Genomic DNA, 70,506 nt, shown 5'->3' on the forward strand with positions numbered 1-70,506 from the left:
ACCACCTCAAAGCTTTTTGTAGCACCTTCTTTTGGAGGGTGATTGGACAGAAGTGCTCTTGTTTGGGGGGCAGGAGAAGCCCAGCTCCAGAAAGTAGAGGACTTCCTCTGTGTACCCATTTGTTAGCTCTCCCCTGAGCCTCAGAGGGACCTCTTGCTGTTATTCCTGTTTTGTGGATGAGAAGCCCGAGGCTTCCAGGGTGAGACCCATTGGGGACCCACAGCGTGCACTCTGCTAGGAGCAGAGCCGGGCGTCTGTCCTGGGGAAGGCTGCAGCCCACGCTTGTCACAGTGGGCTGGTGAGGCGGGCACAGCGCTTCAGAGCTCCCCTCCCCGGCCCTCCCCATGCCCCGCCCACCCGGAGGAGAGACCCCTTTTCCAGGGCTTGTGCCAATTCCTTCCCATTTCAGTCCTTTAGGAAGATGTTTCCTTTGTCAGGATATCACCTGGGATTTTCCTGCAGGGGTGGGGGCGAGTGGGGGGTGGGGCTCTTGCTGGGACTCCCCTCGGAAGTCCCCTAGCTCCTTCTGAGAGCTACTGGAAGGATGAAGGAGTAATTGCGAAAGCCACTGCATACAGCAGGTACTCAAGAACTCTTTTGAAAGTGAGGGAAGGGACGTAGCTGATTGTGGTGAAAAATGGACTGTTGAGTCAGAGCTGGGCCTGGAGGATGAGGAGGAGCCAGCACCAGCAGAGCTGGGAGAAGGGCATGCTGAGCAGGGGGGACAGCATGTGCAAAGGCTCTGAGGTGGGAATGAATTTGGCCTGTGGCCGGAGTGGCTGGAGTTGAATGAGTGGGGGGAGGGCGTGGGAGACAGGAGCGGAGGGGTCAGCAGGGGCTAGGCCGCAGAGGGCATTGTGGTCCATGGGAAGGAATCTGAATTGAGTTCAGAGTGTAATGGGGAGCCACAGGAGGATTTTGAGCAGGGGAAGGTCATGATCTGATTGAATTTCTGGAAGACTCCTCTGGCTGCTGTATGGAGGATGGGTTGCTAGGGGCACAGGATGGAACTGGGGAGACCAGTGGGAGGAGCCTGCTGCAGTGGCAACTTGACCAGGTTGGGATGATAGGGGTGGAGTAAAATGAGTGGATGTAGAAGATATTTAGGATGGATGACCGTCAGGACCTGAAAACAAATTGGATGTGGGAGGAAGGAGGTGAGATGAATCTGAGGGTCTGGGGTATACCCCTGGGGGGATATCTAGGAGGTGACTGGACCCATCAGGTCTGGATGTGGGAGGCCCCAGCTAGGTCCTGGGCCATCTCCAGGATGGGTTCCTGGAAGCCATGGGAGTGGGTGAGATCCCAAGGAAGTGTACACAGAGGGAGAGGAGGAGATGGCCCAGGACCTAGCTCTAGGGAACCCCAACATTTACAAATGGGATGAAGAAAGAGGGGTCCAAAACAGACTGAGAAGGGGATCCTTGAGGCTGATGTGGAAGATGGGCAGGGATAAGCTCCTGAAAGGCTTTGGATGCCAGGCTGAGGGCAGTGGGGAGCCATGGATGGTGTTAGAGCAAGGGAGTGACAGACCTTCAGAAAGGTAACTGTGGTGGCTGGATGGGAGCCAGACTGCAGCCAGGTCACCCAGGGATTAGAGGTGACCCATGTTTCCCCCTGTTGGCTGAATATGTTGACTTTTCCCCCAGGATTCTTGAGCCTGCCAAGATGGTGACCCCCCTTGGGCCACATGCAGGAAAGGTCACGCTGGGGTGGACCCAGAGGTCATCTTTTACAGCCACTCCCAGATTCACATGGGGAAACTAAGGCCCAGGCCACACAGTCAGTCAGTTGAGGAGTCAGGATTAGAAACCAGTGCTTATGGAGTGTGTGTGTGCGTGTGTGTGTCTGTGCATTTAATAAGAAAGCCTCCTTCATTTAGGTTTTTCACTTCATTTAGGCCCTCCTGGGCCTTCTCATCTAAAAGAATTGCTCTCCATCCTCTTACTCTGTATATTAGTGTCCTGGAGCTGCTGTAACAAATTACCATGAACTGGGTGGCTTGATACAACACAGATTTATTCTCTCACAGTTCTGGAGGCCAGAAGTCTGAAATCCAGGTACTGTACTCCCTCTGGAGGCTCTAGGAGAGGACCCTTCCTGCCTCTTCCAGCTTCTGGGGGCTCTAGGCATCCTTGGCTGGTGGCCACGTCACTCCGATGTCTGCCTCCACTGTCACGTAGCCTCTCGTCTTCTGTGTGTCAAGTCTCCCTCTGCCTCTCTCTTATAAGGACTCTTGTGATTCCAGTTAGGACCCCCCAGGATAATCCAGGCTAATCTCTCCATCTCTAGATCCTTAACTTAATCCCATCTGCAAAGCCTGTGCCATACCCGTCACATTCGCAGGTTCCTGGGATTGGGATGTGGTATTCCGGGCGGCCAGTATTCAGCTGCCCCTGCTGCAGCTTCACCTCCGCATGACACATAGCCTGTATGTGGGATTCTATCATGTCTGTTGGCGGTCACCTCCCCTGAGGGCCGGGGCCGTGTCTGTCCTGCTTGTCATTACATCCCCATGCCCAGATCAGAGTCACACATGTAGCAGGTGCTCAGAAACAATTTGCTGAAGAAATTCATGGACACTTGGTGAGAGTCCTGTCATGTGGAAGCACTTAGAGGAAGGTCATGGTTCTTTCTAGTACTCACTGGCTGGCTTCCTGGGCATTTCTGGGGAGAATCATTACCCACTGTTAAATTGGTAAAGAAATAAATACCCGTAGTGACTTCCTGTGCAGTGTGTCGTCTGGAGCTGCCTGTGGGAGAGGCAGCCTGACTGCGTGCCACCGTCCCTGGCTCAGAGCATCTTCCTGGGACTTGGGACTCGGAGCTCTCTGTGCTTCACCTTGGGAGACTCCTTCCTCCCCACCCCTACCCAGGCCTTCCAGAGGACAAATCGCCTACACCAGGCAATCTGTATATTTAAAAAGATTTTTAATTGTGCTAAAATACACTCATATTACAAAGTTTATCATCTTAACTATTTTCAGTGTATAGTTCAGGGGCAGTAAGTACATTCATATTGTTGTACAGCCATCTCCACCATCCACCTCCAGAACTTTTCCATCTTCCCCAACTGAAACTCTGTCCCCATTAAACACTAACTCCCCATCCCCCCTCTCAGCCCCTGGCACCCACCTTTCTACTTTCTGTGTCTCTGAATCTGACTCCTCTAGGGACCTCAGATAAGTGGAATCACACAGTATTTTTCTTTTTGTGACTGGCTTATTCCACTGAGCATAATGTCCTCAAGGTTCATCCACATTGTGGCATGTGTTAGAATTTCCTTCCTTTTTAAGGCTGAATAATATTCCATTGTATGGATGGACCGCATTGTATTTATCCATTCTTCCATCTGTGGACACTGGGCTTGCTTCCGCTTTTTGGCTGTTGTGAACACTTCTGCTGTGAGCATGGTGCACACACATCTGTCTGAGTCCCTGCTTTCAGTTCTTTTGGGGATCTACCTGGAAGTGGGATTGCTGAAACATATGGTCATTCTGTGTTTATTTTTTTTGAGGAACAACCATACTGCATTTCACAACATGGCTGCACCATTTTATATTCCCACCAGCAATGAATAAGAATTTCGATTTTTCCACATCTTTACCAACACTTGTTATTTTCTTCCTTTTTTTTTTTTGATAGTAACCATCCTAATGAGTAGTCATGTCATCTGCGTTGTAAGTCAGACCATCGCAATGGGGCTCTTAAAACTTGCTGATGACCCATCCAGCTGTTTTCCCAGGATGTGGTAACCAATAGAAACTTCACATCTCCTGCATGGATGATGTGGTTGGGCATTGGCTGCTGGAAGAGCCAGTGAGTCTGAGCCCCACTGGGGGCACCACTGGCAGGGGTGGGTAGGGATTGGGGACTCAGGTGAGGACCTGGAGTGCAGGGTTCTTTTAGCTGTATTACTCAAGGAGGAAGGAACATAGAGGAACCCTTGGCCAGTAGGACTGAGTAGGAAGGAGAGATGAGGGCAGGACCCAACCATGTTCAAGAATCTCCTTAGTGTTGTCTGACATCCGTGGGCCCCCAAAGTAAAGATGACTGAGGTTGGCCTTTGGTGGGAGCTCAGGGGGTCTCTGCCAGCTCCTGACTCCCTTGAGTTGGAGGAACTGAGCTTGAGTTGCCTGGAAAATGGAGAGGATAAGACCTGCCTCCGAGAACTGCTCTAAGATCCCATGAGACGGGGCATGTGCAGCTCTGGGTGTGGGATGCGGCCCGCAGCAGGTCGGAGCTCCACATCTACTCACTGTGTTACTAGTATTACTGTCGCCCACCCCTGCGTTTTGGTTTTTTGAGGAGCTGACCCTAGGGCAAGGATTTGAGTGCAGTAATTTATTTGGGACGTGATCACAGAAAAGACCAGTAAGGAAGAAGGAAGTGAATCCAAAAGAATTGAAAAGAAGGACTCAAACAAATACATGTACACACATGTTCACAGCAGCACATTTCACGGTTGCTGAGATGGAAACTTCCCAAATGTCCATCAACAGATGAAGGATAAACAAATTGTGATATATCCGTACAATGGAATATTACTCAGCAGTACAAGAAATGAAGCCCTAACTCATGCTAAACATGGATGAACCTCAAAACATCAGGCTGAGAGAGAGATGCCAGACACAAAAGACCACATAGTGCATGATCCCCTGTATATGAAATGTCCGGGCAAATCCACAGAGACAGAAGCAGATGAGTAGTTGCCAGGGGCTGGGGGAGAGGGGATGGGGAGTGACTGCTCATGGGGACAGGGTCTCTTTTTGGGGTGATGGGATGTTCTGGAACTAGATAGAGGTGGTGGTTGCACAACATTGTGAATGTGCTAAATGGCCCTGAATTGTTCACTTTAAAATGGTGAATTTTATGTCGTGTGAATCTCATCTCAATTAAAAAAAAGAGGAGGGAAGTAAGACAGGGGAAGGGAGGCAGCTGACAGAGAAAGTTTCCATTGTGGGCAGCTGGAGTTGGATTCCACTGGGGAACCTGGGGAGCAGTGGAATCCCCCTCAGGGTCGTCACAACCCCCCGGAGAAGGGCTGGGCTGCTGGTCCAGCAGTGCTCGTCCGTCATTGGTTGAGAGCTGCTTTCGGGGAGGGAGGGTGTCTTGACTTTCCAGCACTGAGGCCAGCCGTGTGTGGGCACACTGCGGGGCGTCCAGCTGGCCGGGGGTCGGTGCTGGGGGAGGAGGGTATCCCTGGCGTCTGGGTCTCATGTGCTGAGCGCCTGCTGTGTGCCAGGCCATTGGGTGTGTGGCACACACGTGGCCAGAGGGCAGTTCCCAGCTGCACTGACCTGCACCCGTGTGTCCCCGCAGGATGCTGCCCGTCACAGAGCACCTGCTGTGCCTCCTGGGCCTGGAGAGGACCGCGTTCCGCTTGTGCGCCGTGTCGGCACTCCTCCTCTCCCTACTCCTCCTCCTCTTCCGCCAGCTGCTGCGGCTGCTGCGGCTCTGCTGGCGCTTCCACATCACCTGCCGTCGGCTGAGCTGCTTCCCCCAGCCGCCACGGCGCAACTGGCTGCTGGGCCATGCGGGCATGGTGTGTGTGGCTGGGCAGGTGGGCCGGGCCGGGCAGGGCTGGGCAGGCTGCATGGTGGACCTGCAGGCTTCCCTCAGCGCCTCAAGAATCTGGGTGGAGCCATGAACAGACGCATTTTACAGGGTATGAGTGAGGTTGAGGCTCAGAGAGGGCCAGCAGTTTACCTAAGGTCACACAGCTGGGATGAGGCAGAGCTGACTTTGAAGATCTCTCTATGATTTCAGGCTATTGCTGTAGCAACGGGTAGCAAGGCTGGTGAACTCCTCAGGGTCTGGGACCCCAGGGCGTGAAGGGAGGAGCCACGCTTCCATGCATCTTGTTGCTTCGCCCACCCGCAGTGTGGCTCCACACTCTCTCCTTCACTTCAGCGCTGTGGCCTCAGCTCAAGACTCCAACCCTTTTCCTGTGTTTCATTTCCTATTTCACATACATGTGCCAAGTGTTACATATGCTTTATAAATATTAACTTATTTGATCCTCTTGACAATCCTAGGAGGCAGGTCCCATGACTATCCCCATTTTGCTCCCAAGAATACTATGGCACAGAGAGGTTAAGTAGCTGGCCCTAGGTCACACAGCTTGTAAGTGGCAGAACCAGGGTTCAAACCCAGACCATCTGGCTTCAGCATTCCTGCTCTTAGCTCTCTACCCTCGGCTGCCTCTGGTTTCTTGATGAGAAAGGCTGAACTTTTCTAAAAGAGCTTCAGAGGTCAGAAGAGAGAAAGCCAGACTCCAGAGGGCACTGAGGCTCTTGGGGGGCCCCAGGGTCCAGCCCCTGCCTGCCTGCTGGACTCACCTGGGCCCCCTTCCAGACCTCATGAAACTGAGGGGCGGTGTCGGAGCCCGTCCTGGCCCAGGCCGCATGCTGAGCATGGAGGTGGACTTTGGAGAGGCGGTTTGGGGCAGTGAGCATCAGTGTGGCCTTGAGGTCCGTCTCTACCACCTGTTGCCTGTGTCACTTTGAGCAGGCCACTTCATCTCCCTGTGCCTCAGTTTCCCCATCTGCACTGCGGGTTCTACAGTCACTCCTACTAACCCCACAGGGTTATTCTGACAGTTCCTGAAGCCGTATCTGTGGCATGCGTGGCCCCGAGCCTGCCACACGAGCTAGATGTGTGCTCTCAACTCCTGGGCCCTGCACAGACTGGAGGTGTCCAGTGTCCTAGACATAGTGTAGACACTGATTGGAGCGAGCATCTCAGAAGAAGGAACCAGGAGACATTTCCGTTCAATAACCCAAGAGATTTTATGTAGCTTTTGGAATTAAGTGCCTGGGACCAGCACTCACCAAGTTTTGCCTGTTTGTGCCTGAATCTCCTCCCTCTCTTCCGTCCTCCCACCACTGCTCAGGCCTCATCCTCTCCTGCTGGGCCATGGTCCAGCCTCCTCCTGGGGCTCCTGCCTCCAGTCTCACCCCTCCAGTCCATCCCCATGCTGGCCCCAGAAAGATTCTTGAATCCAGCCATGTCCCTCTCCTGCTCACACACCCTCCATGGCTCCCCATTGCCATCTGGAGAAAGTTGCAGCTCCTCAGCTGGTGTTTCAAGACCCCTTAGACTCTGCCCCCTGCCTTCATCACCTGTTCCACCATCCTCCTCTAGTCCCACAGAATGACTTGCTGCTCCTGTAACAAGGCTCCGACTTCTTGCCTCTGTGGCCTGTACTCTCTGTCCAGAATATCCTTCTCTGTTAAACGAACTTCTACTCATTCTTCCTTACTTCCGGAAGCCCTCTGGCTTTGGTTGTGGTCCTAGAGGTACTGGCCAGGCCCCAGTGCCCCGGGCAGTTGGCCAGGGCTGGTTCTGAAGTCCAGCCTGCCTCCCAGGGCCCTGAAGCCTGGGTGAGGCCATGATCCTCCTTGGGTGTGGGCAGCCTGAGGGCTGAGCTTGGTGGAGAAAGAGGCAGGCAGAAAGGAGTCGTTTGTTTGTGTGCTCATCCATTCGCTCGCCAATTGCTGGGCCCTGCCATTTTCCGTGTATTGAATTAGGCCCCTTAACATCTGAGCTCTCCCCTAATTCTCACAGCCTGTGAAATAGGAGTGGATCTTCCCTATATTATGGATTTGATCTTTGGGGCTCAGAAAGGTTAAGTGACTTGCCCAAGGTCACATAGCAGCTGAGAGTGGATTTGAGCTCAGATCCTTCTGATATTGAGACTGAAGCCCTTCTGCCTCCTGTTGGCTAAGAGCAGGCATTTTGGGGCTGGGTGGCCTGTGCTCACATCCTGGCTTTGCCACTGTGGCAGATGGTGCTAGTACCTGCCCATCCTCGGCCCATTTCTGGATGTGATAGCCTGACTTCCAGCTGCCAGCACCTGTGCTCTAGGGCTTTCTCTGGCAGCTGGAGCCCCTCTGCCTGTGTGGACTGTGAGCTTGAGAGCTGACGCCCCTGGTGCAGCCCTCAGGCAGCGATTATGGGACTACGGGAGTCAGCGTGTAAGCGCCCTTGCTCCCTCACCCTCGGGTGGCTTGGTGCTGAGATACGTGTCCCCAGAGGTCCCCAGTGGGACTGAGCCCGGTTGCCCATGGCGGTAGCTTCCTCGACAGCTCACTCTTGGCTGGCTGCCTCCCTCCCTCTCTCAGTTCCCCATTCCCCACCCATGTTTTGGGATCACCCCCCAAATAAACTACTTGCCCCAGAACACTTGTCTCAGGACCTGCTTCTGGAGGAGCCCAAACCAGGACAGTCGCTTACTCCGCTGTCCCTGCAGATAGGTCATTTGACCTTTCCGAGCAAAACAGGTGCAGGAAATGCCTCAGAGCGTTCTCGTGGGGCTGAGCACGTGAGTCGATGAGAAATGCCGCCTGCGGCGCCCAGCGCTGCAGGCACACACCAGAGTCCGAGACAGCGGCACTGTGGTGTTTTAGGACTAACAGAGTGAGCTCTCGGCCTCGTCGTCGTGGGCACTGGTATGGTTTTCAGTTCTTGAGCACCAGCCCTCTGTCAGGCTCCGTGCTGGGGCTCTTCTGCTTTGTTATTTCATGAATCCTCTCAACTGCCCCTAGAGGGAGAGTTGATTTTTCCCCACTTTTCAGATGAGGGAATGGAGGCTCAGGCATGTGCAGCCAACTGCTTGCAATCGCACAGCCCTTCCCGGCTTGTGTTGAGGGCAGGGGAGGTGGCGGAGGGAAGGGCCTGGGGAAGCTGGGGCTGGGTACATCCTTACCATCTTTCCCTGCTACCCTCCGCAGTATCTCCCAAATGAGATGGGCCTGCAAGATGAGAAGAAGGTGCTGGACAACATGCACCATGTGATCCTGGTATGGATCGGACCCATCCTGCCACTGTTGGTCCTGGTGCACCCTGACTACATCAAGCCCCTGGTGGGCGCCTCAGGTAGGTGGGCTGGGCCTCTAAGTGGTGGGTAAACCCTCAACTCCCAGAGCCCACCTGGGCTTCTAGGCAGGTGGGCTAGCCAGAAGAAGGGCCATCTGAGTAGGGCTTTGAAGGATGAATAGGAGCTCACCAAAGCAGAAATGGCAAACCAGATAGTGGAAACAGCATGGGAAAAGGTGTGACAATGTCTAAGAGTCCCAGGAACTTTGAGAGGATGTCCAGCCACCTGGAAGTCAGAGCCAAACAGGTTTGAATAGGTACTCATTTGCCCAAGATTTTGTTAAGTGGTTGTTGCTCAGTTCTAAGCTGTGGCACTCCCATCATTGGGTTCTGACACTCCCTCTGTGGCTATCCCAGCCTGCAGCTGCTCTTTTCACCCGGGCTGGCCCTGACTGGCAGAGAGGGAAATGTAGAGGGATTCCTTCTCCTTTCTGCATTCACCCCTATCCCAAGGTGCAGGACCCCCAGATGTGCTTGGCAAGCTCTTGCTCAGCCTTCAACACCCAGCTGCCATAACCCCCTCCTCCAGGAAGCCTTCCCTGACCCCCCAGACAGAATGTAGCTCTCTCCTCTGGGCTTTCCCATCTTCAGTCCTAAGACTTTGGGGCTGCGTGTGTCTATGTCTGGCTCTGTCTTCCTCATAAGCGGGGCTCTGGATCCTCGGTGTGGCCTTGTGTGGAGCTGGGCACCTCCAGAGGCATCAGGGGACATTTAGGAGAGGAGGGATGGGAAATAAAGAGCTCCAGGAATTTTAAGATCTCTGGCCTCAGCTTGGGCCTCTGTAGACACACGTCTGGAGACCGCCTTCCAGGGACGGGGACGACATCCTTCCTTCCCCAGCCATGTCCTGCCCATGCCTCTTTGTCCCCCATTATTGTGTCTGCGAGTGGGTGCCCATCCCCACTGCACAAAGGGGGACACCTAGACCCTGGAGAAGTGCCCCTTCCAAGGGAGGAGCCCTGGGCTAGGACTTTGGTGGGCTGGGTTCGCATCCTGGCTTGAGCACATACCTGCTGTGTGACCCGGCGATTTACCCAGCCTCTCAGGGCCTCGGTTTCTGCTCTGTAAAATGGAGTGATTGTGTGGACGCAATAATATAGTGTGGGTAGGTGCTAAGCAGGGTTTCTTCTCTTCTGCCTTTTTAGTAATTTTTCTTTCTCTCCCTTCCTTCTCCTCCTCCTTAGAGCATCAGTTTCCTGAGTAGCATCGTGCGTGGTTGTGAGACCCCAATAGACCAGGAGTAGAGCTCCCAGCATAGGCCTGGCACACGGTAGATACTGAGGCCTCCTCCTTGCCCTCCCCATCCCTCAGGACAGTCTGGATATCCACTGCCTCCCCCACTGGAGGAGCCAGATGGGGAATTCCACACTGGGGAGGATGAGTCAGGAGAGGCAGCCTGGAGTCAGGCCTCCTGGCCCCAGAGTGCCCCTGCCTCTCTGTGCCTGCCCCCTGGGATTGGACAGGCTTGGCCCAATGTCTCAGATCCACCCCCAGTGGGGCCTCCTCGGGGCCACACCTAGTTGCTGCTCTGGGCATAAACCTGCACAGCTGATGGGCTCTGAGGAAGGCCCGGCTCCTCTTGGAACCTCTGTTTCTTCATCTTCTAGTGGGCATTTAGGACAGAGAGCGTTAATGGGAGAAAGCAGGTGAACATGCCTTATAGAGGACAAGGCGTGATATATAGGATATAATTATAGCTTGTTTTTATACATTTTTTTTAATTGAGATGAAATTCATATAATATATAATTAACCGTTTTAAAGTGTACCGTTTTAAATTATAAGGTATTTAGTGTGTTCACAATGTTGTGCAACTGTCGGCTCCCTCTAGTTTCAAAATCTTTTCATTGCCCCATAAAACACTCCGTGCTCATTAAGTAATCACATCCCATTCCCGCCTCTTCCCATATCTTGGTAAATATCAATCTACTTCCTGTGTCTATGGATTTGCCTATTCTGGACATATCATATGAAAGGAATTATACAGAACGTGGTCTCCACCACTGACTTCCCTCACTCAACATGATGTTTTCGAGGTTCATCTATGTTGTAGCGTGTGTCAGGACTTCACTCCTTTTTAAGGCTGAGTAATATTCCATTTGATGGATATATGGATACACCACAATTTGTTTATCCATTTGGCCATTGACAAACATTGGCTTGTTTCTACCTTTTGGCTACTGTGCTGCTGTGAACGTCGTGTGCGAGTTTTGGAGAGGAGATATTTTCATTTCTGTTAGATGCCTAGTTGTAGACTTTCAGGGTCATCTGGTAATTCTATGTTTCTCTTTTTAAGGAACCACCAAACTGTTTTCCATGGCGGCTATGCATTCATTTTTCACGTATTGGGGCCTGCTGTGAGCTGGGAACCAGACATCCATCTCACGACTTCTTGACACCAATGACCAATAATTATAAGCATAGTAATAAAAATAGCCAACAGTTGGTTAATTATTCATTTACATGCACAGAGATAGGATGGGCACCCTCTGTATGCCAGGAACATTAGCTCACTGAGTTTTGTGGGGATGCCATGAGGCAGGCAGGGTTGTTCTGTGCCCCTTTGGCAGGTGAGGAAATAGCGGGTCAGAGGGGTAACACGCCCATGTTTACACAACTGGCTAGGAGTGGGGCTGGGATGTGAACCCAGACCTGGCTGACCTAGCGGCCGAGCTCTCAACCAGTGATATGCAGCTTCCCGCTGGGCACTGTGTGGGGGATTTTTTATATGACCATCTCCAGGGTAGATGTTCCCATCCCCTTTTTACTAAAGGGGAAACTGATGGGAGAGGCAGCCTGGACACAGCCTCTCCAGCCAACCCTGGTCAGGGTTGGAGTGAAGGAGAGACCCAAGGATGGGAGAGCAAGGGTTCATCTGGGGAGAAGGTTTGGAGAAGGCTTCCTGGGGGAGGCGTCAGTGAAGCTGGGCCTTGAAGGATGTGTAGGAGTTTGCCAAGTGAGGAGTCCCAGGTGGGGGGTCCTACCAGGGCACAGGTGTAGATGTATGAGAGCGCCAGGGGAATTCAGGTGACTTGGGGTGTCTGGAGTGAAGACGATGTGTGGAGAGAAGTAGGAAGTGAGACAGTAGCTGGACTCAGAGCACCCGTGTGCAAAGTGAATGAGCTTGTGTTTTACTCTGGGGGTGATAGGGAGCCATGGGAGGTGTTTGAGGAGGTCATTGGACAGGTCTGTGTATGAGGAAGACCCCGGGGAGGCCTCACCTGGAGTCGATCCCAGAGAAGAGAGGAGCAGGTAGACTCCCACCTTCCTCTCCAATGCCACCTCTTCCCAGGACCCTGCCCTCCCTCCCAGCAGCCCTTCTTCTGTGCCTCCTTTCGCACCTGGCACACCTTATACCTTCTTGATAATTGCATGGCGTGCCTCTGCTTCCTTTTCCCACCCCACCTGGAGCTCCTCCAGGCAGGGAGTGGAGCTGAACCACGTGTGGGTCCCCGGCATGGGTTGGTCACAGAAAGGTGGCAGAAGAGGTGTGTTGAATGGGAGAAGGAGTGGACAGATGACTGTGCACACAATTGGCCAATTTGTGGGGAGTGTGTGTAGGTGGCTGAATCATAACTCAGGTAAAGTGGCATCACTTGAGTTTCAAGTACTTCCTTCCTGGGTCCCTGCCCATTTTGTCCCAAATATGTTCAGCACATAGAAAGGGATTCACTCACTCACCCATCCATCCATCCATCCATCCATCCATCCATCCATCCATCCATCCTTCCATCCATCCATCCATCCATCTACTTTTTCATTCATTCATCCTTTGATTGATTGGTTCATTCATTCATTCATTCAATAAAAATTTATTTGGCACCAATATGTCAGTGATCAACATGGTCCCTCCTCTCAAGGGGCTTGTAACTGGGTGGATACAATCCAGAGTGATTGGTGGGGGAGGGGATGACATCCAAGCAGAGACTAGAAGGATGAGGCAAGAGTGTTTGATGCAGGGAGGGCATCTGATAGAAAGACTCAGAGCAGAGAGAGAGCACAGCGTTTCGAGAAGGTGAGGAAAGTTCTGTGGTGTTCGCACGTGGAGCTCGTAGGAGCGGGAGGGTAGAGGTGTGTTGAGAGGGGTCTGGGCTGGGGCATATCATTTAGGACTTTGAAAATGGGCTGCTGCTGCTTGAGACCAAAGGCTATGTGAGCAGGAAGAGACACGGTCAGACCTAGAATCAGACAAGATCATCTTGGGACCAGCCTGAGGGAGGGTGGAGAGGGTGAGGCCGGAGGCTGGGAGCACAGGAGGTGTAATTCAGATGGCCTGAGTTGGCAGAACAGAGTGGGGTGGACTCAGGGAAGACCTGGGTGAAGAAGTCCATTGCAGATGGAGAGCACAGCCTGGGCAAAGATTGGGAGGTGAGCAACAGCATGTGGCATTTTTTGGTGCATGTTGAAGGGTGAGGTGGGAGAGGCATACAGGGGCAAGATGGGGTAGGGCCTTCAATGCTATCCTGAGCTTGAACATTTTTACAAGGGCAATAGGGAGCCATGGTAGGTGTTTTAGCAGAGGAGGCTCATTTTCAGATCAGACATAAGGCTCTTTCTGGGGCAGGTGGGGAGGATGGACTGGAGGGATGAGATGACATGTCAGAGCCCAGAGAGGAGGCCCAAAGAGGTCATAAGCAGAGGTCAAGGGTCTGTTTTGACTCATCATCGCCTCTTCTCTCTCCACAGCTGCCATTGCCCCCAAGGATGACCTTTTCTATGGCTTCCTGAAACCTTGGCTGGGTGAGTGCAGGACTGAGTAGGCTGGGGCTGGTGTTTCAGGGAAGAGGGGGCAGGGCATCAGGTTTCTTAGAGTGTTTCAAAGTAATAAGAGAGGCCCTAACCTCAGTCCTCTGGGCCCAGGAGATGGGCTGCTGCTCAGCAAAGGTGACAAGTGGAGCAGGCACCGCCGCATGCTGACGCCCGCCTTCCACTTTGACATCCTGAAGCCCTACGTGAAGATCTTCAACCAGTGCAGCAACGTCATGCATGTGAGTCCCAAGGCTTCTTGGGAAGAGGGTCGGGGGAGTGAGGCTGGTCCAGGCTCCAGCTCCTGGGCTAGCCGCGTGGGGCAGGACGCCTGCTGTCCTTTATCTACAAGTGGGTGTGTAGTGAGGATGCGGCCAGGTCATTGTCAGACTGGCTTGAAGTCTGCGGCCTGCTTGCCCATTCGCCACGTGTCTCTCTCTCTCCAGGCTAAGTGGCGGCGCCTGGCGGAGGGCTCGGTGGTCTCCCTGGACATGTTTGAGCACGTCAGCCTCATGACCCTGGACAGTCTGCAGAAGTGCGTCTTTAGCTACAACAGCAACTGCCAGGAGTGAGTGTGACTTCCTTGGGGAAGACAGAGCCAGCTGCTCCAGGGGCACAGTGTGGGGAGAGGAAAGGAAACTCTTGGGTGTTACACAGCCTGGGGTGGCTGGCACTCTGCCACTGACAGGCTGTGTGTTTCCGGGAAGCTGACATCACCTCTCTAAGCCTGTTTCCTTATCCAATAAATGGACACCCTCACTCCATCCCCATAGTCATCGTGTGAGAATTAAATGAGATAATGTGAGTCAATGGCTTGGCACACAGTAGGTGCTCAGTAAATGCTAGTTTCACTCATTCCTCCATGAAGAGTATGTGGTCTTTGGGAAGTGTCCCCCCACTTTATGAGCCTCAGTTTTCTTATTTGAACCTCAGTTTCCCTGACTGAGAGATGCTCTAAGGATAAAATGATGTAGCACTCCCCTGGCATACAGTAGAAGCTCAGTGAATATTGGTTGAATGAATGAGTAAAATAACCATTGCCCTGTCTCATTCATTCATTCATCCATCAGATATTCATTGTGTACCTGCTATGTGCCTGGCACTACTGGGAATGTGGTGGTGAGCAACAGATTAAGTCCCAGTTCCTTGGAGCTTATAGTCTAAGTGGGGATATAAGGAATAAGGGACATAATGCATGTCCATTTTGTATCACATAGTAGGTCCTCAACAACAGGTTGCTGACTTTATTGCTCTGGGCCTTGTAGGTGTATGTTTCAGTTGAGTGAGGTAGAGATGGCCTTTGTGATTAATTCATTAATTAACCCAAGAAATGTTTACTGAGTGCCTACTATGTGCCAGTCCTGGACTAGGTACTGTGAGTACAGGGGTCAAGAAAACAGACAAGGCCTTGCTCTTCTGGAACTTACATGTTGGTAGGAAGAAAGGGAGTAACCACGAACAAATAAATACACAAGAAAATGACAGAGTGTGATGAGTGCATGAAAACACCACACTTCAGGACCAAGGACAGCTCCTCGCAACCCTGCCGCAGTGATTGAGTTATCATTTTTTTGTGTGAGGAAGATCAGCCCTGAGCTAACATCTGTAGTCATCTTCCTCTATTTTGGATGTGGGACGCTGCCACAGCATAGCTTGATGAGTGGTGTAGGTCCATGCCGGGGTCCCGACCCTGTGAACCCCAAGCCACCAAAGCAGAGTGTGCAAACTTAACCACTATATGCCACAGGGCTGGCCCCTTGAGTTATTATTTTTTTAAATAATGGTATACTGAGGGGCCGGCCCCGTGGCATAGTGGTTAAGTGCATGCGCTCTGTTACTGGTGGCCCGGGTTCAGATCCTGGGCACGTACCGATATACCGCTTGTCAGGCCATGCTGTGGCGGCATCCCATATAAAGTGGAGGACGATGGGCACAGATGTTAGCCCAGGGCCAGTCTTCCTCAGCAAAAAAAGAGAAGGATTGGCAGATGTTAGCTCAGAGCTGATCTTCCTCATAAAAAAAAATAAAAATAATGGTATACTGAGATGTAATTCACATACCTTACAATTTACCCATTTAAGGTATACAATCCAATGGTTTCTCGTGTGTTCACAGAGTTGTGCAGCCATCACCATAATCAATTTTAGAATTTTTTTCACCAAAAATAAACCCTGTACATTTTAGCGCTCAACCCCCACTTCCTACTTCTCCGCCAGGTCTAAGCAATCACTAATCTTCCTTCTGTGTCTTTGGTTTGTCTATCATGGAAATTTCACACAGATGGAATTATGTAGACTTTTGTGTCTGGTTTCTTTCACTCAACATAATGTTTTCAGATTAATCCATGTTGTAGCATGTATCAATAGTTAATTTTTTTAAATTGCTGAATAATATCTCATTTATTATGTATAATACCACACTTTGTTTATCTAGTCATTCATTGACGGACATTTGGGTCATTTCCACGTTTTGCCTATTATGAATAATGTTGCTATAAGCATTTGTGTACAAGTGTTTGTGTGAACATATGTTTTTATTTCTCTTGGGTATATACCTAGGAGTGGGATGACTGGGTCATATGGTAACTCTATGTTTAACCTTTTGAGGAACTGCCAGACTTTTTCCCAAAGTGGTTGCACCCTTTTACATTCCCACCAGCAGTGTGTGAGGGCTGCAGTTCCTCCACACTGTCGCCAATACTTGTTGTCTGTCTTTTCGATTACAGCTATTCCTAGTCTGGGTGAGGTGGTATCTCATTGTGGTTTTGATTTGCATTTCCCTGATGGCCAATGCTGTTGAGTATCTTTTCATGTGCCTATTGGCCATTTGTATATCTTCTTTGGAGACATGTCTATTCATATCCTTTGCCTATTTTTTAGTTGGGTTATTTGTTTTCTGATTATTGCATTTTGAAGGTTCCTTATATATTTTAGACATAAGTTCCTCATCAGAGGATGAGGTGCAGATACTCTCTCCCACTCTGTGGGTCACTGATGCTACGTCTATTTGAAAGTCCTCATCCCTCTTTGGGCCTGTTTTACAATGTGCCCAGATTTTGTTTTTTTTCAGGTATGGTGAGATGACTGCCATTGAAAAGATAGTTTGTTGCTTACAGTTCCCAAGAGGAGGGTGCGTGCCACGCCACATGGGGCCGTGTGGGGAGGCACGAGGGTCAGCCAGGGGAAAGCGCTGCAAGAGCCTTTTCAGTGGGAAGAAACAGGTGAGGCAGGGTATTCAGGGTTGAGATAGGCTAGTCTGGTAATTTCAGTGGGTTCTGGGGCATAGGGGCTGTCCCTAGTTGTCCAGTGCCTGGCCCTGTGTTGATTAAGGCACGGGGATGGTGGCTCAGGCTGATAAATTTCAGTATATGGGCTCTGGATTGGTTGGTTTGTACGTGAAAGGCATGCTCCTGGGTGAGTCATTTACTATCTCTAAGAATTGTCTAGTCCTAGGAGGGACAGTCTGTCCCCAAGTCAGGAGGCCCCAGATGGCAGAGCATTAAGAATACAGAAAATATAGTTAATGTAGGGCCTCTCTTTGTCACCTACCTATGGGGAAAGGAATCTTGTCTTAGAGGATGAGCCTATGCTCATGGCCTTTCTCCCTGGCAGGAACATGAGCGACTACATCTCAGCCATCATTGAGCTGAGTGCACTGGTGGTCCGGCGCCAGTATTCCCTGCACCACCACATCGACTTCATCTACTACCTCACGGCCGATGGGCGGCGTTTCCGGCAGGCCTGTGACACCGTGCACCGCTTCACCACGGAGGTCATCCAGGAGCGGCGTCGGGCGCTACGCCAGCAGGGGGCTGAGGCCTGGCTGAAGGCCAGGCAGGGCAAGACCTTGGACTTTATCGATGTGCTGCTCCTGGCCAGGGTGAGGCTGGGCCCCGGAGGGCGGCCTCCTCACGACTTGTGCCAGCTGTGTGAAATGGCAAACGTCCAGACTAACACAGATCTCGGATGCAGGCAGATGCAGAGCACACAAGACTTACTGTATTAGTTTGCTAGGGCTGCTGTAACACCACAGATTGGGTGGATTAACAGAAATTAATTCTCTCAGTCCTGGAGGTTAGAAGTCTGAGATCAAGGTGTTGGCAGGGTTGGTTTCTTCTGGGGTCTCTCTCCTTGACCTGTAGACGGCTGTCTTCTCCTGCTGTCTTCGCATCGTCTTCTCTCTGTGCGTGTCTGTGTCGTAATGTCCTCTTCTTATAAGGACACCAGTCATGTTGGATCAGGGCCCACCCTCATGGCCTCATTGTAACTTAATTACCTCTGCAAAGGCCCCTCTCCAGATATAGTCACATTCTGTGGTCCTGGGGGTTAGGATTTCAACATATAAGTTCTAGAGGGGCAGGGACACAATTCAGCCCACAACACTCACAGAGATGAAATACAAGACTTGAAGAAACATGACCCTGGAAGAGAGGCGGTCACCCACTGGCGGTGCTTCTGTGGAATTTCCCAGCAGCACTTGCGTTCTGGATTCAGACGCTTCTGAATTCCAGTTCTGGCTCTAACCTTAGTCATCTGCCTCTTCTCTCTGAGCCTCAGTTTCCTCATTTACAGCATGACCATCATAAGACCTGACAAGATTGTTGTCGGGCATCTGGCAGGATGTGTGGTGCTAGGAGCTACTGAAGAAATATGAACTCCTCTTCCCCCCTCCCCTTGGACTCCTCTTCCCTCTTTCCATCTTTCTTAGACAAGTTGCATACCTCCATCTGGGGGAATCCTTTCCCCCACAGCTTGGTGTAAGAGAGAGGGGGTTATTTTTGACTTCAAGGGTGTGGAGGGTGGGATGAAGTAGGTTGAGCATCCTCTACTGCCCATTCCAGGATGAAGATGGGAACCAACTGTCAGACGAGGACATCCGAGCTGAGGCAGACACCTTCATGTTTGAGGGTGAGGATGTGGAGCGAGCCTGGGGGAGAGCGAGAAGGGGCCCCACTGTCTGAAGAGAGCATTTCTGTGAGCTCCTTACCTCCATGCAGGTCATGACACAACATCTAGTGGGCTCTCGTGGGTGCTGTTCAACTTGGCCAAATACCCAGAGTACCAGGAGAAGTGCCGAGAAGAGGTCCAGGGAGTCATGAAAGGCCGGGAGCTGGAGGAGCTGGAGTGGTCAGTGTGCGGTCAGGGGGTGGTGGGGGCAGGCTGGACCTACAGCCGTGGGTGTGAATCTCTCTGCTCTACCACTTACTGACTGCCTGACCTCAGACAAGTCACTTAAGCTTTTTGAATTTCAATTTCTTCAGCTGTAAAGTGGAGATGACAGTGAGGCCTATGCCCTAGTTAGTTCTTAGTTAGGAGTGTCTTCGTCAGCAGTGGTTGCAATGATGCAGCATAACAAACAGCCCCGAAACTCGGAGGTTTACAGCAAACACTGTGCTCTTGTCTGCATATATTTCTTGCTCTTGTCTGCACATTACTCTTGTTGGATGCTGCTGAGCTGAGTGGGGTTGCTTCCAAACTGAGGTTTGGGTTCAGGTCTGTTCCACGTCTCTTCATTCTTCTTGGACCAGCAGCTACCCTGGGCGTGTTCTTCTCAAGGCATACTCCAGAAACACAAAGAGCCACACAATTTAAATCCTCTCCTTGCATCATAACATTCCATTAGCTAAAGAAAGTCATATGGCAGGCCCCTCATGAATGGGGCAGGACGTATATGGTCATTCGTCACTTAATGATGGGGATACGTTTTGAGGAGTGTGTTGTTAGGTGATTTTGCTGTGCGAACGCCATAGAGGGTACTCACACAAACCTAGATGGTATAGCCTGCTAGACACATGGTACTAATCCTATGAGACCACCATCATCTATGTGGTCTGTCGTTGACTGAAATGTCCTCATGCAGCGCATGACTGCACTCCAGCCACCTGAGCAGAAGGCACTGCAGAATCACATGGCAAAGAGCAGGGGTGTGTAATTCGAATGTAAGGGGAAGTGAAGAGTCAGGAAAAATAATCTGCTTTACTTCAGATGTATGCCATGTAGAGGTGATGCTGGGTGATACAAAGAAAGCACAGTATGAAATATCATCGAACACTGAGAAAGTTCCTTTCGGTTCACTGTTGACCTTTCAAATTATGACCTCAGGGGGACGCTCTCGGTTGGTGCCATTGTATCTTCCACACCTTGCTAATCCTTGCTACTCTGCCTTTTTAACAAAGGGAGAAGACACCTCAGGTTCTGAGATGGGCAGGAGGTGGCATCTAGTTGGAATTTAATAACATCATCTGTCTTCCCAGTGGTGTTTGTGTTTACCGTCACACTTATGTCAGGCATGCCCTTTGCCCTTTATGGTAGCAACATAAGGGTTCTTTGAAAGAGAACGTGTTTGTGTAAAGAAAACAATCTAGATCATGAACTAAGAGTTATAATTAATCCAGTTTTGGGCCCTGAAGTCCAAAGGAAAATAAAATTAAGTAAATAATAGCATAAGGAGAGGATGTATGGGCCCATACAGGCTGGTAAATCGCTGCTGCCCCGGGGTCCCCTGGCTGTCCTGGCAGCTCCCCCGGTGCCCCCTGACCTCCACTTAATGCATCGGTTAAAGGGTTAACCCTGGACCCGCAGAAGCCTGCTGGCGCTGCTCTGATTGGTTGGGGGTCAGATATTGCGCATGCTGAGGATTAGTGGCGTGTGCATGGCACAGCTGTAAATGCTGGAAGTTGGGGCAAGTCTGAGATCCTGCACTGTTTTCCTGTGCGCTTGCTCCTGGGTGTGTGTGTGTGTGTTTGGGGGAGGCAGTGGCCAGGCTCTGAGTCACCCATCCCCCATGCTCCCAGGGACGACCTGGCCCGGCTGCCCTTCACCACGATGTGCATCAAGGAGAGCCTACGCCAGTTCCCGCCCGTGATGCTGGTCTCCCGCCGCTGCACGGAGGACATCAAGCTCCCGGACGGGCGCGTCATCCCCAAAGGTGCCCGCTGCGTGCTCCCTGCTGCCCGGTTGCCCTGTTGCCCACGGGGGCCTGCTCATGCCCGCCCCAGGTGCCCCATCCCTGTAGATGTAGCCTCCTCTGTGTGGCTGTTGCTTCTGGGGTGATGGGGGAGACCCAGTTGTGTAGGGGGAGGTAGAGGTGGGTGAGGCCAGGGGAAAGGAAGGAGTGGGTGTGCAGGGCGGGCCCTGTGACAGTGCAGGGACGGGAGGCGTGCTTTCATTTACCTGCCAGATATCCCCTGGAGACCAAGCCCTGTCCTGCGTTTTGCTAGGGATCTAGAGAGGCATCATCCCCAGGCCCAGGCCTTGAGTACCACCCAGTCTGGGGGAGATACAGCAGGGCACAGACATTCTCAGCTACATGGGGTCAAGGATGGGCTAAAGGGAGGGACAGGGGCTGGAGCAGCTCCAAATAGGAAGCGGATGGCTGTATGTGAGGCAGAATGCAGGGAGGGCTGCCTGGAAGAGGGAACTTGAGAGGTGAGCCTTGGAGGTAGGAAGTGAAAGAAAGAGCTTGTTTATGGAGCAGAGCCTCAGGGTGCAGATAGTGAATGGCCTTGAATGCCAGGTGGAAGCACTTGCACACAATCCTCAGAGGAGCAGGGAGCCATAGAAGGTGTCTGAGCTGAGGAGGAGGCATGTCAGATATGTGAGTGAGAAGGACCCCTGCGTGGCCAGCATCTTGGCCAGAAAGAAGGTGATGGGGCCCTCTTAGGGAGAAGTAGGAGGAGTGGATGGGGCAGAATTTTTCAGGAAACAATGGGCAGGAAGGGGTGGCAGATGGCTCATGGGAATGCCATGGCTCCAGGGAGAGCCAGGGAGGGGAGGTCTCCAGAGGAGGCCCTGGTTCCCCTTAGCCCCGCTGACCCCTCCCCTCCCCACAGGAATCATCTGCCTGGTCAGCATCTATGGGACCCACCACAACCCCACAGTGTGGCCTGACTCCAAGGTAAGCTCCTGTCTGCACCCCTGCCCTAGCTTCTTCCTCCTCAGAAGGGGCAGTCCTGGGGTGCGGGCCTCCCCTCCCTGCTCCTGGGGGGCCAGACAGCAGGGCTGGGTGCAGTGCTTGAGCACCGCTCGCCCCCTTTATGCATTGTTGATTCATTAGGTCAATGGATATTTATTGAGCACCTAGTGTGTGCCAGATCCCGTGCTGGGCACTGAGGACAGAGGAAGATCCTGCCTTTGCCCTCACAGAGCTCCTAGTGAAGCACAGAGGAAGAAAGCAAGAAAAATATAAGATCATTTTGGGTATTGATAAATGCACAAAGGAAATAAAAACTGGAGGGAGGTGCACTTCAGCTCAGGTGGTGAGGAAAGGCCTTGACGAGGAAGAGATGTTTGAGCTGAGACCTGAAAAGTGTGAAGAGCAGGGAGAAGCGTGCTCCAGGCAGAGGAAACAGCAAGTTCAAAGGCCCTGTGCTGGGAATGAGCCTGGCATGCCCGAACACCAGGAGGCGAGTGTGGTAGGATTGCAGTGAGGTTCTCTCTGTCCAGCTGGGCTGCTCCCCAGAGGCTGAGGGAGGGGGCTAGGCTGGGATGGCTGGGCCAGTCCCCAACTCACACCCAGGCTGCTCCTGCCTAGGTATACAATCCCTATCGCTTTGATCCGGACAACCCACAGCAGCGCTCCCCGCTGGCCTTCCTGCCCTTCTCCGCAGGACCCAGGTAACTTCTGTTTCGTCCAGTCCAAGCCAAGTGCAGGATGAACACCGAGGCCAGTGGAAAATCAGGGATGTGCCTGTCAGGGGCAGAGACCACGTCCCACCTAGGTGACCTTTCTGCCAGCCTGGCATCCTCTTTGTGCCCTCAATGCACCAGGAAGCCCCCAAATCAGACTGCAATAGCATCCGCAGGTAAAGAGCACCTACTGCGTGCCAGGCCCCAAGTTCTGGGCGCATATGCTCCCAACAGCTCTATGATGCCATTGTTCCCATTTTACAGATGAGGAAACTGAGGCTCAGAGGGGCAGGTCATTTGCCCAGTCCCAGGGACCCGCTCACACAGCGGCTGGGGCTGAGCCTCCCGTCTCCCTTCCTCCAGGAACTGCATCGGACAGAGCTTCGCCATGGCCGAGATGCGCGTGGCCGTGGCGCTGACGCTGTTGCGCTTCCGCCTGAGCGTGGACCGCACGCGCAAGGTGCGGCGGAAGCCCGAGCTCATCCTGCGCACCGAGAGCGGCATCTGGCTGAAAGTGGAGCCGCTGCCGCCGCGGGCCTGAGCGCAGGCGCGCCCCTGCGGGTCCCGGGCCCAAGCCCCGCCCAGAGAGGCCCAGGCCCCGCCCCCAAGATCTGAGGCATAGACCACGCCCCTCGAGGTCCAGGTTCCGCTGCTGGAGGACCAGGCTCCTCCGCTGAGAGCTTGATGTTGCAGGCCACGCCCCTTAAGGCAAGACTCCGCCTTCTGAGGGTCTGATTCCGCCCCTTGAGTGTCCTTTCCTGCCCTCTTGCTTGAGGGACCAGGCTCGGCCACGCCCCCTCGGGCCCAGGCCCCGCCCCCAGGATTCCGCAGATTCAGGTTTTCAGTCCCCGCCTGCTGAGCCTTCCAAGGAGCGAAGACCCGGCACCTAAGGCCTACCGGATCCCGGCTGGCTTCTAATTGGAGGACTTGGAGCTGGAGCCCGAGGTGAGAGCTTTGAACGCGACGTCACCTTCCTGAAGCCCCCAGCTCACATGGGCGAACTCCTCAGCATCAGGCTGCATCCATGGCCCGGGCTGTTTGCTTTTGTTGTTGTCTTGTAAACCCTCCCTCGCAAGCTCCTTCCTTCTTCCCTTGCTTAAAGGCCCTTTGTTGAGTGTTCTGATTTTTGCAGAATAAAAACACGAGATGCAGGGGCAGGCCCGTGGTGTAGTGGTTAAGTGTGCGCGCTCCGCTACTGGCGGCCGGGGTTTGGATCTGGGCATGCACCGACGCACCTCTTCTCCGGCCATGCTGAGGCCACGTCCCACACACAGCAACTAGAAGGATGTGCAACTATGACATGCAACTATCTACTGGGGCTTTGGGGAGAAAAAGGAAAAAAATGGAGGAGGATTGGCAATAGATGTTAGCTCAGGGCCAGTCTTCCTCAGCAAAAAGAGGAGGATTAGCATGGATGTTAGCTCAGGGCTGATCTTCCTCACACACACACAAAAAAGATTAAAAAAAAAAAGAAAGCAAGAGATGCAGACATCCCCCACTGTCCACCCCCTGGACAGACCCTTACAGCTGGCCTCCAGCAAGGAAGTGAGGGGCCCTGGACAGTTGGGAGGTGACTAGGGGAAGCTGTGGGCTAGGAGGCTGGGAAGCCATTTGTCCTCTGTCATAAACTCAGACTTTTTGGGAGTTTGTGCATTCATCTGTTTTGTCAACAGACCACATATTAATTGTGTCTGCTGGCACTGGGTCGGGAGCACAGCTGGCTCCAGTTCCTTCACTCCAGAGGACAGGGGATGGATGTTGAACACATAATTCCACAGGCAAATTTGTTTACGACTGGGAAGTGACAAGGGCTCCCAAGGAGAGGCCCTTGGTGCTGGGGGGTGGAGGTGGCTCAAGGGAGAGCTTCTCTGATGCTGAAGTAGGAGTAGAAGTTGAGTGGTGGCAAGGGAGAGAAGAGCATTTAAGGGAGCAGGAACAGCATCTGCAGATGTCCTGAGGTGAGGGAAAGCCTAGTGTGCTTGAGGGACTCACAAGGGGCCAGGGTGGCTGGATCTGGGGAGTGGGGACAGAATGGAGGAAGGGTGGGCAGGGGCCAGCTGTGCAGGTACTGTGGGCCACATCCGAGTTCAGGCTTTATGTTAAGGGCAATAGGGAGCTGTAGAGTGTGTGTGAGCAGGGGAAGGACAGGTCATGGTCAGATGTGGGCTGGCAGGGAGGTGGCTTGGAGTGGGGGGCACTAGGAGCTGGAAGCTCAGGGAAGAGGGAGGATGAGGTCCAGGTGGGACAAGAGTGGGGGGGCGCTGAGGGAGGGAAGAGGTGAGGGTGATCCCCAAGTCTTTGGCTAGGGGAACTAGATGGCGGAGTAGCCCCAGATATGGTGCTGTGGAAGGTGGGGACATACAGTGTGTACAATAATCATATTAATTCATCACATATTTATTAAGCGTCTGCTGTGAGCCAGGCAGTACTTGAGCCCTTGCATAAGTGATATTCTAGAGGGAAGAGATGACAAACAATAAATAAGCAAGTAAATGAGAAAATTCACACAGGGCCTTGGAGGCCACTGAAAGGATTTTGACATTTATTATGACAGAAGTGGGGAGCCGGGGGGGTGGGTTCTGGGCAGAGGGACAGGATTTGTTATGCAGTCTTTATAGTACTCTTTTGGCTGCTGTGTGTTGAATAGAGACTGTGGGAGGCAAGGATGGGACCAGGGAGACCAGCTGGGATGACATCAGTCCAGTGAGAGAGAAGTGATAGGAGCTATGAAAAAAATAGAAGTGGTGGGCGGGCCCCGTGGCTTAGCAGTGAAGTGCACGCGCTCCGATGCTGGCGGCCAGGGTTCGGATCCCCGGCGCGCACCGACGCACCGCTTCTCCGGCCATGCTGAGGCCGCGTCCCACGTACAGCAACTAGAAGGATGTGCAACTAGGACGTACAACTATCTACTGGGGCTTTGGGGGAAATAAATAAATAAATAAGTAAAAAATGTAAAAACAGAAAAAAAAACAATTACTGTAAAAAATAGAAGTGGTTAAGTGGGGAAGAGGTTGCAGAGTGGTTGGTGAAGCCTTCACTGAGAAGGGGCCATCTCAACAAAGACTGTAGGTAGGACAGGGAAGGAGCCGCGTGGATAGTTAGGGGAAGAGTGTTGGAGGTAGAGAGAACAGCCAGTGCAAAGGCCCTGAGGTAGGAACAAGCTTGGGGTGTTTGGGGGGAGCATTGAGGAGACGAGTGTGGCTGGAGGGGGAGTGTGGGAGGAAATGGGAGTGGGGAAGTGATGGGAGCAGATCACACAGGGCCTTGGAGGCCACCAACTTTTATTGTGAGAGAAATAGGGAGCCATGGTGGGTTCTCAGCAGAGGAAGGACAAGATTTCTTATACTGTCTTTGGCTGCTGTGTTGAATAGAGACTGTGTGAGGCAAGAATGGGACTAGGGAGACCAGGTCGGGGTGAACTCATTAGTCCAGGTGAGAGATGATGGTGGCTCAAACGAAGCTGGGGACTGTAGAGGTGAGAAGGGCAATTGGCATATGATGAGGAATGATTGCTTCGCGAAGGTTGTGCTGGCAGGTTTGCTGATGGATGGAATGTGGGGTTTGGGAGAAGGCAAGGACCCCAGTTTTGGATTTGAGCACCTGGACAGCTGGAACCGCCTTCAGCGGAGAGGGGGAATGCTGGATGGAGTTTTCGTGGTTTTTCGGGGGTGAGAGCAGCACGTCAGGTGGAGTTGGAGATGTCAAGCTGGCATCTGGATAGACGGGTCTCCCATTCCAGAGAGAGCTCTGGGCTGGGGATATACATTTGGGAAGCCTCAGCATTTAGATGGTGTTAAAAAAGCCCCAAGACCCGGTGAGATATCCCTGTGTGTGTGTGCGCACGTGTGTGTGTACACGGAGGAGGCGTTTAAGGACCCCTGGGGGTCTCCAAAGTTAATATAACAACAAAGAGATTCAAAGTTGATCTAGTGCTTCCTGTGGGCCCTTCTCAGGTATTCTCACTTAATCCCCGCACTACTGTTATTATGAGATGGGTGTTGTTATTATCTCATTTAACGGAGGTGGAAACTGAGTCCCCGGGAGTGAGAGGACTCACCCCATGTCCTACAACCGCATCCTTATGTTGGAGCCCCAGCGGGTGCTCCTCTTCCGGGGCTCCTGGTCTCGGTCGAGTGCCTAGCCTCTCTTTACCTAGAAAAGAGTGTCGGCGCGGATCGGGGGTGGGGGGGGGGGGAGTGGGGAACGTGGAGATGAGCCATAGCATGGTAGTCGGTCCTGGGGCGCCCCCGGGTGGTGTGTGTTGGGATCGTCGGCTGGAATCCCCTTTGTGAGGCTACTCGGGGGCTCTGTGGGAAACACGCAGTCTCCGGCCCTACAGAAGCCACCGCGCTCTTGCTGAAGCTGCTTCCCCCTCACCCCGGCCCCTGCCGAGTGTCTCCAAGCGCGCGCATAATTTGCCAAACATTGCACCAGCCTCCCTCGGCCTCCCTCGGTGCACCTCCGTCATCCGCCAGCAAGCATAACTTGGCCATGGGAGGCGACCTATGTGGGTTCAAACCCCGGCCCCGCCCCTTCCTAGCGGTGGCCTTGGGCGTGTGACTGCCCCTCTCCGTGCCTCGACTCTCCCTTGCCATGTGGATTTTACAGGATCATCCTGCTTGTAATGCACGTTGACTTCCGCGGAGGGCCGTGAGGGTGAATGAACGAGAGAGGGAGGAGGGGAGGCCTGGGCCGCGGGGCCCCGGGACTCTGCCGCACCTGCGTGTGGTTCTCCACACGTACCCAGGCCTGGTGCTGTCCCTGGCTGCTGTGAGGCCTCCCTCCTCTCCCGAGTGTGTCGGAGGCTCCCTCTGCTGGACGGTTTCGGGACAACAGACTCCAAGGCGTCCGATCTCAGTTCAGCGTGTGTGTGTGACCGTGTATGTTTGGGTCGGTATGTGTGCGTGTGTGTGAGTGTGTAGTGAGTGTGTGCACGTGTATGACTATGTGTGCATATAAGTGTGTGTGCCTGTGTGATGTGTGTGCACACACCATATGTGCGTGTGTCTGTGAGTGTGTGTGCATGCGTGTATGGTTGTGTGGATGGATGTGTTGGGAGGAAAGGAGGAGAGAACCCCACTCACTGAACGACTGACTGTACACCAGGCTGTGCTCCTGCTCACTGCAGCAGCTGCTGCCCTAACCCCTGCCCCGTCCCCGGTCCCCAGACCTCAGCCTGGCAGTGCGGGCAGGACACTGGAGAAAGCACACCCTGGGAAGCAGCCTTGACTGAAGACTGGGGAGTGCATGTCCTCTGCTGTCTCCCAGAGGTCCCCAGAGGGACAGAGCCCTGGGTGCCCACAGTGGGAACTTCCTTGCTAAAGCACCCTTTACCTACTGCCTTCCCGTCCCCGTCTCACTTCCCCACTGGCATCTCCCGGGATCACTTCCCAAAGAAACAACTTGCAGTTGAATTCTTACCTACCTCGATATAAAGTATCTACACTTGAATCTTGCATCACAGTCTACTTGCAAGGAACCTAAACTAAGACACACACGTAGGCTCTCTCCTCTAATCCCCATAGGCCTATTATGCCCTTTTTACTGAGAAGGAACATGAGGCTCAGAGAAGGCAAGTCACTTGCCTGTGGTCACACAGCTGGAGAGTGGCAAAGCTGGGCTTTGACCACGGGCCATCTGACCCCAAGCCCAGTGCTTGCTCTCCTTGTGGAGACGACTCCTTGTTAAGGGGCAAGGGAGTGAATGGGGGTCGTTCACAGCCAGCCAGGTCTGATGTGCGTGCGGGAGGGCCCCCAGGCTCACGGCTGGTGCTCCCGCCCTCCCTCTGTCATAAAGTAAGAGCAGTAACGGCAAACATGTGCGTGACGCTGACTACTGTGAGCCAGGGAGTGTCGCTATAAGCACTTTATTCATTTTCCTCCCCTCTCTCTCCAAATATTACATAGGCTTGATGTAAAAAAAACAAAACTTGTAAGCGTGGAAATTTAGAAGGGAAATTCTTCTCCTTCTGCTTCTGCTCCTCATCCCCAGCGTAGCAGTTTGGTGTGATTTTTTTTCGGTTTTTAAAAATTGCATCTATGAACCTTTTTTCAATGTATGTACAAACATTTATGCACATATAACCAGTTTTTTGAGGACTCAAAACATATTGAGAAATATATCTGTTCTGGTTAGCTGTTATTGTATAATGAACTGCCAGGAAGTTTAGTAGCTTAAAATGACAATCTTTAGTTTGTTCACAAATTTACAATTTGGGCAGGACTCAGCTGGGGTGGCTTTCTCTGCTCTGCATGTCAGCTGGGGCAGCTCGTCCGAGGCTGGAACACCCACTTCCAGGAAGGCTCACTCTCATGGCTGACCATTTGGTGCTGGCTATTGGCCAGGGTCCTCAGCTCCTCTCAACACAGGGCCTCTCCATGGGATTGCTTGGGCTTCCTCCTAACACAGCAGCTGGGTCCAAGAGGGTGTATTCCAAGGGACCTGGAAGGAAGCTGCAAGTCTTTTTATGATCTAGCTTCCCACGTCCCCGAAGGCACTGAGGACAGCCCAGGTTCAGGGAGAGAGGAATAAGACTTCACTTTGTATCGGTCAGGGTTCTCCAGAGAACTGTCTATCTGTGTCTGCCTGCCTATCTATCTATCTATCTAGCTGTCATCATCTATCTACCTCTATCCATCTATTTCTCTCTCTCTCTCTATCCATCTCTGTATCTCTTTATCATGTATCTATCATCTATCTACCTCTATCATATGTCTATACATATATATTTATCTTAAGATTTATATATGATATACATACATTAAGAGGTTTATAAAATATGATATATGTATATTATATATGATATATTATCATATATCATACATATATCTGATATATGATACATATATTACACATATAATACATATTCAATATGTATGATATATGTAATACATGATATATAATATATAATATATGCTATATGATGCATAAATGATATCGATCACACATCATACATATATCATATTAAACATATATATTTATCTTAAGATTTATATATGATATATCATACATTTATGATATATGATACATATTATACATTTATCACACATTTATGATATATGATACATACATTACACATATAATACATATAATATAACACATTATAATACATAATATATGTGATATATAATATGATATATAATGTATAATATATGATACATATCACATGTCATACATATATATTTATCTTATATTTAAATTTATACCTTAAGATTTATATATTTATTTTAAGGTATATATTTATCTTAAGATTATATAAGATATATTATATGGAGATATTTTATATATATGATATATGTATATTAAGATATTTATTTTAAGGAATTAGCTCATGCAGTTGTGGGGGCTGGCAATTCCGAAATCTGGAGGACAGCAGACCAGGCTGGAAACTCAGGCAGGAGTTGAAGCTGCCATCTCAAGGCAGAATTTCTTCTCTGGGAAACCTCAATTTTTGCTCTTTTCAACTGATTTCATGAGGCTCATTTACACTGAAGTAAAGGAATGTAATTTACTCCTTTACTTAAAGTCAACTGATTGAAGATGTTGATTATATCCACAAAACACCTCCACAGCAACAATTAGATAAGTGTTTAAGTAAATAACTGGGTACTATAGCCTAGCCTAGGTGACACAACAACTAATCATCACAACTTCTCAAAGGGAGAGGTAGCAAAGAGCTTGCCACCATCTTTAATCTGTCACTTGGGGAGGAGAAGGGGTTGATGATCTCTCTCTCTCTCTTTTTTTTTTTGTGAGGAAGATAAGCCCTGAGCTAACATCCGATGCCAATCCTCCTCTTTTTTGCTGAGGAAGATTGGCCCTGAGCTAACATCCATGCCCATCTTCCTGTACTTTATTCGGAATGCTGCCACAGCATGGCTTGCCAAGCACTGCCTTGCTGCCCGCCCAGGATCTGAACCTGTGAATCCTGGGCTGCTGCAGCGGAGTGTGCACACTTAACCGCTTGCGCCACTGGGCCGGCCCCCAATGATCTCTTTTTATGACACTACACTTCCCAAGGGTCCCCCCTCCAAGTCTCCTTTCTGTGGCTTAGGGTGGTCGGTAGTGGTCAGGCTAGTTTTTGTGAATAATCGTCACCCAATAAACCCAAATAAAGAGGGGGAGAGAGAGTGAGAGAGCGAGAGCAAGAAGGAGGAGGAGGAGGAGGAGGAGGAGGAGCAGGAGGAGGAGTAGCAGGAGGAGGAGCAGGAGGAGGAGGAGGAGGAGCAGGAGGAGGAGGAGCAGGAGGAGGAGCAGGTGGAGGAGGAGGAGGGGCAGGAGGAGGAGGAGCAGGAGGAGGAGCGGCAGGAGGAGGAGGAGGAGGAGCAGGAGGAGGAGGAGCAGGAGGAGGAGGAGGAGCAGGAAGAGCAGGAGGAGGAGCAGGAGGAGGAGGAGGAGGAGCAGGAGGAGGAGGAGGAGCAGGAGGAGGAGGGGCAGGAGGAGGAGAAGGAGGAGCAGGAGGAGGAGCAGGAGGAGCAGGAGGAGGAGCAGGAGGAGGGGCAGGAGGAGGTGGAGGAGGAGGAGGAGCGGCAGGAGGAGGAGGAGGAGCAGGAGGAGCAGGAGGAGCAGGAGGAGGAGCAGGAGGAGCAGGAGGAGGAGGAGGAGGAGCAGGAGCAGGAGGAGCAGGAGGAGGAGGAGGAGGAGCGGCAGGAGGAGGAGGAGCAGGAGCAGGAGGAGGAGGAGGAGGAGCAGGAGGAGGAGGAGGAGGAGCAGGAGGAGGAGGAGGAGCAGGAGCGGGAGGAGGAGGAGGAGCGGCAGGAGGAGGAGGAGCAGGAGGAGGAGGAGGAGGAGGAGCGGCAGGAGGAGGAGGAGCAGGAGGAGGAGGGGGAGCAGGAGGAGGAGGAGGGAGGAGGAGGAGGGGGAGGAGGGCGAATATCAGTGAGTACACCGTGTACAATATACCCGAGTGGTTGTTCCTAGCTGTTGTGTGTCCTCTGAACTTTTTCAAAGTTTTCCTCTGGCTTTCTGCCTCCCACACCAGTTCCTTTGATTTTCTGCCACCTGGGCCAGGAATCTGGCAGCTCTGCCTGCTGGTCCTGCCCTCCACATGGCCTCAGGGGCCTGTTGGTTTCGGGTTCTTGATGACATGGAGTGAAACCTCAACACCTGCTTCTGGGCGTGTGTTGGGTCAGATTTCATCAACCACCCTGGGTCTCCAGCACGGCTGGCTCCTGCTGCCCCCACAGGCCCTGCCTGTAGGCGCCCTGCCAGCCCTGATTATCTCAGCACATTTGGGGCCAGAAGCAAGAATGAACATGTGTAAGAACCAACGTGTGCCCCACCCTGTGCTGGGTCTTCACAGACCTGGCGCGGCCTCAGGGGGTGGTCCTTATTCATGGCCCACTCAGGTCTGCTCAAAGGTCGCCTCCTCAGCGAGGCCATCCGTGATTGCCCTGTCCAGAAGAGCCCCCTTGGTCACTTTCTAGTATGTCTCACCCTGTTAATTTCCTTCATTACTGCCACCATCTGACTTAGTTTTATTTCCTGTTGGCTTCCCCCATCACACATGAGCACCATGATCCAGAGACCTCATCTATCTTGTTTATCCCAGGTCCTGGGTTCAGCACGGTGCCTGGTGCACAGTAGGTGCTCAAGTACAGTTTGCTGTTGAGGGGTGAATTACCTGGGAGGTATAAATCCACCTCTCCATTTTACTGAGGAGGACATGAGGCTCAGAGAAGGCAAGCGACTTGCTCAAAATCACACAGCCAGTGAGTAGCAGATTTGGGATTTGAACTCAGTTCTGGCTGAATCTAGAACTTGTTCCTTCCCAGTGGCCAAGGAAAGAAAAGGCGAAACTCCAGCCAGCAGGCCCCTGCATGCCTGTTCCTGAGAGACCCCAGACCCATTCCCGGGAGGTGTGTCTTCATGGTGACACAAAATAAGAACTCATCTGTTTTGTGTGCCAGCTATGTGCCCCCCACTGTGACAAATCCCTGTTTCTTCTTAAAATTGTGTTTTAGTGATAAAAGTTATAGCAGCTCAGTGTGGAGGGAAAAAAGGATTAGAAACACGTAACAAGTTAAAAGGATCAAGACTCCAATTCTACTTCCTCCAAGGCCAGCTGGTGACGTGTGGGTTCTTCTGGAATTTTCAATGCATATGCAGACATGTGCACACACAGGAACGCGCACACACACTCAGAAGTTTAATATGTAGATGGGAACATTACTCACATTCACTTTGAAACGTGCTTTCCCTACTCTCTCTGCTTGTGTCTGATAGAACACTTGCGACACTGAGGTTTTATCAGGCTCATTTTACAGATGTGGAGACTGCAGCTCAGAGGGGGTGACAGAGGTGACAGGCCATGCCTGAGGCTGGTGACTCACAGAGTGACCACCACCACTAGTCTGACACATGCTTGCCCACTGCCCGACTCTGGGTGGGGGTGGAAGGACCCTGGAGAAGGACCAGCCTCTGTCTTTCTGTGCGTGGCTCCCCTCTCCACCACTGGCTGGAGGACATTCCATAAGCCACGCTGGTGTGATCGGGCAGCTGAGATGTTCCTTGTTGGATATGAAACCATTGGGGATGCTTCAGCGTCCTCAGGCTCAGAACAGAAACACCCACACGAGGCTTCCTGCCTTCCATGCTGGCTCCCTGTCTGCTTCCTGCCACCTGATCCAGGAAGCCGGGGGCCCCCGCCGACGGATTCTGTCCTTCCATGTCCCCTGAGGCCTGCTGGGATTTGAGTTCTTGGTTGTGGTGAAGGAATCTTCAATATCTGCTACTAGATTGAATGTTGGACCAAATTTTGCCGCCTTGGCTGGTTCCCCTTGGGACACACTGAGTGTAATCATGGTGCAGATGTCGAAGGAACAAGAATTCACTCGCTTGTGCCCGCTGCTGGACACATCACCCATGTCCGTGGGGCCCTTTCAACAAAACAGCCCCTTCCCCGTCCTCATTTGGGTCCCGCTCAAAGGTCACCTCCTCCTGGAAGCCCTCATGTCACTGTCACTGTCTGATACATTCTTGCTCATTTGTTCGATCATTGCCCGTCTGCCGACTAGACGTGAGCCCCTTGACAGCAGGGACGGCATCTGCCATGCTCACGGCTGCACCCCCAGCATCCAGAATAGTGCTCAGCACGTGGTGGGTTCTCGATAAACACACAGCCCTGGCAAGTATCAATTTTTCTCCTCATTTTGCCAATGAAAAAACTGGGGTACAGGCAGGGGATACCTGAGACACCCTGCAGCACCTCTCAGACTGTGACCTGTGTTTGAGTCCCTGGGGGTCTGGTCCAAGCGTCAATCCTGATGGAGAAGGTGTATGGATGATCTGCTGCTGCATAACAAACAGCCCCCAAAGCTTAGTGGCTTCAAACACTGACCACTTTATTTCCTCCTATGATTCTGTGTGTCAGCTGGGTTCAGCCAGGTGGTTCTTCTGTACCACGTGATGTCGTCCGGGCTGTGGCCATCTGGAGGCTCAGCTGGGCTGGAACATCCAAATGGCTCCCTCAGGCGGCTGCAGCTGATACTGGCTGTTGGCTGGGAAATCAGCAGGGCTGTTGATCAGAGCTTTTCATGAGGGAGGCCTTTCCACGTGGCTTGGGCTTCCTTACATCACGGCAACTGTGTTCTGAGGGGACATGCTGCATGAGCAAATGTAAGTATATGCTGCAAGCCCTCCTCACCACCCGTACCTGGTGCAGCACCACCTCTGCCACACTCTATTGGTTAGGCAGTCCCAGGCCAGACCAGATTCAAGGAAAGGGAAATAAACTCCTGCTCTTATCGGAGACAATGGTAAAAAATTTGCAGCCCTCACCTTTGTGGGTCTGGGTTAGGGCCTGAAACCCTGCATTTCCAAGATGCTGCTGGTAAGGCCCGTGCTGCTGGTCTGAGGACCACATTTTGAGTAGCAAGTTCTTAGAGCTCATGGCTACAAAAGTCCCTTTCTTCCCTAAATACTTAATGAGCACCCACTATGTGCCAGGAGTCACTTTCACGTGTGCTGTCATGTTGAATTACTTTGCTGTGTGGCTGGAGTGAGTTACTGCACCTCTCTGAACTTCTGTTTCCTCTTCATTCCTCCTGCTTCTCCCCAGACCTATCTGCTGAGCCCTGGGGCCTCTCATGTACCCCGCCTGCCATAGCTCTTCTCTAGATGGACCTTCAGTAGGTGCATCCGCCCCAGCAGAGAGGGGAATCAAGGGTAGTGTGTCCTGACCTGCTGAGAGCTCCAGGACCAGCCACCTGGAGCGGGATCTGCAGGGCTGGAAGGAATGTAGGGCGGGGGGAGGAAAGTTTGGGCATTTCTCCAACATTCTGTCAGTTCCAGGAGGAATGTCTGTCCCAATCTTCTCACTGAGCAGCTATATCCTTCATGAACACCCTCCTCTGATCATGGGGAGACCTCATAGGGGCTGACACCACGTCACAGGGAAGTTCAGGGCAGGATCTGGACAAGATGTACCCCTTCTCAGGCCCTCATCCGACACCCCATTTCCCAGATGGAAGACTGAGCCCAGAGAGGGCTGGCACAGCCCACAGTCAGAGCGAGGACAGGCAGGACTCCACTCAGGGTCTCCCAACTCTGCCCTCCCCTGTCTGGACCCCGTGCTCTCATCACCGCCTGCAGCCTCACCCCCACTCCTCCAGGTGCCCTCGTCTGACTGGGCTCCTTACCCCCAGAGTCTGATGCGGGTAATCCCCAGCCAGGCTGGCGTCTTTGTTCCTGCTCCCAGCAGTCGTGTCTCAACTCAGCCCCTGGGCTGCCTGGAGGCTGGTCTTGAACTCCTGCCAGGCTGTGCGGCCCCAGAGGCCAGAGGCTTCCTGTCTCTGAGCTTCCTGATTCTGCACCGAGAAATGGTGCATGATGCCCTCCTGGGCCCCACATGGACAGGAGCCTGGGAGATGTTTGGGGACAAAGCTTGGCCTGGCCCTGCTCACCTGGCACCTGAACCCTCAAGTTCAACCTTTCACCTGCCACACCCTGGCCTCGGAAGGGCAGGGATGGCTGTAAACTTGGGGTCCAGAGTCACCTTTGCCCACCTCCCATCTTGCCCTACCACCCATGTGGGAGGTGCTGAGACCTGAGGATCCAGTACCTAGGCCTTGTGGCTGAGCAGGTTCCTCTCTGGACCCAGCTAGCTCTGCTTTTCTGTCTTGGGTGGCCGCCAGGTGGGGAGGAGGCAGTCAGGCTTGCAGGGATTGGCTGACCCAGCAAGCCTAGCCTCCCCCACTTCGGAGGCTGGGTGGGACAAAGACTTCCCAGGAGCAAAGAGGAAGTTGTGTGGGATAAGTTGCTCTAGACAGAAGGTGCCAGGCTGGAGTTGGCAGGGCCAAGCGTTCTGGTTCAGGGTGGGGAGGGGCACTGCCCAGCGCAAGGGAGGCTCCAGGGAGCGAGCTGGCGGGGGATGGTGGTTTCCTTATAACTGGAGCCTCTGGCAACCGTCCACTCATTCAGTTTGGGTGTTTCTTCATTAGTCTCTCTTTCTCTTTCTCTTTTCTCTCTTTCTTTATGTTTCTCTTTATCTCTGTCTCTCTGTGTGTCTCTCTCTCTGTCTCTCTGTTTTTCTGTCTCTCTCTCTCTCTGTCTCTCTGTATGTCTCCCTCTTCCTCTGGACTTCCCTGGATCCCCCTCCCCTCTCTGAGCCCTCCCTGCCCTGTCTCCAGCACCCACCGTCCCTGCCCCTCCCTGGCCCCGTCCCTCACACCCTTGGTCCTCTCCCTGTCTTCGTGAGCTGTCCGTCTCTGTTTCAAGCTCACCAGTACCACGCCTTTCCTGGGCCTCAGGAGCTCACCCTCCACCCCCTCTGCCCTGCAGGATGCCGCAGCTGAGCCTGTCCTGGCTGGGACTCGGGCCGCTGGCAGCCTCCCCGTGGCTGCTCCTGCTGATGGTCGGGGCCTCCTGGGTCCTGGCCCGCATGCTGGCCTGGACCTACACCTTCTATGACAACTGTTGCCGCCTCAGATGTTTCCCGCAGCCCCCCAAACGGAACTGGTTTTGGGGTCACCTGGGCCTGGTGAGTGTGGGCAGCAGGAAGTGCCTGGGTCATCAGGGTGGCTGGACCCCCGAGAGGTCAGGACTGGGGCTCCGGGTTGGGCTGGGCTCTAGAACAGCGGAGAAGCCAGGGGAGGCCTCTTCCTCACTCCCTGACCAGGTCCACTGTTCTCCTCTGTCCACTCCAGGCCCCAACGCCCTTCTCCTTCTCCCCCTTCCTCACCCCAAGCCTGCTTTAGGGCATGTTCCTGCCTGTCTTCCCCACATGAGTGCACCTCTGAGGGGCTCCCAGGGTGGATTGCACAGAGCCGGGTCCCCTCATGTCCCCACAGTCTCCGCCGCTGGTCTTGAGGCCTCTTCAGGGCCTCTGTTCAGGGTCCACTCCCTGCCTGCCCTGTCTCTGTTGGCCTCAGGCCAGTGTCTCTCCTCTCTGGGCTTCCACTTCCCCACAGGAATGAACTATGACCTCAGCCTCCCTTCCCCCCTCAGGGACACAGCTGGGCCAGAGGAGAGGTGTGGGCAGTCTCTCCTTGCCCTCCCTTCCTCAGGCGCCTTCTTTTTCTTGTCCTGCCTTGTACCCCGAGGAAATATCAGTGGGCCCCACTGCCAAACTTGGATAAAAGTTGACCACTTACCCTTTCAGAAGGAATCCCTCTGGCCTCTGCCTTAATGCCCAGACTTCCTGGGCGGCGGGTCCTGGCCCAGCATCCCAGCCTCATCCTCAGAGGACCTTCCTCCATGCTACGTCGGCCCCCTCTTGCCACATTCACACTTTGGATTTTGTCATCACCAGTAAAGGCACCACCTCCAAAGCAACTGGTCTGAGTGTTGCATTCTCTGACCCTAACCTCCTCTTCCTTCCAGCTTTTTTTTTTTTTTTTTTTTTACCCATTTGGGACTCTGCCAGGATGTCTAGTCTCCTCTACGTCCCGGTCCAACAGCTTCCTTCCGACCCTACATCCTTGGATACATCCAGCTTAGATTCCCATCCTTTGCACGTGGGCTGAAGTCTCTTGCCAACTGGTCTTTCCTTCATGGCCTTTTGGAAAACCTGTTGGAGCTCAACCACTCAAGTCCTCTGAGCTCTTCTCCACGATGATGCTAGAGAAGGTCACAAAACAGGACAGAGGGGTGACATGTAAATCCCCATCTGCCCACCTCCAGAGCACCTCATTCCGCACCCAGACCTCCAGTCGGCTTGCTCTGCTGTCTCTTCGTGGACAAAACTTGTCTTCACTTGTTGCCTCCATTTCCCTCTCGCTCCTCACCTGCTCCAGCCTGGTCCCCACCCCCTTCAAACACCTACAAGATGACCATGAGCCCCAGGTCCCTAAATTCCATCTCATTCACCTCCCAGCAGCTCTCTGACATTGCTGATCACCCCAGCCTCTCAGAACCTCCTTTTTCTCTTGGTTCCAGGATGCCACCCTCCTCTGGTGTCCCCCTACCTCCCTGTGGCCTCTCTGTCTCCAGTCTTTGCTCCTCCTTCACCCACCTTTCCATGTGGGGATCCCTCAGGGTCCTAACCCTTCCTCCCTCTCCTCTCTCCTGAGGCCACCTCCTTATCCAGGGCTCCAACTGCTGTGTGGACCATCAGTTCCCTCCATAAGTGAATTCACGTTCACATCTCTCCTGAGCCCAAAGCTGTGTGTCCAGCTGTATCCTCCCCTCCTCATGTGGGGGTCTCTCACACACCTCATTCCACCAAATCAGAATTGGGACTCACGGCTGCCTCCCCAATCCTGCCCCCGTTGTCCATCTAGCCCATCCTTCTGATTGCCCACGTCCTATAATTTGGGGCTCCCTGTCCCCCCTCTTCTCTCATTAGCGCAACTGGTCCTTCAGCACGTCTGGGTGTGCTGCCTCCAAGCCCCTCCTCATTCCGTCCCCTCTCTGCATCCTGCTGCCACCCCTGGCTCCATCCATTGTCATCCTTCTCCCGGAAGCCTCTCCTGGCTTCCTCTCTGGTCTCCTTATTGCCACACTTGTCCCCTATTGCCCAATCTCTCTTTAGACCTGGAGAGATTTTTCTGAAATTTAGTGTAGATCACGCCTTCTCTTGGCTGAAAACCATTCAATGACTGCCAGTTGCTCTGAGGACAAAGACTAAATGTTGCCTGGCTGGGCCCTGTTGCACCCCCCAGCCCCATGTACACCCTGGACACTCCAAGCTCCTGCTTTATCTCCTCAGTGAACCAAGCCCTTCCCACCTCAGGGCCTTTGCTTCTGCTGCTTTTTTGCCTGGAAGGGCTTCCCTTCCTGCGGTCACCAGGTTGATTCCTCCTTATCTTCCCATTTTCAGCTCCCATGTAACTGCCTTTTATAAGCCTTCCTGGATGCCCCGAGACCTTGACCTATGACTTGGCCCTGCTCATGCTTTAACAGTTAATTGTCCAATTATTTGTTTATTATTTGTCTCTCCAGCTAGATGGTAGTGCCGGGAACAGACACGATATCTACAGTGTCCAGCCCAGGAGCTGACATACAGTAGGCAATTAATGTTTGATGATGTTGTGGTTAAGGCCATGCCCTAGGCCTGGGTAAACTTACCTTTGCCTCTGTTGGTAATCCAACCCAAATGTACGAGCGTCCAGCTCCTCCCAACGCTCTCCCCCAGACCAGCTCATCACAGAACAGGATGTCCCAAGTTTATCGTGAAGCGTTCCTGAGATTCTGGGTCTTGGAATGTTCTCAGTGAGCGCTGGAGGCAGCGGGAAGGTTACAAAGTTACTGCAGATCTTCTTCCCCCTCCAATGGCTCGGCTGTGGAGGCTGGTCTTGGTCACTCTTCCCTCCTCCAGACCTTCTTGCTGTGTGATGTTGGCTGAGTCACTCTCTCTTTCTGGAGTGGTCTCATCAGTGCCTTGAACCCTAGTGTCAGGATCCTCAGGGAGTAGGGAGGGGGTCACAAGGTGAAAATGACCTAGGTTCACCTGCCTGGAGCACCTGGGATATTGGTCAGACTTGCATGGGCAGCCCGAGGAATGAGAGAGGATACATCACCAGGAGGTGACCTGCCCTCCTTCCGGTTTTGGAGGATGTGGTCTCAGTTTCCTCATGTGGAAATGGAATGATTGGTGGGCATGTTGATAGGTGCTAGAGAGACAGATGGATAGACAGGACAAACTATGAGAGAGAGACAGGACACACTTTGTGGGGTAGACAGACAGACAGGATGCACTGTGAGAGATAGAGAGACAGACAGGATGCACTGTGAGAGATAGAGAGACAGATGGGATGCATTGTGAGAGATAGAGAGACAGGACACACTGTGAGAGACAGAGAGACAGACAGGACGCGCTGTGAGAGACAGAGAGATGGACAGAACGCACTGTGAGAGATAGAGAGACAGGATGCACTGTGTGAGAGAGAGACAGACAGGATGCACTGTGAGAGACAGAGAGACAGACAGGATGCACTGTGAGAGACAGAGAGACAGGATGCACTGTGAGAGACAGAGAGACAGACAGGACGCACTGTGAGAGACAGAGAGACGGACAGGACGTGCTGTGAGAGACAGAGAGACGGACAGGACGCGCTCTGAGAGACAGAGAGATGGACAGGACGCACTGTGAGAGATGGAGAGACAGACAGGACACACTGTGAGAGATAGAGAGACAGAGAGGATACTGTATGCACAGAGTGTGTCTGGCAGAAGGGGCAGTTAGGTGCAAGCCTCCATCCTCATTGATGGGTAGAGTTCATGTATGTCCCCTGGGGTGTCCCTGGGCTGGAAAGTTCTGGGGCTGCAGACCCTTCACCTTTGAGGAACCAGAGGCCATGTGGATAGGTCCCAACATGAAAGGTTGTGAGAATGAGCCCCAGGGACAGGTCCTGAGGCCACCATGCTGCACAAAAACTTTCCCCATGAGGACCTCCTCCTGTGGCTGCCCCCAAGGCTGGAACCATTCCTAGTGTGACAAAAATCTGTCTTTTTGAGCCAAGTTCGGCTTCTCTGTAGGCAGAGAGCATGTCCTCTCCCTGTTCCCTGGCATGCACCCTTGGGACTTGGAGAGGCCTCAACGACCCCCCAGCCCCGAGAGGGAAGGAGCGGGAAGAAGCAGAGATGCCTCCATCAGTGCAGAATCTGGACACATTGTCCATTGCAGAGGCTGCAGGGGGACGTGCCATGGCTCCTTCTGGGGAGTGATGGTCCCTGCCTTGCTTGAAGTTCACCCTCACCAAACATGGCTTGAAGGTCATAATTCAGCTGGTGGCCACCTCCCCCCAGGAATTTATGACCTGGCTGGGTCCCACCATCCCTCTTGGCATTCTCTGCCACCCCCACAGTGCCCGGTATGTTACCAACACCACAGATTCCCACATTAAACATGTGATGGTGGGCACTATGGCATCATTCAAGGGCTGCGAGCCCCTCCCTGGCAAGCTTCTGTGCAGTCCCCGCAGGTTCCAAGGCCCCTCCTGCTCTCCTGCTCTTGGTCATCTTTCCCTTCTTTTGTTTATTTGCCACTCTCCATTCTGGAGTTCTGGACACTGCTTGGGGATCCTTGGGGAGACTCAGCCCCATGCTCTTCCCTGGAGGAACCCCCGAACTTGAGTACACAGAACTGCACAGAGACACCTCCAATCTTTTTTTTTTTTTAATTTTTTTTTGTGTGAGAAAGATCAGCCCTGAGCTAACATCCATCGCCAATCCTCCTCCTTTTTTTCCCCCCAAAGCCCCAGCAGATAGTTGTATGTCATAGTTGCACATCTTTCTAGTTGCTGTATGTGGGACGCGGCCTCAACATGGCCCGAGAAGTGGTGTGTTGGTGCGCGCCCGGGATCCGAACCCGGGCTGCCAGTAGCGGAGCGTGCGCACTTAACCACTAAGCCACGGGGCCGCCCCAGACACCTCCAATCTTGTGTTGTCAGGATGGGTCTGAGGGAGAAAGACAGGGGTTGGGGGAGCCCAGAGTGGAAGCAAGGCTTCTGCCATTTGGGCAGGCCAGAGGGCTTCTAGGAGGAGGAGTTGTTGCAAGTGGGTCTGGAATGGTGAGTAGGATTTTTTTAAGCAAAGAAGAGAAAGTATATTCTGTGGAGAGGAAGAACCCACTCAAAGGCCTGGAGGTGAGAGAGCAAGCACCTGCTTTTGAGCAGTGAGAAGGAGTTCAGTGCAGGTGGGGTGATCCAGATGAGAGGCAGAGAAAAGGTAGAGAGGAAAGAGAGCGGGCAGAGCTTCAAGACCGCCTAGGGGGAGGAGGTTGATGCTGAGGGCGGTGGGAGCCATGGGGGGACGTGGAGATGAGGAGAAACGGGTAGTTGGAAAGATGGACATGGAAACAGGGTCAGAGAAAGAGAGATACAGAGAAAGAGTGAGGGAGAGAGACAGAGAGGACACACAGAGAGAGAGAGAGAGAGAGAGAGAGAGAGTAAAAGAAGCATGTATATACACAGATAGAAACATATCTATCTATCTGTCTGTCTATCTATCTATCTACCTCTCTATGTCTATCTATCTATCCATTCATCCATCATTTATTCATCTATCATCTAGTGATCATCTATCCACCCATACGTTATCTGTTTATCTATCTATTTATCCATCCATCATCTAACCATCTATCCATCCATCCATCCATTCATCCATCATCTATCTTTCTATCTATCCATCTATCTAGCGGTCTATCTATCCATCCATCCGTCTATCCATCCATCTTCTACCTATCTATCTGTCTATCTATCTATCTATCTATCTAATCTATCTATCAATCTATCTATCTAAGAAACAGAGAGATGTAGACAGTGAGGGGATAAGAGAGGCACATAGATATATAGACACAAAAAAAGACAGAGACCAACAGATAGAAGCTGATTTAGTGAGATGGAGAGAGGTGTAGGCCAATAATCCAGGCAGAACATGAGAAGGGAGTGAGTAAGGTTGTGGTGGGTAGGGAAGGTACAGTGGGCAGTTGCAGTTTCTGAGGCCCCTGCCAGACCTGGCCTCATCCACACCTATCCCCCAGGCGAAGAGCAATGAGGATGGCTTGCGGCTGGTGGAGGATCTGGGCCACTACTTCCGTGACGTCCACCTCTGGTGGATGGGGCCCTTCTACCCCATCCTGAGGCTCGTCCACCCTAAGTTTGTTGCCCCCCCTGCTCCAGGCCCCAGGTATCTTTTCCGGGAGCCTCCAAATCCAGCCTCTCCCCCTGCCCTTGCTCCCAGCCGTTCCCACCCCTGGACAGACCAGGCTGAGCAAGGGAATGGGCAGCGTCGACAGAGACCCAGCTCTGCCATTAACCTGCTAGGTGATTCTGGGCAGATCCTTGGCTCTCTCTGATTGCCAAAATCTCTTTCAGTTTTGAGTGTTGGAAACTCAACATTGTTGGTCTAAGTAAAGAAAGAGAATATATCGATCAAAAAGCTCAGGGAGAGTTGTCTTCAGGCACAGCTGGATCCAGGTCTTCAAGCAATGCCATTGGGAATCTGTCTTCATCTCGTAGTTCTGTGTTCCTCTGTGATGGTTTCACTCTCATGCTGGTAAAGATGAGTCCCAGAAGCTTAACCCCCATGGAAAAGTGAGCTCATTCCTCACAGACCCAGGAAAAGTTGCAGGATTCCCTGAAATTGGCCTGGCCTGGCCTGGGTCACAGGGACCAATTCCTCATCTAATCACTGCAACTTGATTGACAAGGCCAAGAGTCATATGCCCAGCTCTGGAGTGGCATGGCCACCCTTCTAACTGCGTGGATTGAGAGTGGAGGAGCTATGGGGTGCCAGTTCCAGGAGAGGGTATGGATGCTGGACAGGCAGATACCACAGATGTCCATCCACCAGCATCCTTGCTAGGAGGGCATTTCCTGGGTGAGGAAACTGAAGCTCAGGGAGGCATAATGGCTTCTCAAGGCCACATAGCATGCTGAAGCTTCCTTCTTAGTTCTATATGTTCTCAGCTGCCCTGTCTGCTTTTGATGAGAGGGACCCTAAGCTGGAAGGTGATTTGGGGCAGGGAGATGGCCAGAGTATTGTCGGGGAAGATCCACCAGACTCCAGGTTGGTCAACTTTGTCTGCTTGGCCCTGGGGGCTGGTCTAGAGGCTGGAGGGAGCGGTGCAGCTCTTCATGGTGGGTGGAGCTCAGCATCTGAGGGGGGCAGCATGCTCTGTTTTTTTAAAAGACAGAAGAGCCCTTGAGCCGAAGCACTTAATACTGAGTATAGTGTGGAGGAGGATACTGAGGAAGTCTGGGTCACAATGGGGCCATGTCTGGGACATTAATGTGACCATACTTAAGTCCTGTCTGGGGCCCGTCTGTAGGATACACTGAGGTCATGTCAGATTGTCTCAGGCCCATGTCAGAGCATGCTGTGTCATGTCATGGAATGTCATGCATGTTGAAGCCATGTCAAGGCATGTTAACACATGGTAGGGCCATGTCAGATGTCCCAGATGTCAAGAGAGTGCTGGGGCAGACACAGTGTCCTAGGTCCTTGTAGAGGTGTTTTGTAGAGTGCTTGGCTGTCCTCGGGTGTTCAGAACATGGTGGAACATGTAGGAGCCATATCAATGTGTGCTGGGAGGTGTTGTGCCATGTTGGGGTGCATCTAAGCGCGTGGGGGTGTGTCTGTGGGCTCTGCCTTTGCTCTACTCTGAGCTGCAGCCTGGTCTGGTCCCCCTTCACCTCCGCCTCCTCCCGGATTCCTCTGCCCTTGGCCCCACTTCTGCTATGCTGGGCTTGGAGGGGGAATGCAGACCCCTGGCTGGGGCTCCACCTCGCAGCAAAAGTCCCTCCCCTTCTCCTCTCCATGGCCCCTGATGGCTTATCTCTCATGTCAGCTGCCGTCGTGCCCAAGGATATGTATTTCTACAGCTTCCTGAAGCCCTGGCTGGGTGAGTAACTATGAGTGAAGGGGACTGGGGACAACCTTGGGGGACAGGGGAAGGCACTGTCTTTGGCCGTTCCCTGTGGCTGCCTCTACTAGGGGATGGGCTCCTGCTGAGTGCTGGTAATAAGTGGAGCCACCACCGCCGCTTGCTGACACCTGCCTTCCACTTCGAAATCTTGAAGTCCTATTTGAAGATTTTCAACACGAGTGCACACATCATGCACGTGAGTTCCTTGAGCCCAGGGTCCCAAGTGGAGCCTTGGGAAAGGGGGACACACATGGTCTGGAGTCCTGGCTCTGCTAGATGGCTTTTTCTCTCCAAGACTCGTTTCCTCGTCTGTAAAATGGAGATAATAATACCTTCTTAAAGGGTGGTCAAGAAGATATAATGGATTCGTGTTCCTGGCATGTAGTAGGTGCTCAGAAGGCTTTAGTTTTTAGTCTGCCTCGCTGAAGCTCTGTATATTCAAGGCAGTAATGATGAAGATTGCATAGTAGCTCTTTCTGCATAACGTACCACCTTAAAACCCACGGGCTTGAAGGAATTAGTGTTTGTTATTGCTCATGAGATGATGGGTCAGTCGAGTCTTCTTGTCTTGGCTGCAATCACTCATCTGTCTGTGGTCATGGGTGGGTTTGGTAGACAGCTCTGCTGATCCAGGCTCAGCTCTAATACACGTTTGGGGCTTGACTGGCTGTTGGTTGGTCAAGGATGGCCTTGGTGGGACAACTGGACTCCTGCATTTGTCCCTCACCTTCCAGTAGGCTAGCCTGGGCTCAATCGCATGGTGGAGACTGGGATCTAAGAGAGTGAGTGAAAGATGCAGTACCTCTTGAAGCCTTGTTTCTGAACTAGCACACCAGGATTTCCACCTTTTTCTGTTGGCTGAAGCAAGTTTAATATCCAGCTCAGATTCAAGAGGTGGAGAAAGAGGTTCCACCTCCAGTGGAAGAGGTGCAGAGTCTCATTGCAAAGAGATAGGATATGGGGAGGGACAAAGAAACGGGGACATGTTTGCAGTCAACTACCACTATGATAATGATGAAGATGATGATGATAGCTAGAGGTTATTTAGAGCTTACTGTATATCAGAAATGATGTGCCAATTCCATGGCATTTGTTGTCTAATTTTCACAATGCTGTAAGGTAGAGATGATTATTGTTGCCACATTATAGATGATTAAACGGAAGGTCAGAGAGGTTAGGAAGCTTGCCTGAGTTTACATAGCTAGTAAGTGAACTATGAGTGGTGGAGCAGGGATTCTAACCTAGTTTCTCTGACACCAAAGCAAGTCATCTTAACTATTACTGAAGATTTGAGAGGTGGAGCCCAGAGGAGGGCAATGAGCTGACCAAAGTCACACAGAGCATAAGAGGCAGAGCTAGACCTTGAACCCAGGTCTCTTGACTCCCAGCCATGGGGTCTTCATGTCCTAATAGTAACAGCTTCCACTCCCATACAAACCAGATCATCCCAGGGAATGGGTGCCTGGGGCAGAGGACCAAGAGGCTGGGTCTGGGTCAGTCCATCCAGATGGTTGGGGTTGGGGAGGGTCTCAAGGGAGGCAGGTCCCAGCCCCAGCTCTGCTCCCTTCTCTGTCCAGGCCAAGTGGAGGCGCCTGGCCTTGGAGGGCAGCGCCCATCTGGACATGTTTGAGCACATCAGCCTCATGACCCTGGACAGTCTGCAGAAATGTGTCTTCAGTTTCAACAGCAATTGCCAGGAGTGAGTCCTTGTCCAGGGCCTGGGGACATGGGAACATCTACTCCCAAGGGAGCAGATGGAGGGAGGACTGACCAGGGCAATCAGAAGGGCTTTCCTGGAGGAGAAGGGTCAGAGATGGACATTGAAGGACAAGGAAGGAGAAAGAGAAAGAAGAATCCTTTCAGGTAGGTAGAAATGTTTCCTAAAGGCCAGAGGTTAGGAAGAGCAGAGCACATGCAGCAATGAGGAGACGCCTGGGAAATGAGGTTGGAGGAGTAGGGAGGGGTAGATCTTAATGACATTCCAAAGTCAGGCAAAGGGATATGAACTTTATCCTGAGGTTTCCAGGGAGCCATGGAAGGTGTTTGAGCAGATGAAGGTCGTGGTCAAAGCTGAACTTGGACATCTGACTCTAGAGAAGACTGTTGTGTAGACACAGGATGCGAGGAGATCATGGAGAGGAGTAGGCCTGAGCTTGGTGGAGAAAATGGGGCATTTTTGGGAGAAACTGAGGAAGAATGGGCAGGGCCAGATGTCGTGTAGGAGAGGGAGGAGATGAATGGGATTCCCATACTCTGTGCAGGTATCTAGGACATGAAGCAGCTCATAAGAGATGGGAGGCAGAGAGAAGCATGATGGCGGGCACTCTTTTATGGATGGGACCTTGTGCTGGGTTTCCGGCTGGGAGGTGCTCCCGGGGTTTCATATGCATTAAGCTGCTTCATAAGGCTCTCTCTGGCCTGGCCATGCAGGAATCCCAGTGAATATATTGCCGCCATCTTGGAGCTCAGTGGTCTTGTGACAAAACGGCACCAGCAGATCTTCCTGTACATGGACTTCCTATACTACCTCACCCCCGATGGGCAGCGCTTCTGTAGGGCCTGCAACCTAGTACATGACTTCACAGGCACTGTCATCCAGAAGCGGCGTCACACCCTCATTAGCCAAGGTTCCCATGACTTCCTCAAGGCCAAGGCTAAGGCCAAGACTTTGGACTTCATTGATGTGCTCCTGCTGGCCAAGGTGGGCTTCTCTGGGATCTGAATTCAAGAGTTAGAATGGATCTTAATTTAAAATGTCAGATGAGAGAACTTGGATTTGATGCAGAGGGTGCTAGGGAGCCATGGAAGATGCCTGAGGAAGAGAGGGACAGGTCAGAGATAAGTTTTAGGCATGAATCTGTAGAAGGCTGCCTGGAAGGAGTAAGAAGGAGGCAGCAGACCAGGGAGGAGGCTTGTGGGGTGGGCCCTGGAGATGATGAGGGAAGAATCCTGCTGGGATGATGCAAGTACTTCAGGGATTGTTCAGGTTAGACTCAGGCGCTCTTAGAGGTGGTGTGATTCAAAGGGTCTTGCCCTTTCTCCAGGATGAAAATGGGAAGGAACTGTCAGATGAGGACATCCGAGCTGAAGCTGACACTTTCATGTTTGCAGGTGAGGGTCCCAGTGTGGGCCTACAGAGGGAGCAGGGGTCTCTCTATCCCAGGGACTTGGTGGGTGGGCCCTGGACCACTCCTTCACCCCCATCCTCCCCGTCCTCCCTGAGGGCCTTAATGTGAGGGCACTGTCCACCTTATGGTGCTGAAGCAGCCCAGAGACCCAAGCCTGTCTGGCTGCCTCTCAGGGCATGACACCACAGCCAGCGGCCTCTCCTGGGTCCTGTACAACCTTGCGAAGCACCCGGAGTACCAGGAGCGCTGCCGGCAGGAGGTGCAAGAGCTCCTGAGGGACCGTGAGCCTAAGGAGATTGAGTGGTGAGTGCGGGTTCACGTGGTCTGTTCCCGAACCCCTCTTATTGGCTCTGCTCCCCAGCTGGGAAGGGGGATTGCCGATTCTGTCATTTTTTCTTAGTGGGAATAGGAACAGAGCCCACAGGCAGGGTCTGGTACCCAGCCTGGAGAGCAGGAGAAGGTTTGCAGATTTTTGAGACAGAAATATCTGAGTGTCCACATTTATTGCCCCACTAACTTGCTATGTGACGTTAATAAAATCAGTTCTCTTTTCTTTTCTATTATTTTTCTGTGAGGAAGATCAGCCCTGTGCTAACATCCGTGCCAATCCTCCTCTTTTTGCTGAGGAAGACTGGCCCTAGGCTAACATCTATGCCTATCTTCCTCAACTTTATATGGGATGCCGCCACAGCGTAGCCTGACAAGTGGTGGCTCAGTGTGCGCCCGGGGTTCTGAACCCCGGGCCGCCAGCAGCAGAGCGCGTGCACTTAACCTCTATGCCACGGGGCCGGCCCCTCCCGGCCCCTCAGTTTTCTTTTCTCAATGCCACTTTTCTCCTCTGTAAATTGGTAGGGAGAGTGGAGAATCTCTCCCCAACAGCGCTGCTTTGAGAATTGCAACAATGTGTGTACAACAGATGCCACCCAGAATGTATTCAGTAAATGAACTTCTCCCCTCCCTTGTTTTTCTGCCTGATGTTGCATTTTTTTTCCCCAAAGACTCTAACTCCCCTTGATTTTTACTCTTTTCTCTAATTTCCACCTAATAATCTATTCCAGGGATTCACAAGAGATCTTTGGGGGTAAAAAATCATCCATCTCCTCATTTAGTAAACATGTCCACGCTGCCTGCCCTTTCCCAACTCAGTGTCCAGTCCCACTCTAGTCCTCCCTGGGCAGGGCCGGGGCAGAGAGGAAAGGGGGTGAGGTTGGTTAGTGAAACAGTGAACACGAATTCACCACTCTGGGAGTGGGTAGCAGGCAGTGCTCTGGGCCAAGGGGATGGCTTGTGCAAAGACCAGGACGGAAGGATGCCGGAGTGAGCCGGGCATGTTTGAAAGGAAGCAAATGTGGCTGGATCCTTGTGAAATTTACAGTGTGAGGAACCAGAGGGGCTCCCAATGAGGCTGGAGCTGGAAATGGAAGCCCCTCTTGGAATGCTTTGGAAACCATGTTAAGAGTTTCCAAACCTGTCAGTTCAAGTCCTTTGAAAAGCTGATACTGGATAAAAGATAAAAACAGGCAGGGATGCTGCCATTAGGGAAGTCTCACATTGGGCAGAAATGGTCAGGCAGTAGTGGCCACCATGTTCAGTCATTGGCCAGGGGCTGCCCAGGTAAGTGTGGTCTCGCCTGGAACGCTGCAGCAGGGCCTGGAGACCCTATAGCTGGAGGCTGTCAGCTAAAAGCACTCCTTGCAGCTGTAGAGCAAATTCTTTTTGGAAGGGAGATCCACGACTAACATAAGAGGACAATGGGGAGCCATGGAGATGTTTGAGCAGGGGAGGGACAGGTCAGATGTGGGTATTAGAAATATCTCTCTGCATCTACAGGGGCAAACTGGAGGGGATGAGCTGGGGCCTTGGGGACCAGGGGGCAGATTCTGGGCCAAGGGCTGAAGGATGGAGAGGAGGTGTTGGACTGGACACACTTTGGAGGTAGTGCCCTCAGCTTCAAACATTTGCTCAGCACAGCAGTCCTGTGAGGTGGAGAAATGTTTCCGTGCTTCTCCCACCTTCAAAAAATTATGTACTTGGTAAAAATTTAAATAGTACAAAATGGTTTACAATGAATTTAAGCCTCCCTCTTTTTTTCCCTCCCAACTTTATTGAGATATAATTGATATGTAACGTTGTATAAGTTCAAGGTGTACAACATGATGATTTGATGCACGTGTAGATTGTTAAATGATTACAATAGGTTAGTTAACACATCCATCCCCTCATATACGCCTGTCTCTTAGGCTGGCGCCCCAATCCCGTCCCTGCCGTCAGTGGTTTCCTGTGTCCTTCAGACAGTGTTCAGTCTATAACCATACTTATCTGTTCACAGTCTCTCTCACTATGTTCATTCATTCTGTCTTGTCTCTCTACAAGTGAACGTATACATAGGGCATTCAGGCATGCACATTGAAAATATAACTTTAAGATCCTTTTTTTTTTACAGAATATAAATTTTGGAAAATTAATTTTGAATTGCAAAATCAATAATGAGAAGAAGTCTTTTTTTTTGTCCACAAAATGAAACATTATGGAGAAGATTAGGTTCACCTTTGTTGCCCTCCCCCCAAGCCTAATTCCCTCTCTGTCTCCTGAGGGGTCTCTAGAGACATCAGTTTGTCATTTGTCGTTTCAGACCTTTCTTTTCTCATGTATATATGTATATATAGATACAGTTTAATATAAATACGCTCATGCACACACATTTGGTCACTTGTTTTTTCACTCAGTAGTGTGTCTTAGAGCTCCTTCTTCTGAGAGCTACACAGTTTACTTGGCTCACTCCTCTGTTGGTGACATTTATGAAAACATTTGTAATTATAACGGATATTGCCAAAAGGCCTTTTGGCATCTCTGTATTAATTTACCCTACAGTGTGTGATAGGACAAGTGATCCCTATTTCCTCTTTTTTTTTGATCTATGAAACACAGTTTATTAGTATCAACCAATTTACTAATGTTATATTATCCTTGTATTTTTGAAATTAATCCTACTTGATCACGAGTACTATTCTTTTTATATATTGATTGATTTGAGCTGTTGGTATTTCATCTAAATTTTTATTTTTTTATTGATGTCATAATAGTTTATATCATTGTGAACTTTTAGTTGTGAACTTTTAGTTGTACATTATTATTTGTCAGTCACCATATAAATGCGCCCCTTCACCCTTGTGCCCAGTCCCCAACCCCTTTCCCTCGGTAACCACCAAACTGTTCTCTCTCTGTCCGTGTGTTAGTTTATCTTCCACATATGAATGAAATCATGCGGTGTTTGTCTTTCTCTGTCTGGCTTGTTTCACTTAACATCATACCTTTTTTTGTTTTTCCTATAATAACATTATCTGGTCACAGCTTCCATCTGCTGCCACTAGGTGGGGGTCAAGAGCTGTGTATTCTGAGCCTGCTGTGATCTGCAGATGCTCTGGCCCACTGGCTGAGCTAACGTGCTGGGCAGGGGGAGAGGCGCTTTCTTTCACCCCTGATCCCGGGGCTTCTCTCTCTTCCCTTGATATCTGCTCTCCTGGGGTGCCAGCTTGATGAAGACACCCCTGCAGCTGTTCAATCACCTCCATGTGGGAGTTTCCCACGGGCTGTGAGGGAACTTGGAGAGCAAAGGTTTTCCCCGCAGAGGGCCGCCCCTCCCCCCTCTCTCCCAGAGAGCTGAGCAGTCCCACGGTTGCTGCTGTTGGGGATGGAGAGGAGTTCTCCTTACTCCTTCCACTTCCTCCAGGGGGTCTAGCACCTCCACCTTCAGATGTATGGCTGCATGGGTCTCTCAGACATCTTTTGTATTGTGTGAATGTCCTCTGTTGGTACACAAATGTCCTTTTTGTTGTATCTTAGGGGAGGAGAGTCTAAGGGGAGCGCTCACTCTGCCGTGATGCTGACATCACTCTCCTCATCTCCCTATTTCCTCTTTTTTGATAGCTGTATAGTATTCTATCATATGGATGTACCATAATTTATCTAAACATTTCCCCACTGATGGACATTTGTATAGTTTTGGGCCTTTTGCTATAACAAACATGACGTAGTGAACATCTGCATATGCTGACTTTAGCTTACATGTGTGGATGTCTCTCCAGGACAGATTCTTAGAAGTGGTATTGCTGAATCAATGACCATTTGAGATTTTCAATTTAACAGCTCATGGCAAATCCACTCCTACAAACAGATTTTGAGAGTGCCTGTTTTCTTGCATCCTCACCGACAGTGTGCATTATAAAACTTTAAAACTTTTGCCAATCTGATAGGTGAAATATAATATTTTGTTATTTTATTGAGCATCACTTTAAGTATGGGTAAAGTTGAGCACTGTGTTCACATGTTGATCAGCCATGCATTTCTTTTTTTGTGAAGTGTCAGTTTGCCTTTTTACATCGAGCTTTTCTCTAGTTTTTTTCTGATTGATTTATAAGAATTCTTTAAATGAAAAGAAAATTAGTTCTTTTTCTGTTATGCAAAAATTCTTCTGCAGATTGTCTTTTGACTTTAGTTTTGGTTTTGGTTCATTTTTTGTATCACATCTGTTCACTTTTTGCTTTTAGAGCTGCTTTTTCTTTCTTAATCATGCTTGGAAAAGCCACTCACATTCTGACACTAAAACATAAAACTCTCGTTTGTTTTCTTCTAATGGGCTTATTTATTTTTAAAAATATTTTATTAAAAATTTAATTTTATTTAATATTTTTGCTATTTTTTTATATTTAATACTTTGTTCCATATGAAATCCATATTGGTATAAGTACTGAGGTAGGAATCTATTTTTTCTCCAAGTGGCTAAATAATTGTCCCAACAGAATTTAATGAATATTTTGTATTTGTCTTAGGATTTTCAATAATAGCAGCTTCATGATAAACTAAATTCATTCATATATTTGTGTTTATTTCTGGACACTATTCTCTTCTATTTATTTATATATTCATACATAAGCACTAAGCAGTGTTCATTATAATACTTTTAAAAACATTTTCATGCTTGATAAAGTTGGTCCCATCTTATTACTTTGCTTTTGCAAATTGTTATCTTGCATTCTTATTTTTCCATTTGAACTCCAGGATTGGGTTGGGTAGTTTGAAAAATACTCTTGAAAATTTTAAGTAATTAGTTTTTTTGACCTCAGTTGCCAAGGACGTGGTCTTGCTGAATAATCATCATCATTTTTCTGTGCAATACTTATTCGTTCCCCTCCATCCCGACTGTCCACTTCCAGTTGTCCACCAGTATGATTCCAGACAGCCCTATCCTTTTACTTGTATAATTTCTTGTTTTGGGTGGATGTATTTTAAAATTCACAAATATGTGTTATGCCACAGATCTCATGCTGGTTTTTACCTTTTTCAGAAATGTAGCACCACGATTTCATTAGATTTTATTATCCATGTATCTATGTACACATAGATTATTGCTGTGCACCATCATATAGTACTTCCCTCTCCCATCCCTTACAGTTGAATATTCAGGCTGCTTCCATCTCATCGCTGCAATGAAAATCTTTGTGCATGTGTCTCTATTTACCTGTCAGAGAATCTCTCTGGGATCTATACCTGGGAGCCGGCTTGCTGGGTCATAAAATACACATTGCCTTTCCTTGACCATGCTGATGCCCTCCAGTGTGGTGGCCCTCGTCCATACCTCCACTCTCAGTGCATGAGGTTCCTCTATCCCCATGCCTCAGCCCCTCCTTGTCATTACCCACCTTATTAATTCTTGCCTCGAATGGATGTGAAGTAACATCTCATTTCTATATAATTTCCATCTCTCTGATAACCAATGACTTTGAATATCTCTTCATGTTTTAAATCTCTTGTGTTTGAACTTCTGTGAATTCCTAGATCATATCCTCTGCCTACTTTTCTCTTCAGTCACATCTGTCATCTCTCTTGTTGATTTGCAGGAATTCCTGCAATCAATACACAATATCTTGTGTATTCAAGATATTGTTCTAGATCTATATATTTGTTGCTGATATCATCTGTGACTCTCTCATCTGAATGTTTTTTTGATCCATAGTGTCTTTTATTAAACAGAAATCCTTAATTTTGATACATATTTATCCATTTTTTTGGTCTTCCAGTTTGTGCTTTTGGGGTTTTATTTAAGAATTCCTTCCTACTTTTAGGTCAGAAAGATGTCTCCTACATTGTCTTCTTTTAACTTTTAACTTTTTTAACTTTATGGTTTTACCTTTCACATACGAGAGGAGCCTCCACCCTGTATATGGAGTAGGGTCAGGATCTAGTTCTTTTTGTTTCCACATCACCAGTTGTCGGAACACCTTCTACCAAACTATTCATCCATCCAGGGGTTTGTGGGGCCTCCTTTACCAGATGCTAAGTTTTCACCTACTCACATGCAGTATCTGAGCTCTCTGTTGTGTTCCATGGGCCTGTCTTCCTGTAGTTGTGACAATACCACACTATTTTTTATTACTGCACTTTTGTAATAGGTCTTAATATCTGGTAGGCTGAGTTCTCTTTCTTTGACCTTTTATTTTCACATTGACCTACCTCTTGATGAACTTTACTCCTTTCAAATTGAATAAGATTACCAAGTTCCAAAAAAAAAAACTAGCTAGATTTTTATTGGCTTGTATTGAATATATTGATTAATTTAGAAAGACTTGATACCTTTATAATATTAGGTCATCCCACCTTAGAGTGTGGAGTGGATCTTATTCATTCAAATAACCTTATAAACCCATCATAGAGGTTACTATATTTTTGCTTTTTCACCTAATTATACAATTCAAAAGCTTTTTTATGCAAATGTATTGACACTTTTAAGGATACCCTGTGAATGTTGTGTTTTGCTCAGAAATGCTTCTAAAAATACTAGGATAAGTTTTCTTCTAGTAACTTTTGTTGTTTTTATTTTCTAATGCTTCAATCCTTGGTCTATCTGGAATTTATTTTGTTATAGGAGTGAGGGTCAGAGGAAGGTGGAGAGAGGATCTCATGGGGCAGCAGGAGGACAGAGGGGTCTCTGTTTTTGCTCCCAGGATAACTGTTGGGGGCTTTCCTTAGGGAGGACCTGGCCCAGTTGCCCTTCCTGACCACATGCATCAAGGAGAGCCTGCGGTTGCATCCTCCAGTCACAGCCATCTCCCGCCGGTGCACCCAGGACGTTGTGCTCCCAGATGGCCGGGTCATCCCCAAAGGTGCCCACAATGTCAGGGGGAGGAGGGTGGTGGTCCCATCAGTGGAGACCTGGTCCTGACCACTCACTCTTCCCCAATAGGGAACATGTGTGTCATCAGCATCTTCGGGATTCATCACAATCCGTCAGTCTGGCCGGACCCTGAGGTGCTGCCCTTCTCCCCTTCTCCATGCCCAGGACCTGGTGCGGGGGCGCAGTCCTGACACTCCCCCTCCACTGTATCCGCATCTGTCTTTTTGGGGGCTTCTGGGTGTCCTGAGAAACCCCAACGAGCAGCCTTGCCTCTCTCTGCCCCTAGGTATACAATCCTTTCCGCTTCGACCCAGAAAGCCTCCAGAAGAGGTCACCTCTTGCCTTTATTCCCTTCTCGGCAGGGCCCAGGTTGAGGCCAGAGGGCGTCTGAGGCGAGGATGGGGTGAGGGTGGTGGAGGCACTCAAAGGATACGCAAGCCCACGTGGGGGTCCCAGGCACGGTTAGCCCCCTCCTCTCTCCTGCGGGCAGGGACGGGGTCCCGGGACAGGTTCCTGGCGCCGTCAGAGCCCCACTCCCGCCCGCAGGAACTGCATCGGGCAGACGTTCGCCATGACCGAGATGAAGGTGGTCCTGGCGCTCACGCTGCTGCGCTTCCGCGTCCTGCCGGACGAGGAGGAGCCGCGCAGGAAGCCGGAGCTGATCCTGCGCGCCGAGGGCGGACTTTGGCTGCGGGTGGAGCCACTGAGCGCGGGCCCGCAGTGACCCCCCGCCTCCTGGCCTGGGATCCACCCTGACCTCACACACCTCACACAGCTTTGCAGATTCCCAGGAATAAAACTGTGCTGTCACCTGTGCCCGAGCCTCACCGAGAGCCAGCAGGGGGCGCCTCGTGACTGCGGAGGATGGCCAGGGGGCGTGGTTGGGTGGAGGCGGGGCTGGTGTCTGCGAGTCCAACACCCTGAGTGCCTCTCCAGCTGACCAGAGGGCGCCCATGCTGATCGAGAATTCTTCTAGAAATGAATCATGGATTTTAAACCGTGGGCAACAGGGAGTCACGGCAGGTGTTTGAGCAGGAGAGGGACCAAGGTTAAGGACGGGCTTAAGGGGCCTTCCTGAGAACCCGCAGTGTGGCACTGTGCTCTGACTACCCTGACCTTGGTTCGGATCTCCTAATATACCCAATCTTTCCTCAGCTCCTAATCCTTCACTATGTTTCTATGGTTACTATGCTGCTATGTTTACATAAAGATAACAAGCCTGGATGCTTTATAGGGTGTTGTGATATCTGTCCCTGTTATATTGTCTGTTTGCTGGTTTTCACTAGCAGGGGTCAGCGTTCCTGTGTGCCTGCTTATCATTGTCTGAGTAGTGGCTACCACATTTGAAATAACACTTGTCAAATTTGAAGAAGGCAGCTTTCTTTAAGAGGAGTCCTTGGAGCCCTGCTGGTTGAGGTCATGTTAAATGTAGTTCAAGGCTCATGGTGCCCAAGGTCACTAAGGCAGTTTAAATTCAAGTTGAAGTCACACTTGCAGTCTCCTCCGCTTTAGTCTGCAGTCACCCTGAGGGGTGTAGCTTTTTGAGGTCTCCACCTATGTGAGGGAGGTCTCCTTACAATTTCCCCTCCTGGCATCTCCCTGGGCTCTGATTTTCTCCACCTCCTCACGCGGCCATCAAAACAGAAATACCTCTGGGGCAAAAGCATAATTCATGTTCATTTTATCTCCAGGTTTCTGTTTTCATTTGAGTAGTGTCTTTGTAATTCTTCACTGTCTTTTCGGTCTTTTATTCATTAAAGAAACTGGAAAAGTATCCAGCTTTGAGAGTTGTTTTTAAAAGGTGAAAGCTTAATTCGAATAACCTAACTTGCCATTCATGGAAAAAGGAAATATCAATTGGGATTTTAAATGGTTGTTGTCCAGTTATTACTCCACTCTTGGGTGTATTAGGAATGATGATTGCCTTTAAGTGGATAGATTTCTAGACCACAAAAGCCCACATCAGGGTTTAAGGGAGAGGACTCCACATCACCCAGAACCTGATCTTTGGGCTGAATGGAGGGAACAGGTGGACTTTGGGTTTGTCTCCCTTGGGGATGTTGTAAGTGTGTTCCTTGTATATGAAGAAGGGTACACATTGGATGTTTTGGTAGTCAACGGGATGGATTGCATCAGAGACTGCTAATTGTGTATCCTGATGTCCATTTTTGCCCTCTTAGAATCCTTAATTTTTAGGTAAGTGCATGGCAGGCTGAAATTCACATTATATTTGAAAGCTTTTCTTGAAGCTAGATTGGTTAAAGCACTGTACCCTGTCCCACATGGAGAAGTCAAAGATTACATGGTAATTCTCAAAAACTTCTTTAAGAGAAACCTGGGACTCTCTCCCTGTCCAGTCTTCCCCCTTCCTCCTTCCTGTTGCTTGGACCGCTGTTGTGGTCCCTGGAGCTCCATCTTGGATCTTGAGGACAAGACACTCTCTAGGGAAGCTGGAGCAGATAGCTCGATGCAGTCAGGGCCGGTGACCCTGGACCCACCACACCCTGGAGTTGTCCTCACAACCGCACAATCTCAGTTTGCTATTTAGCAGCTGTTTGGCTTGGGGAGAATTGTTTCTCTCTCTGAGCCTCAGTTCCTTTACTGTATAGTAGTAGCCACCTTATTGCACTCTTGTGGAGACTGAATGAGCAAGCATGTGCAACACGACTGAGTCAATATCTGGTAGCATCAGTCCTCAGTGAGGGTTAATTTCCTCTCTTCTCCCTTCTTTTTGCATCACGTCCTAAAATTTAAAATGTTTTAAAGTCGTGAAAGTTAAATTTAAATTTTGGTAAATGTGGCAACCGTCTGTTGAAGAAAAGTATCGGAAGATTCGGTAAGTTCAAAATATCCATAGGTACATCTGAGAAATTACAAGGGCCTTTGATGCAAAGCTGGCCTGAAGCTGGGAACTGAAATTTTTTTTTTTTTTTTGCCAGAGAAGCATGATCCGGACTTCATTTTCTCCTGGATGTTCCAGGAAGTGGAGGCCACGCGAGTCCACAATAGTGAGAGGAAGGTGGAGGGGGTGGGGTGGGGCCGCTTCCTCCAGCACCTGGTACAGCGGCCGCCCCAGGACTCCCTCCTTGCTGGCTGTAGCCGGTCCCAGGGCACAGAGTCAATGTCTCAGAGCCTTTCAGGGGCCCACAGACCGAGGGCCTGGAGGATCACTGGTTAACAAGCATGTGGAAAGATGCTCATCATTAGTTATTAGGGAAATGCAAATCAATGCCACAATGTGATACCACTTCACACCCACTAGGATAGCAAGAATCTGAAAAAGGGAAAACAGCAAGTATTGGAGTAATTGGAACCCTCATACACTGCTGGTGGGAATTTAAAATGGTGCAGCCATGGTGGAAAACAATTTGGTGGTTCCTCAATAAATTAAACCTAGAATTACCACATGACCAATGCCTAGGTACATAACCAAAAGAATTGAAAACAGGTGTTCTAACAAAAATTTGTACATGAATGTTCATAGTGGCACTATTCACAATTGCCAAAAGTTGAATATTTGGGAAACAATCCAAATATCCATTAACAGATGAATGGAGAAACAAAATATGGTCCATCCACACAAAGGAATATTATTCAGCCATAAAAAGGAATGAAGCAATGACACATGCTACAACATGGATGAACATTGAAAACATTACGTGAAAGGAGCCAGACACAAAAGGTCACATATTGTATGACTCCATTTATATGAAATGTCCAGAACAGGCAAACCCATAGAGACAGAAAGTGGATTGGTGGGTGTCAGGTGCTGGGGGAGGGGGAATAAGGAATGACTGCTCACAGGGATGAGGTTTCATTTTCGGGTGATGAAAATGTCTTACAGCTAGATAGAGGTAGTGATTGCACAACACTGTGAATGTACTAAGTGCACAGAATTGTACACATTGTAATGGCTGAAATGGTGAATTTTATGTTACATGAATTTTACCTCAACCAAGAAACTGCTGCTTTATAATATATATATTTGTTATATATATATGTATATATTTGTTAATCTGGGTTTTTCATATAATAGTATATTGTGCAAGTCTTTCTATGACATTACGTTATCTTTCCATGACATAAAAATCATCATCTTGGAGTATTTAAAATCTTTAAGTGTTGTGTCAAGCCACTTTTTATTTATTTATTTATTCAATTTTTTTTGTGCACTAATTTTTTATTGTTGTAAAATAGATACAACATAAAATTTATCATCTTAACAATTTTTACATGTATAGTTCAGAGACATTAAGTACATTCACATTATTTTGCAACCAGCACCACCATTCATCTCCATAATTTTTTAAATTTATTTTTTATTTTTTTTATGTTATTGTCATATTGGTTTATAACATTGTGTAATTTCAGGTGTACATTATTATATATCAGTTTCTGTACAGACTGTCATATTCACCACCAATAGTCTAATTTTTATTTGTCACCATACATATGTGCCCTTTTACCCCTTTCACCCTCCCCCCACCCCCTTCCCCCCTGGTAACCACTAATCTGTGCTCTTTATCCATGTGTTTGTTTACCTTCCACATATGAGTGAAATCACATGGTGTTTGTCTTTCTCTGTCTGGCTTATTTCGCTTAACATAATACCCTCCAGGTCCATCCATGTTGCTGCAAATGGGACGATTTTGTCTTTTATTATGGCTGAGTAGTATTCCATTATATATATACCACATCTTCTTTATCCATTCATCAGTCGAGGGACACTTAGGTTGCTTCCATGTCTTGGCTATTGTGAATAATGCTGCAGTGAACATAGGGGTGCATAGATCTCTTTGTATTGTTGATTTTGTGTTCTTTGGATAAATACCGAGTAGTGGGATAGCTGGATCATATGGTATTTCTATTTTTAATTTTTTGAGTAATCTCCATACTGTTTTCCATAGTGGCTGCACCAGTTTGAATTCCCACCAGCAGTGTATGAGGGTTCTCTTTTCTCCACATCCTCTCCAACATTTGTTATTTTTTGTCTTGTTAATTATAGCCATTCTAACAGGTGTAAGGTGATATCTCATTGTAGTTTCGATTTGCATTTCCCTAATGATTAGTGATATTGAACATCTTTTCATGTGCCTGTTGGCCACTTGTATATCTTCTTTGGCAAAATGTCTGTTCATATCCTCTGCCCATTTTTTGATCAGGTTGTTCATTTTTTTTGTTGTTGAGTTGTATGCGTTCTTTATATATATTGGAGATTAACCCCTTGTCAGATGTATGATTTGCAAATATTTTCTCCCAGTTGGTAGGTTGTCTTTTCGTTTTGTTTTGGTTTCCTTTGCCCTGCAGAAGCTCTTTTGTCTGATGTAGTCCCATTTGTTTATTTTTTCTTTTGTTTCCCATGCCTGAGTCGACGTGGTATTTGAAAAGATGATGCTAAGACTGATGTCAAAGAGTGTACTACCTATATTTCTTCTAGGAGTTTAGTGGTTTCATGTCTTACATGCAAGTCTTTAATCCATTTTGAGTTAATTTTTGTGTATGGTGTAAGATAATGGTCTACTTTCATTCTTTTGCATGTGGCTGTCTGGTTTCCCCAACACCATTTTTTGAAGACACTTTCCTTTCTCCACTGTATGTTTTTGTCTCCTTTGTTGAAGATTAGCTGTCCAGAGATGTGTGATTTCATTTCTGGGCTTTCAACTCTGTTCCATTGATCTGTGTGTCTGTTTTTATACCAGTCATGCTGTTTTGATTACCATAGCTTTGTAATATATTTTGAAGTCAAGGATTGTGATGCCTCCTGCTTTGTTCTTTTTTCTCAGGTTTGCCTTCGCTATTCAGGGTCTTTTGTTGTTCCATATAAATTTTAGGATTCTTTGTTCTATTTCCATGAAGACTGTCACTGGGATTTTGATTGGGATTGCATTGAATGTGTAGATTGCTTTAGGTAATATGGACATTTTAACTATGATTATTCTTCCAATCCATGAGCATGGAATATCTTTCCATTTCTTTACATTTTCTTCAATTTCTTTCAATAATGTCTTGCCATTTTCAGTGTATAGGTCCTTCACCAGATTGGTTAAATTTATTTCTAGGTATTTTTTTCTTTTGTTGTGATCGTAAGTTGGATTGTATTCTTGACTTCTCTTTCTCCTAGTTCATTATTAGTGTATAGAAATGCAACTGATTTTTGTATGTTGATTCTGTACCCTGCAACTTTGCTGTAGTTGTTCAGTATTTCTAATAGCTTTCTTGTAGATTCTTTAGTGTTTTCTATATATAGGATCATATCATCTGCACACAGTGAGAGTTTTACTTCTTTCTTTCCAATTTGGATACCTTTTATTTCTTTTTCTTGCCTAATTGCTCTGGCTAAAACTTCCAGTACTAAGCTGAATAAGAATGGTGAGGCTGGGTACCCTTGTCTTGTTCCTGTTCTCAGAGAAATGGCTTTCAGTTTTTCACCATTGAGTATGATGTTGCATGTGGGTTTGTCATATATGGCCTCTATTATGTTGAGGTACTTGCATTCTATACCCATTTTATTGAGAGTTTTTATTGTAAATGGATGTTAGATCTTGTCAAATGCTTTCTCTGCATCTATTGAGATGATCTTGTGATTTTTATTCCTCATTTTGTTAACATGTATCACATTGATTGATTTGTGGATGTTGTACCATACGCATCCCTGTAATAAATCCCTCTTGATCATTGTGTATGATCCTTTTAATGTATCGTATTTGATCTGCTAATATTTTGTTGGGGATTTGTGCATCTATGTTCATCAGTGATATTGGCCTGTAATTTTCTTTTTTTGTGTGTTGTCCTTGTCTTTTGGTATCAGGGTAATGTTGGCCTCATAAAATGAGTTAGGAAGCATCCCATCCTCTTCAATTTTTCAGAATAGTTTGCGAAGGATAGGAATTAAATCTTCTTTGAATGTTTGGTAGAATTCACCAGTGCAGCTGCCTGATCCTGGACTTTTGTTTTTTGGGAGGTTTTTATTACTGTTTCAATATTTTGCTCATGATTGGTCTGTTCGGATTCTCTATTTCTTCTTGGTTCTGTGTTGGGAGGTTGTATGATTCTAAGAATTCATCCATTTCTACTAGGTTATCCAGTTTGTTGGTGTATAGTTTTTCACAGTATTCTCTTATAATCCTTTGCATTTCTGTGGTGTCTGTTGTAATTTCTCCTCTTTTCTTTCTGATTTTATTTATTTGAGTCTTCTCTCTTTTTTTCTTAGTGAGTCTGGCTAAGGGTTTGTCAGTTTTGTTTATCTTCTCAAAGAACCAGCTCTCAGTTTCATTGATCCTTTCTATTATTTTTTCAGTCTCTGTTTCTTTCTTTCTTTCTTTCTTTTTTTTTGGTGAGGAGATCAGCCCTGTGCTAACATCTGCCAATCCTCCTCTTTTTTTGCTGAGGAAGACTGTCCCTGGGCTAACATCCATGCCCGTCTTCCTCCACTTTATATGGGACACTGCCACAGCATGGCTTGCCAAGCAGTGCATCAGTGCACGCCGGGGATCTGAACTGACGAACCTCGGGCCGCTGCAGTGGAGCGCTTGCACTAACTGCTTGCGCCACTGGGCAGGCCCCTCTATTTCTTTTTTTTCTGCTCTGATTTATTATTTCCTTCCTTCTACTGACTTTGGGCTTTGTTCTTCTTTTTCTACTTCTTTTAGATATACAGTAAGCTTGTTTATTTGTGATTTTTCTTGTTTGTTGAGGTAGGCCTGTATTGCTATAAATTTCCCTCTTAGTACCACTTTTGCTGCATCCCGTAAGTTTTGGTATGTCATGTTTTCATTTTCATTTATCTCTAGGTATTTTTTAACTTCTCCTTTGATTTCTTCTTTGAACCAGCAGTGGTTCAGTAGCATGTTGCTTGGTCTTCACATATTTGTGAATTTTCCAGCTTTCTTCATGTAGTTGATTTCTAGTTTCATTGCACTGTGGTCAGAAAAGATGCTTGCTGTGATTTCAATCTTCTTAAATTTATTGAGACTTGCCTTGTTTTCCAGCACATGGTATATCTTTGAGAATGTTCTGTGTGCACTTGAGAAGAAAACATATTATGCTGTTTTTGGATGGGATGTTCTCTATATATCTATTAAGTCAATCTGATCTAATGTTTCATTTAAGGCCACTATTTCCTTGTTGACTTTCTGTGTGGATGATCTTTCTATTGACTTAAGTGAGGTGTTAAGCTCCCCTACTACTATTGTGTTGCTGTCAATTTCTCCCTTTAGTTCTCTTACTAGTTGCTTTATATACTTTGGTGCTCCTGTATTAGGTGCATATATATTTATAATTGTTATGTACTCTTGGTGGAGTGTCCCTTTTATCATTGTATACTGCTGTTCTTTGTCTCTCATTGTCTTTTTTATCTTGAAGTCTACTTTGTCTGATATAAGTATAGCGACACCTGCTTTCTTTTGCTTGCCATTTGCTTGGAGCATCATCTCCCATCCCTTCACTCTGAGCCTGTGTTTGTCTTTAGAACTGAGATGTGTTTCCTGGAGGCAGCATATTGTTGGGTCATGTTTTTTAAGCCATCCCACCACTCTGTGTCTTTTGATTGGAGAATTCAATCCATTTACATTTAGAGTGATTATTGATTTATGAGAGCTTAATACTGCCATTTTATTTCTACTTTTCTGGTTGTTCTCTATTATCATTGTTTCTTTCTCCTTATGTTTCTCACTGTCATTTAAGTTTGGTGGTTTTCTCAGTTTTCTCTTTGTTTGTGATTTGTGACTCTGCTCTGATTTTTTGTTTTGTGGTTACCATGAGGTTTGTATAAAAGATCTTGTAGATGAGATATGCCATTTTCTGATAGCCTCTTATCTCCATTAGCCTATGCAGGTTCCATCCCTTTCCTCTTCCCCTTCTATGTTTTTGTTTTCACAAATTATTCTTTTTTGTGTTGTGAGTTTTTGAACAAATTGAGGTGGTTATAGTTATTTTTGATGCTTTCCTTCCCTTTATCCTTTATGTTATAATTAAGTGTTTGCTAACCTATTCTGATAGACAGCTTCAATTTTCTGATTTTGTCTATCTATTTATCTCCATTCTCAAGGCTTTGTAAACCTTTGCTTTTTTGTTTCAGGTAAGAGAGCTCCCTTCATTATTTCTTGTAATCCAGGTCCAGTGGCGATGAACTCCCTCAGTCTCTGTTTGTCTGGGAAAGCATTAATTTCTTCATCATATATGAAGGATAATTTTGCTTGATAGAGTTTTCTTGGCTGATAGTTTTTGTCTCTCAGTATTCTGAATGTATCATTCCACCCTCTCCTAGCCTGTAAGGTTTCTGCTGAGAAATTGCTGAAAGCCTGATGGGGGTTCCTTTGTAGGTTATTTTCTTCTCTCTTGCTGCCCTTAATATTTTTTCTTTGTCATTGACTTTTGACAGTTTTAATATCATATGCCTTGGAGAAGGTCTTTATACATTGATGTAATTAGGATTTCTATTAGCTTCATGTACTTGCATGTCCAGTTCCTTCCCCAGGTTTGGGAATTCCTCAGCTATTATTTCTTTGAATAAGCTCTCTGCTCCTTTCTTCCTCACTTCTCCCTCTGGGACCTATAATTCTTATGTTACTTCTCCTAATTGAGTCAGATATTTCTCCAAGAATTTCTTCGTTTAAAAAAAGTCTTAGGGGCCGGCCCAGTGGTGCAAGTGGTTAAGTGCATGCGCTCCACTTCGGCAGCCTGGGGTTCACAGGTTCGGATCCCTGGTGCGCACTGATGCACCACTTGTCAAGCCATGCTGTGGCAGCGTCCTGTATAAAGTAGAGGAAGATGGACATAGATGTTAGCCCAGGGCCAATCTTCCTCAGCAAAAAAGAGGAGGATTGGCATCAGATGTTAGCTCAGGGCTGATCGTCTTCACACAGACACACAAAAGTCTTAGCTCTCTCTCTTCCTCCACCTGGATCATTTCTAGGTTTCTATCTTCGAGCTCACTGAATCTCTCCCCCTAAGGTCTGCTCTATCTTTTATGCTTTCTACATTATTTTTTAAATCTCATTACTTGTGTTCTTTATCTTCCAAATTTCTCTTTGGTTTTCTTAGAGCTTCAGTCTCTTTGGTCAAGTATTCCTTTGTTCATTCATTTTATTCCTAAGCTCATTGAACTGTCTTTCTGAGTTTTCTTGTAATTCATTGAGTTTCTTTATGACAGCTGGCTTGAATTCTCTGTCAGTTAGATTGTAATCTTCTTTGACTTCAACTTTGGTTTCTGGAGAGCTGTCATTCTCTTTCTGTTCTGCTGTTTTACTGTAGTTTCCTCATGGTGTTTGATGAATCAATCCTCTGCCAGCACATTTGTGATAGTAATCACCTTTCTTATTTGGGTACAGCTGTGGTTACTTTGGATCTGAGCTGCTTCTGGTTGTATTTGAGAGCATGCACTTTCCACCCTCCACTGCCTCTGCTAGAGGAGTTGCCAGTGCCCTCTTTGTGCCGCTTGTGCCTCTGAGGTTGCTGGTACCAGAGTGCTTTTGATGTCACTACAGTTTCTGGTGTTGCCACTGGGGTCACCAGGCTGTGACCACTTCTGTTGCTCCTGGGGTCACCTTGGTCTCATGTTCTCCCACTTGCTCTCTGTGTACTCTCCACAGGCTCAGGTGCTGCTGCCACGTGCACCACCTAAGCTGCTGCTCTTGGGTCATCTGCGGGGGGCGGGTGTTGGCAGCACCACTGCAAGGAGCACTGGGTTCACAGGTGTTGCTGTTGCTCTCAGGGGCCAGGGTCTTGTATGTAGCCCCTGCTGCTGGTAGAGCCAGTGTTGGGGGTACCACCACTGGGGGATGGGTCTCAGGTTCTGCTGTGGTTCCTGAAGCCTTAGGTCACTGGTGCCTCCTGCCACTGCTGGGGGAGGAGAAGGGGCTAAGACACAAGCGTAGTTGCCAGTCCTGCATTCTCTGGTCACTGGTGCCCACTGGTGTGCTTTTTGAGACCTCAGGTCAGGGCACACTGCTCCTACTGCTGAAATCTGCAGTTTGGTTGCAGTCCTCACATGTTAGTGCTCTCAGCCCCAGTGTCAAGAGAACAAGAGCCCACTTGTCTTCTCATGCAGCCTGGGTGTCCCACCCCATGCCTGCCCTGGGAGGCTCTCCCCCCTTTTTCAGGCCTCTGCTCACACTGACCCCTGGCCTAAGGTAGGACCCCTTCCCTAGCCACATCACAAATTCCTATCTGATACGTTGATCATTTATTTGATTGGTGCCTGACTCCCCACTAGACGTGAGCCCCTTGACAGCAGGGACAGTGTCTGCCATGCTCATGGCTGCATCCCCACTGCGTAGCACACAATAAGTGTTCAATAAACATAGAACCATATGCGTGAACAGCCCCGGAGGTATAGATATTTATCCTTATTTTATAACTGAAAGAAACCTCTGAGAATCCGAGAGGTGAGGGCACTCCCCTCCCCACATCCCTTGCAGAACTGGACTCAAGGGTCTTAAACCAACACTTCTTAAAACTGGGAGTGTACACAATTCCCCTGTGGATCTATTTAGATGCAATTCTGAGTCAGTATTCTGGGCAGAGGCATGAGATTCTGCATTTCCTGCAAGCTCTCAGGTGACAGGAGAGGCGGAGTTCTGAGGACCACACTTTGAGGAGCCTTAGAGCCTTAGAGCTTGTGTATGCAAACCTTTCTTTCTTCCCTGGATAGTTAATGAGCACCTATGTGCCAAGCTTTGCTGTCACCCCTAATGTCGTATTTACCTGACTTGCTGTGCAGCTGGAGCAAGTTGCTTCACCTCTCTGAGCCTCTAGTTCCTCTTCCGTAAAAACGGTCTCATGAACGCGATATTGCAGGGCTGTGGGATGATTACACAACAACAACAACAGCAATAACAATGACTAGCACTTATAAAGCCCTTCATCTGCCCTGTGTGTTTTACATACATTGTCTCTTTCAATAATGCCCACATCTTGGGAGGTGGCACTAATGAAATGCGCATTGACAGACATGAAGGAGCACAGCTTAGTGGTTCAGGGCACCCAGTGTGACTCCACCAGCTGTGTGACTTTGGGCAGGTCACTCAAATAGTTTTCAGCCTCAGTTTCCTCATCTGTAAAATGAAAGAAAATGGTTAAGATACCTAAAGGGCTTAAAACAGCTTCTGTGGCTCGTGTTGGGAAATGCTGGCAGTGGCCACCGTTCCTGCTCTAGGCTGATCGCCCATTCCTGGCACACAGTAGGTCCGCAGTGAGCTGAGCCCCTCTGCACACTGGGGGCTCTTTCTCCTGTGTGTCCCAGGACTCTTCCTGGTTTACCATAGTCTGGCTTTGCCCCCGACCCTGACATGGGTGGACCTGCCAGCAGGTGGTCTGCCCCAGTGGAGGGGGATGAGATTCTGGGGGAGGGTGTACCCACCCGACTGAGGGCTTTAGGACCGGAATCCTCCAGCCAGTGGGACGGGGGAGAGGGAGGTGTGGGGTCTCCCCAACATCCTACCAGCGTCAGGAGGACTGTCTTTCCCCCACTCTCCTGCTCAGTAGCTCTGCCAGGAGCCCCTCCTTCAAGCTCTCTCACCTGAGACCATCCCACAGGGCGGTTCTAGATAGGACCAAGGGAGGGCCAGGAGGGGAGCACTAGATCCATTGGGTGGCGCATCCTGGATGTGGGAGGATGATCCACATGGCGACACAAGGGCCTCAAGATGTCCCCACCCTGGGCCACCACATTGCCTGAGATTCCACCATTATGAATGTCCCTGGATTAATAGCGCATTGGCCCATATGAGTGGGGGTGGAGCAGCACAGTAGAGGGAAAGGCTTGGGCTTGGGAGTATGACCAGCTCTGCAACTTGGGCTAGAGTCTTGCCCTCTCTGCACCTCAGTTTGCTCTTCTGTTAAAGAGGTATCTTCCCTCCTACAGATGCCATAACCTGGGTCTCTGCCTGATTCCAGGACGCTGGCCTAGAGAGCTGAGGGGAATGTGATGCATTATCTTGCTGGCAGGAGATCTGGCACACAGTAGGTTTACTTTATGTAGATCACCCGACACATAGAAGGAGCATTTTTTGTACTGTGCCCCGCACACAGTAGGCCTGCTTCATGTAGAGTACCCAGCACACAGTAGGTGCTCTTTATGCAGTATACCTGGTACTCAGTAGGCATGCTTTATGTAGAACATCTGGCATACAATAGACAGGATTTATGTAGAGTACTTGACACAGAGTAGGTACATTTTATGTAGAGTACCTGGCATATAGTAGGCATACTTTACACAGAGCACCCAGCACACAGTAGAAGTGCTTCATGTAAAGTACTTTGCCCAGAGTAGCTTTGCTTTATGTAGAACATCTGACACACAGTAGGCATGTATCACATTGAGTACTCAGTACATAGCTAGTGCTCTTTATGTAATAAGCATGGCACTCAGTAGGCATGCTTTATGTAGAACAGCTGACATACAGTAGGTAGGATTTATGTAGTGTACTTGGCACACAGTAGGTACACTTTGTGGAGAGTACCTGGCACACAGTACATGCACTTTATATAGTGTACCTGGCGCATAGTAGGCACATTTTAGAGCACCTGACACACAGTAGGCGTGCTTTATGTAGAGTTCCTGAGATGCTGTATGGACACTTTTTGAGGTACCCAGCACACAGCAGGCACAATTTACTTCTCTGCATGGAGTAGGTCTACTTATGTGGAGGACTGGCACACAGCACCACAAGAACTAGTTACCAGCCCTTTCCCTTCATTCCATCTTTTTTGGGGCTCCTGGTCCTTTCCACCTTCCTGTGGAACCCTCCTCTGTCTCCATCTCGGGCCCTCATCTGACGTCCCATTTCCAAGATGGAAGACTGAGCCCAGAGAGGGGCGGCACAGCCCACAGTCAGAGCGAGGACAGGCAGGACTCCACTCAGGGTCTCCCAGCTCTGCCCTCCCCTGTCTGGACCCCGTGCTCTCATCGCCGCCTGCAGCCTCACCCCGACTCCTCCAGGTGCCCTCGTCTGACTGGGCTCCTTACCCCCAGAGTCTGATGCGGGTAATCCCCAGCCAGGCTGGCATCTTTGTTCCTGCTCCCAGCAGTCATGTCTCAACTCAGCCCCTGGGCTGCCTGGAGGCTGGTCTTGAACTCCTGCCAGGCTGTGCGGCCCCAGAGGCCAGAGGCTTCCTATCTCTGAGCTTCCTGATTCTGCACCGAGAAATGGTGCATGATGCCCTCCTGGGCCCCACATGGACAGGAGCCTGGGAGATGTTTGGGGACAAAGCTTGGCCTGGTCCTGCTCACCTGGCACCTGAACCCTCAAGTTCAAGCTTTTACCTGCCACACCCTGGTCTCGGAAAGGCAGGGCAGCTGTAAACTTGGAGCCCAGGTCCACCTTTGCATGCCCCCCAGCTTGGTCCTCACCGCATGTAGGAGGTGCTGAGACCTGAGGATCCAGCGTCCACACTGTGTGACCCTGAGCTGGTTTGTAGGCCTCTCTTGACAACACTGGAGCCCGCTCCCCCAACCCTTCCTTTGGGCAGGCTGCAGAGGGAGGGTGGTTAGGGTGGGGTGAGGGTGGGGGTGGGGTAGGTGTGGGGGCGGGGGTGGTAAGCAGCTGTGCGGGGATTGGCTGGCTTAGCCTGGCGCTTGCCAGCCTCCCGAGGTCAGGGCCCAGGGGCAAAGACTTCCCAGAAGCAGGGGAGAGGAGGTTGCGTACTGCTCCAGACAGAAGGTGCCAGGCTGGGATCCAGGGGCTGGAGGTCTGGCCTGGGGTGGGCGGGGCACTGCCCAGCGCAAGGGAGGCTCCAGGGAGCGAGCTGGCGGGAGATGGTGGTTTCCTCATAACTGGAGCCTCTGGCAACCGTCCACTGATTCAGTTTGGGTGTTTCTTCATTAGTCTCTCTTTCTCTTTCTCTTTTCTCTCTTTCTTTATGTTTCTCTTTATCTCTGTCTCTCTGTGTCTCTCTCTCTCTGTCTCTCTGTTTTTCTGTCTCTCTCTGTCTCTCTGTATGTCTCCCTCTTCCTCTGGACTTCCCTGGATCCCCCTCCCCTCTCTGAGCCCTCCCTGCCCTGTCTCCAGCACCCACCGTCCCTGCCCCTCCCTGGCCCCGTCCCTCACACCCTTGGTCCTCTCCCTGTCTTCGTGAGCTGTCCGTCTCTGTTTCAAGCTCACCAGTACCACGCCTTTCCTGGGCCTCAGGAGCTCACCCTCCACCCCCTCTGCCCTGCAGGATGCCGCAGCTGAGCCTGTCCTGGCTGGGACTCGGGCCGCTGGCAGCCTCCCCGTGGCTGCTCCTGCTGATGGTCGGGGCCTCCTGGGTCCTGGCCCGCGTGCTGGCCTGGACCTACACCTTCTATGACAACTGCTGCCGCCTCAGATGTTTCCCGCAGCCCCCCAAACGGAACTGGTTTTGGGGTCACCTGGGCCTGGTGAGTGTGGGCAGCAGGAAGGGTCTGGGTCATCAGAGGGGATGGACTTCCTGAGGGGTTGGGAAGGGGGCTCCAGGGTTGGGCTGGGGTCTAGGACTGTGGAGAAGTGAGAGGGACGCAGGGGGCCCCTCTTTCCTCACTCACTCATCCTCTGCTCTGCCATCCCAGGCCTTTCCCACATCCGTGTGCCCCACCCCAAGCCTGCATTGGATCCACTTCCTGCCCGTCTTCCCCACATTACTGCACCTCTGAGGGGCTCCCAGGCTGGGGTGCACAGAGCCGGACTCCCTGACATTCCCAGTCTCCACCACTGAGTATGAGAAGGCCTCAGGGGCACTGTCCAGGGTCCACTCCCTGTCTGGCTCATTTCCTTGTGTCTGCTCACTCTGGGCTGCAGTTTCCCCACAGGAATTAGCTATGACCTCCCCACCCCCACCCACAGGGCACAGCCCCCCACCCCCCCTTCCTGACACACCTTCCTCTCATCTGGCTCTTCCGCCTAAGATGTCCCAATGGGCCCCGTTGCCCAACCTGGATAAACTGGGCCACTCACTCCCCTTTCAGAAGCCTTCCTCTACAGCCTGCCCACACCCCAGACCTTGACCATTCACTTGGCCCTGCTCCTGCTTAATTAAACGTTAATTCTCCAATTACCTATTGTCTATCTCTCCAACTTGATAGTAGCTCTGGGGAGCACACTGCAGGGCCCAGCCCAGGGGCTGGTATACAGCAGGCACTCAAAATACATGATTGATAACCTCGGTGGTGAATGTGCCATCACCTCTCTCC

At 49.9% G+C, this 70,506-nt stretch overlaps 3 protein-coding genes across 3 annotated transcripts in view; all 3 read left to right on the forward strand.

Moving 5' to 3' along the window:
- Positions 1-5,323: 5,323 nt before the first annotated feature.
- LOC131418994 (ultra-long-chain fatty acid omega-hydroxylase) lies at positions 5,324-22,793 on the forward strand. Its single transcript, XM_058563594.1, has 12 exons — positions 5,324-5,545; positions 8,736-8,880; positions 13,566-13,619; positions 13,740-13,867; positions 14,072-14,193; positions 17,237-17,504; positions 18,466-18,532; positions 18,622-18,751; positions 20,419-20,552; positions 21,457-21,521; positions 22,158-22,240; positions 22,616-22,793. The coding sequence occupies exons 1-12, from the start codon at positions 5,324-5,326 to the stop codon at positions 22,791-22,793; spliced, it is 1,596 nt and encodes a 531-aa protein (XP_058419577.1).
- A 12,777-nt stretch (positions 22,794-35,570) lies between these two features.
- On the forward strand, positions 35,571-55,423 carry LOC131418993 (cytochrome P450 4F3-like). Its single transcript, XM_058563593.1, is given in 13 exon segments — positions 35,571-36,230; positions 42,174-42,299; positions 42,301-42,319; positions 43,983-44,036; positions 44,129-44,256; positions 45,638-45,759; positions 46,491-46,761; positions 47,105-47,171; positions 47,362-47,491; positions 54,215-54,348; positions 54,429-54,493; positions 54,646-54,728; positions 54,906-55,423. Coding segments are annotated over 13 exon segments (1,575 nt in total). The 5' UTR covers positions 35,571-36,032; the 3' UTR covers positions 55,084-55,423.
- Positions 55,424-68,967: 13,544 nt separating this feature from the next.
- LOC131418995 (cytochrome P450 4F3) overlaps positions 68,968-70,506 on the forward strand; it is a 17,991-nt gene continuing 16,452 nt past the window's right edge. The window contains exons 1-2 of the mRNA XM_058563595.1: positions 68,968-69,019; positions 69,519-69,717. Coding sequence (XP_058419578.1) covers positions 69,520-69,717 — 198 coding nt within the window. The 5' untranslated portion in view covers positions 68,968-69,019; position 69,519. The remainder of the gene's footprint in view (positions 69,020-69,518; positions 69,718-70,506) is intronic.

Source organism: Diceros bicornis, chromosome 20, assembly GCF_020826845.1.
Source record: "Diceros bicornis minor isolate mBicDic1 chromosome 20, mDicBic1.mat.cur, whole genome shotgun sequence".
Classification (NCBI taxonomy): domain Eukaryota; kingdom Metazoa; phylum Chordata; class Mammalia; order Perissodactyla; family Rhinocerotidae; genus Diceros; species Diceros bicornis.

Excerpts from the sequence above, each read along its gene's own strand:
- LOC131418994 (XM_058563594.1), top strand. The coding sequence starts at position 5,324 with ATGCTGCCCGTCACAGAGCACCTGCTGTGCCTCCTGGGCCTGGAGAGG. Across the intron at positions 8,881-13,565 it reads GCCCCTGGTGGGCGCCTCAG|CTGCCATTGCCCCCAAGGAT; the intron begins GTAGGTGGGCTG and ends CTCTCTCCACAG. Across the intron at positions 14,194-17,236 it reads TACAACAGCAACTGCCAGGA|GAACATGAGCGACTACATCT; the intron begins GTGAGTGTGACT and ends TCTCCCTGGCAG.